The sequence below is a fragment of the Neomonachus schauinslandi genome, chromosome 3 (assembly GCF_002201575.2).
Source record: "Neomonachus schauinslandi chromosome 3, ASM220157v2, whole genome shotgun sequence".
NCBI classification, from domain to species: Eukaryota; Metazoa; Chordata; class Mammalia; order Carnivora; family Phocidae; genus Neomonachus; species Neomonachus schauinslandi.
The window spans coordinates 26,641,554-26,713,642 of NC_058405.1; positions in this window are offsets into that span (position 1 = coordinate 26,641,554).

The window sequence follows — 72,089 nt, forward strand, 5'->3', positions numbered from 1 at the left end:
ATGTTCTTATAATTGTTTGTATTTCTTTGGTGTTGGTTGTGATCTCTCCTCTTTCATTCATGATTTTGTTGATTTGGGTCCTTTCTCTTTTCTTTTTGCTAAGTCTGGCCAGGGGTTTATCAATCTTGTTAATTCTTTTATTTATTTTTTTTTTTATTTTTTTTTATCTTGTTAATTCTTTCAAAGAACCAGCTCCTAGTTTTGTTGATCTGTTCTACTGTTCTTTTGGTTTCTATTTCATTGATTTCTGCTCTGATCTTTATTATTTCTCTTCTCCTCCTGGGTTTAGGCTTTATTTGCTGTTTTTTCTCTAGCTCCTTTAGGTGTAGGGTTAGGTTGTGTATTTGAGACCTTTCTTGTTTCTTGAGAAAGGCTTGTATTGCTATATACTTTCCTCTTAGGACTGCCTTTGCTGCACCCCAAAGATTTTGAACAGTTGTGTTTTCATTTTCATTTCCATGAATTTTTTTAATTCTTCTTTAATTTCCTGGTTGACCCATTCATTCTTTAGTAGGATGCTCTTTAGCCTCCATGTATTTGAGTTCTTTCCGACTTTCCTCTTGTGATTGAGTTCTAGTTTCAAAGCACTGTGGTCTGAAAATAGGCAGGGAATAATCCCAGTCTTTTGGTACCAGTTGAGACCTGATTTGTGACCTAGGATGTGAGGTATTCTGGAGAATGTTCCATGGGCACTAGAGAAGAATGTGTATTCCGTTGCTTTGGGATGGAATGTTCTGAATATGTCTGTGAAGTCCATTTGGTCCAGTGTGTCATTTAAAGTCTTTATTTCCTTGTTGATCTTTTGCTTAGATGATCTGTCCATTTCAGTGAGGGGGGTGTTAAAGTCCCCCACTATTATTGTATTGTTGTCAATGTGTTTCTTTGCTTTTGTTATTAATTGCCTTATATAATTGGCTGCTCCCATGTTAGGGGCCTAGATATTTACAATTGTTAGATCTTCTTGTTGGATAGACCCTTTAAGTAAGATATAGTGTCCTTCCTCATCTCTTATTACAGTCTTTGGTTTAAAATCTAATTTGTCTGATATAAGGATTGCCACCCCAGCTTTCTGTTGGTGTCCATTAGCATGGTAAATGGTTTTCCACCCCCTCACTTTCAATCTGGGGGTGTCTTTGGGTCTAAAATGAGTCTCTTGTAGACAGCATATCAATGGGTCTTGTTTTTTAATCCAATCTGATAGCCTGTGTCTTTTGATTGGGGCATTTAGCCCATTTACATTCAGGGTAACTATTGAAAGATAGGAATTTAGTGCCACTGTATTGCCTGTAAGGTGACTGTTACTGTATATTGTCTGTGTTCCTTTCTGGTTTATGTTGCTTTTAGGCTCTCTCTTTGCTTAGAGGACCCCTCTCAATATTTCTTGTAGGGCTGGTTTTGTGTTTGCAAATTCCTTTAGTTTTTGTTTGTCCTGGAAGCTTTTTATCTCTCCTTCTATTTTCAATGACAGCCTAGCTGGATATAGTATTCTTGGCTGCATATTTTTCTCGTTTAGTGCTCTGAATATATCATGCCAGTCCTTTCTGGCCTGCCAGGTCTCTGTGGATAGGTCTGTTGCCAATCTAATGTTTCTACCATTGTAGGTTACAGATCTCTTGTCCCGAGCTGCTTTCAGGATTTTCTCTTTGTGTCTGAGACTTGTAAGTTTTACTATTAGATGTTGGGGTGTTGACCTATTTTTATTGATTTTGAGAGGGGTTCTCTGTGCTAGAGGCAAAAAGTTTTTGACAGTTTTACTCCGTCAGAACAAACACTCATTTAAGTATTTTTACAATATTCACTGTGAACTAAATTGGCAATCATGTCTATTTCATGTGTAAATTAGCAATCAGTTAAAACTAAAATCAAAATTATAGATTTTAAATTGTAAGTTCCTAATTTTACTTCAAATTGGGAGTATGGAAATCTGAACCCTATAAAATAATGATACATATTTATTTATATGTCAATGTCAATGTTTTAGGATAGCTAGGCCATAATAATAAAGACCCCCAACATGTTACATAGCCCAAACACAGTAGAAGTTTATTTCTTAGTCATGTAATAGTCCAGTGTGGTTTTCCTGATTTCCTGTGAGTCAAAAGTCCAAGCCTTGTAAATCATTTCACTTTCCCATCCCTTAGGGCCTTATGGCAGGAATCCACCTAGAATAAGGAGAAGGACAGTCTGGGAAGGAAAATACTTATAAGCTTAGTCTTGAAATAGAACCCATCACTTATCTCAGTCTTACGGGTTTATCTAAATCAAGGGAGGCTGGGAAACATAGAGTAGCTCTGTGCTGAAGAAGAAAAAATGAGGTTTGGTAAACTGATAGCAGTCTTTGTTGCATTCCCATAAAAATAATTTGATAATTAATACTTTTCAAAAGCTTAATTTATAGAGGATTGCCTTAAATGGTACTATCATAGTTTAAATTTTACCCACAACAAAAGTATCTGGATGATCTAAGTGATAATAAAAAGATGAGAAGTTAAAAGATATTTCACAAAAACAGACCTGAATCATAAACACAAAACATAGGATTGTGTGTCTGCGTTTATGTATGTATTCATATGTGATGTCCATGATACTTAGTTACGGTAGATAAGGAAAAATGTTGCTTTGTGTCTGTACTTCAATATAATTTGGATATTGTCTTTAATAAGATATGGTTATCTGCTTGCATTGCTTCAATTATCATTCCAATACAGACACAAAGTATATTTTTAAAAAAAAAGTGTAAGTTTCAAACATTCCAAATATTCAATCTTGGTTAAGTTGCTTACTAAATTTGTGGCTCACTAATTGTGTGACTTTAGGCAAGTTTCTTAATCCTTTCAAATCTAGTCTCCTCCTTTTTAAAAGGGCAAACTTTCTACTTAGAAGATTATGAGGATTACATGAAATAATGCATGACAACTATCTGACTCACAGAAGACAATCCATAAATAGTAACTACTATTTTTATGATTCTCATATTTTCCGTCCTATCTCTCTCTTGAACTTGTGGTCTATTTTCCGACTTCTTACTAGATATTTCCATTTTTTATTTTCCTACTTTATTTTCCCAGAAGCTCAAAGCATTGCTATCTACTAACTTTCATCCAGATCCAGGGAAACATATTAAGAATGCACCTCCACCTCTATCATAATGTCACTAGTAGAGCTTCATTATATCTCATGCATAATGTATGAGTAGCAAAATAGTGTCTGTTTTCACTCTGCTGTTCCCACTTTAAAAAAAAAAAAATTCTAAGCCTTCAAATGCATGTTGCAGCTTACATGAATTCTCAAATCTTTACCTTGATTTTCAAGACCCTTCACAAATTTACCCTATCAAAACTTTTCAACTTTACTTCCTGCCATTTCTTTTGCCAGACCCATATATATTATCTTAAACTCTACCTACACATTTGCCTGCAAAAACTATTCTTGTCTTTGTCCATCTGTCCATCCTGGAACATCTGCTTAGAATGCATTTCCTTAGTTTCTCTGTCTTCCTATGTTATTTATAACATACATTTATATGTATTTTTTATTTATTTATAACATATATTTATAAAGGAGCCCTCTAGTCTAGGGCTCCGTTAAGACTAAGTTGCAATTTTAATTCAGCAACTTAATTTTCTGGGACACTTGATGCATATATATTCCTTGCTAGAAAAGGCCAAACTCAGTCTCCATATTGAGAATAACTTTCAAGTGGAGGGTACATTATCTGTTCTTCTTACTTCCAACTATTGCTTTCAATTGCTTTCAATTCAATCTCTCAAATGAGAGATCATGCTTTGGCCTAAGTGTAGGCATCTCTCTAAAGCCTTTTGCTAGATGAGAGAAACTCCCAGGTTGAAGCCCATATTTAGCATTATGAATCAACCAGACCTGGGACTTGGGTTAGTATGCTATTTAAACTTTTAGTATTAAATAGACCAAAACACCCTATTTGCTGTTGAGGCATGTATTTCCCAATGTGAACAGTAAGACATTTGTTAGAATTATTGGAAGAAAAGAGAATACTTCTCTCTCTCTTTCCCTGTCTGTGTCTTTTCCTAGAGTTGCTGAAAGGTTTTACCCACTCTTTTATTGGTACTTTGCAACATCTCTGAGATAATGTCTTGCTTTTCAGTTGTTTTTCTTTTGTTCAGTTCTTATCTCTCTCTTTTGCTTGTACATCACAAACAAGAGTTTTTATGTCATATTTGTTGTTCTTTCGTATCTCTAATTTCCTATTTAACTTATTCAACACAGGCAGAAAGGTACAGTTTGCCTCTCTCTGAGAGGTCCCCTCCCCCACAGCAGAAAATTACCTGCTTTTTCATACATACAATTATTGATTGGCACTTTTTAATGCTTACAGTAACTTTGCATGGATATAAATTGTTTTTTATTATTCATAAAAAGTTTTGTAGACTTTTTTTTATACCAGCAATAACAATTTGGGTGGAGTGAGGTGAGGAGTTTGGATGGTTTGTTTATTTTCTTTAAGAGCTTTCTATTTTGAAAAAGAAGATAGTAGGAAGGGAAAAATGAAGGGAGGGGAATCGGAGGGGGAGACGAACCATGAGAGACTATGGACTCCGAGAAACAAACTGAGGGTTTTAGAGGGGAGAGAGGTGGGGGGATGGGTTAGCCCGGTGATGGGTATTAAGGAGGGCACGTATTGAATGGAGCACTGGGTGTTATACGCAAACAATGAATCATTGAACACTACATCAAAAACTAATGATGTAATGTATGGTGACTAACATAACATAATAAAATTTAAAGAAAAAGAGCTTTCTATTTTGGTGTTACAGTGAAGTTCAGCTCTTTAATAAATGGTACCTTTTGGGGTGTGTGTGTGTGTGTATTGGTAGGGCAGGGGGCTGGTCAATGCCTTCTGCTTGTGATTCAGTGACACTTTCTTGTTTTCATAGGTTTATGAACTTGAACGGTATGATTACTTCTCTCTTTTCACCACCAAGCCTCCTCCTTTTTCTTCCTTGTTCCCTAGATGTTTCCCTACATTGTTTCCTCTGGCGTTGTATGCTTTTCGTACCCTTTCTTTTTGATGCACCAGATCTGATCCATTCTCAGCATCCTTACCAGAGCAAGAAACTGTCTCTGGGGGTAGTTTTATTTATATTTCACTGGTATTCGGGTTCCTTTACACAACTTTCTCTTCTGTAGAAGAGAACTTTTATTTCTTTTAAATTTACTACTCTTCAAAAATGGGCTTCACACTTGGGTCTGCTATTTTCTTTTTTTTTTTTTTTTTTTTTTTTAATTTTTTTTTTTTTTTGGAGAGAGAATGAGAGACAGGGAGCATGAGAGGGGGGGGGGTTAGAGAGAGAAGCAGACCCCCTGCTGAGCAGAGAGCCCGATGCGGGACTCGATCCCGGGACTCCAGGATCATGACCTGAGCCGAAGGCAGTCGCTTAACCGACTGAGCCACCCAGGCGCCCGGGTCTGCTATTTTCAAGTGTTGGTTTCCTCAGTTATACGTGTAAATTGAATTTTAGTGTTCTCTGTTCATTGATTGTCCTATAGGATGTGTGAAGCAGTACCAATATAAAGTTGTCAGCATTATCTTACATATACTAGCAAGTCTTGAGCCAATGTATCTCAAGTAGTTGAAAGTCAATGGAATTAAATATATGACCCTGACCCAATATTTTTAATAAATTGATCCACATAATAAAGAACACCTCAGTGAAGACTAGGAAGAAATACAAAGAGTAAAACTTATTCTGGGAGTAAAGATAAGAACTTTGATTGTTATAAATAAATTCTTAGTGGTTATTCGGTGAAACAAAGATTTCATGTGAGGAGATTATAGTAAATCTGAGAGCAATGAAAAAAGAAAGCAATGGCTCATCTTTCATGATTCATTTATTCACCTGATACTACAAAGAACTCACTATTTTGTCCTTTCAAGGTATATTTTTAAAAATTAGATACAATATAACAAAGGTTGTCATCTATGGATTTTCAGTTACTCTAGGCCATAAATATAGTTACTTGGAGGTTGACAACTCTACCTTGAATCGTATACTTGCTTCTTGAATTAAAGGGGTAACACATTTTATATTACATGTATCTAAGAGGTGATGTAATGATTTCTCTTCTCTTTTCTCCTTCTATCCTTTTCTTCTTTCTCTTCCAAATCCTTTATCTTTCTTACCACATATGCATCTTCCCACTGAAAATAAAAAATCAATTATTTTAGAAATAAGAAAAATGATTTTGCATTAATATGGGCTTGCTGTTAAAAGCATTCTCATAATCTTTGTTTTTACATTTATCCTGTCTGAAAGGAAAAAAAAAATGAATTCAGTGAACATAAAAACCTGGAAAATACAGCCTACTGAACGTGACTGTTATCTAGGTACACTGATTAAGTGCTTAACTCACACTTCAAGGAGCGTATTAAGGAAATGTCATTTTAGAAAGCTTGCTCTTTAGGAGTTCTATACTGAAAGATTCAGCAAGATCTATAGAAATATATCCTCTCTCTTTCCATGCTTCATTAAAACCAAGAAATTGAGAAAGAAACGTAGATATATTAATTGAAGGTCATCTTTTTTATATTCCAAATAATAGTCTGAAATTCACTTTACTAAATATCAGAAGTGCTTATATTTCACAACAGTGTGCTTTGGACAATCATTGCAGGAAAGATTTATTTGTTCATATTTTTAATTGGCAGACTGTATTTAACAAACATTGACTGAGTGCAAATCACTGGACCAGGGGACAGGAGTATGTGTTGGTGGGAGTAATGATAAGTATATAACTAATATAGAGAAACCAAAATGTCTTTTCCATTTAGCAGGGGGAAAAAAAGACAAATAACACAGCATACAAGTCATTGGGTGGGCAGTTTGCCAGTGTTTGGGTAGACTGTATGATTTTTACATCAACATTCCATTAGTTTTATGGAAATTGTTGTTTTTAAAATGTTTTTCTAAGCAATGAGCATGATTAGACAATTAATTATAATGGCATAAAAACTTCAATTCTTCTAAAGAAATATTAATTAAAGCCCTAATCCCATGAAATTTTCTTCTGACCAAATTAGAAAACAAAACAAAACAAGACCAAAGAAAGACAGTGCTTTGTCTGAGCAGGATTATGAAGAAACTATTTTTCACATGTTCTAGTGATGCATAACAAATACGAGAAGGCTCAAAAAATTTTGCAATGTATTCTAAGGAAGAAAAATATTTTTATTATTTAAGTCAGTTATCATGCTCTTGATTGTATGGGTATCTGTATCTGTCAAGAAACAATACCTTAACATATAGAAAAATCTACATGTATAAAATGCAAATTTTGATGTCCAAGAAAATGAAAATATTTCAGTAATTTAAGGTGTACCAATGTGATGAAGACATTTAAAAATGGATTTTTAAGTATTAGTCCTATCATAGGAAATATATAAATTGACAAATGAAAATTTGGGAACTATACCAAATGCTACCATTGTCAAAGAAAGCTTTATGAGCCTTGTTTATAAAATTTCTGTACTTTCTCTATTTCAAAATTGTAGTTATATTACAGATGAGGTTAAAATTTACAACCTTGGATATGATCGACATTGGCTGCCACCATTGCACCATGTACATTTCCATGTGGAACATTCACATCTCCTTGTGAACATATGTTCCTTGCGAACATCCTTGTGGGAATAGTGGTGCCCACCACTGTAAGCACTGCCACTGCACATTTTCCCTGTGGACCTCTCATGTGTGGTTCTTTTGCAGATTAGCCTGGTCATTGCTGATCATTTTCAATTGCTACTTTATTTATATAAATGCTTTGAACATGGCAATTATATAATCATAACAGATAATCTCAGCATCAAAATTTCTTGGGACTGTGATTCAGTTTTTAATTTTTTCACTCGGGTGCCTTTTCTCTGCAGTTGTTATACAATGGTTTTGTACTTGGGTATTCTTTTGACTCATATTTAGGTGATCTGAATATATAAATTACTGAGGGACCTGAGCAAAGGATCTTTTCCTTCAAAAGTTTTGCTTTCACTTCTGAAGGCACCACTTGCTATCAACCCAGAATGACTGTTTGCATTAATAATTGGTGTGCTGCTACAAAATATTAAAGGAGTCTTGTTTTCCTATTCTTCCTTCCTTCCTTCCTCTATTTTGCTCTTCCTTTACTTCCTTTCTTCATTTTCTTCCTTTTTATTTTCTTTCATTATCAATATATTATATATCTGGTTGCTTTTTCTCTTTTCATTCTTTTTTCTTTTTCTTTTTCTTTTTTGCCTGCAGTTGATTTTCTTTTCCTGACCCATGTTTTCCATAAAATCCTAGCTTTAGCTGGAGGACATATTTCCATGTGCATGTGTTATGCAGGTCCAGCACCTTGCCTGAATCCCGGCCAGGCTTTCACACAAAAAGATCTATATTTTTGGTATCACCATGTGCCCTTAACCACCCTGGGGCTTTAGCACTAGCTTTTCACTGTGGAATTATGCCTCCTCCTTTTAGCCTTGAGATGTATTGTAAATACCTATGAATGCTAATTGATTTTATTTATGTTTATTATAACCCCCATCAAACCTTTATTTCTAGGAAAGGTTTTCAACAGACTCTCTAATCTGCCATCCTGTAGGTAGTGGGGTCCAAAAGTTTCCATTAATATATAACTTTTGTATTGCTTGACTTTCTTAAAGAAGTATATTTTTGTATTCTGAAAAAGTAGTATCTTCTAAATACTAATCTATATTAATAAAATGCACATTTTCTAATGTGACATACGGGTGGTTGTTTTCATTATTAAGACTTCATTTTTTTAGAAGAGTTTAACATTTACAGCAAAATTGAGGGTGAGGTGCAGAGATTTCCCTTATACCTCCTGCCCCCGCAGGTGAGGCTCCGATAATACCCAGCAGGTCAGGCTCTGGTTAACTAGTTTCTCCTGAGGGCAGACCTTGTTAAATACAGAGAGCTCTTTCGTGTTTCAAAACGGTTCCTTTTCTCCTCTACCTACAAGAAGCAAGGGTTACTTTTCTCTGTTACTTACCCTGGAAATCTGGTCGCGCTCTGGGAGGGTAAATCTGACAATATTGTGGGAATCTTCTTAAGACTGAGTCCCCCTGGAGTTTTTAACTCTCGAGAGTTGTCCTCACCGAGCCTCCAGCAATTTGTCAATTACAGTTCCGGTTTTCCTCCTGTGCTGGTTCCTGCAGTGGTTTCCAGTCCTGAGTCAGCTCTGGTAAGATGTAACGCCTGGATTCTCGTGTCTGTTTCTCCAAACTTGGGGACAGCAGTTTGCCCTGTATCTTCTCACATAAAGCTTTTCAAATTGTGGCCCATGACTGATTATCCCTTCTTATCTCCCTCACTTTAAATTTTCCCCATTCCCCTTTCATCTTGAATGTCAGCAATATTGGGCTACAATTTATTTTAAAATGTCCTAAGTGCTTTCAAAATACAGCTTGAAAATGACTTCTTTGTAATATCTTTTATGAATTGCTAAGATACTGAGGCAACAAGTTTTGAGTTCTATGGGGAAATTTTTATTTTTAATTGATTATTTTTGAAAGAACACTATAACTCATTCATTATATTATGCATTTACTTAATTATTAAAGTACAGTGTCTTCCTGTCTGTTTATATTTAAGTACAGCTCTAAATCTTTATATCTTTGTATGTTTGAGAAGTTAGTTTTATGGAAAGATAACAGATACCAAGAGAGTCAAGACAGTTGTATGAGCAGCAACTGAAGATAATCTTGTTGGTGCAATCGAATATTATGTTTCACTTGGAGATTTACTGGAGTCATGCATAAGGAAGAAAATAATAAATAGAAAATTATTGTTGGCTTCTCATAGTTAATCCTGTAAGTCTTCTTAGAGAAAAAAAAAATTAGACTAATACCAGTATTAAGAGGAATGTATCATAGGAATCCTTTTCTCAGTGCCATTGTACCTGACAATAGACAATATCTTCAATTATGAAGCTAAAGCTGTTTTTTAATTAAGGTAAAATTGACATATATTAGTTTCAGGTGTACAACATGATTCAGTATTTGTATACATTGCAAAATGATCACCAGTAAGTATTATTACCATCATCAAAGTTATAATTTTTTTCTTGTGGTAAGAGCATTTAAGATTTACTCTCTTAGCAAGTTTTAAATATGCAATATAATATTCTTGACTATAGTCACTAGGCTGTACATTATATCCCTATGACATTTATTTCATAATCGGAAGTTTGTACCTCTTGACTCCCTTCATCCCTTTTGCAATCTCCCCCTTCCCCCAGCAATCATCACTCTTTTCTCTCTATCTATGAATTTGGTTTTGGTTTTGTCTTATTTTGTTTGTTTTGTTTTTTTGGATTCCACATATACATGAAATCATATGGTACTTGTCTTTCTCTACCTGACTTATTTTCTTAGCATAATATCCTCAAGGTCCATCCATGTTTGCAAATGGCAAGTTGTCATTCTTTTTGTGGTTGAGTAGTATCCCCCTGTATATATTTACATCTTTTTTTTTAAGATTTTATTTATCTATTTATTTATTTATTTATTTCAGAGAAAGAAAGAGAGAGCAGGGGGAAGAGCAGAGGGAGAGGGACAAGCAGACTCTGTGCTGAGCTCAGAGCCCGTCACAGGGCTTGATCTCACGACCCTGAGCCAAAATCAAGAGTTGGACACTTAACCAAGTGAGCCACCCAGGTACCCCTTTACCACATCTTTATCCATTCTTCTATCAGTGGGCACTTAAGTTGTTTGCATATCTTGGATATTGTAAATAATGCTGCAATGAGCATAACAGTGCATGTATCTTTTCAAATTAGTGTTTTGTTTTCTTTGGATAAATACTCAGAAGTGGCTTACTAGATCATATGATAGTTTTATTATTAATGTTTTCCAGGAACCTCTATACTGTTTTCTATAGTGGCTCTACCAGTTTATATTTCACTAACAGGGCATGAGGGTCCCATTTTCTCCACATCTTTGCCAATATTTGTTATTTCTTGTCTTTTTCAGAATAGCCATTTTAACAGGTGTAAGGTGATATCTCATTGTGGTTTTGATTTACATTTCCCTAATGATTGGTGATGTTAAGCATCTTTTCATGTGCCTTTTTGCTATCTGTATGCCTTTGTTGAAAAAATGCCTATTCAGATTCTCTGCTTATTTTTCTTTGGATTGTTTGTATTTTGCTGTTGAGTTGTATGAGTTCTTTATATATTTTGGATATCAGCCCCTTATCAGATGTATGACTAGGCTTCTGATAAGCTTCTTTCTGGGAAGTACCTGTGAGCAATAGCAAGACCATGGGAGAGAACAAAGATGACAACCCTCACCTGTGTTCTCTGAGAGCACCTCCATCACCTCCCGATGTGTTCTGAAGCTCCAAAACAGTAAATAGGCCTTTTTTTTTCTTTTTTTCACAGAAAGACTAGGAATTTGTTTCAGTCTGCAGTCTATACAATGCCTGAAGGTGGTAGCCTGCCAAGAACTGTCTCTCTGTCAGTCCCTTGGGGCCCAGAAATGTACTCCCCGTCCCTGCCCACCAGAGCCAGGTGATCAGTTAGTGTCCCCTCTTGTGGACTGCAAGCATCTGCCAAGGCTGTGGGAGAGCACAGGGCTAGGATGTCCCAGCTGGCTTTAGTGAGTCAGTGAATATATTTTTATTTTAAATGTGTAGCAAACAAAAAAAATTCTATATCAGATCATGATAGGTTTGGATTTGTTTTGTAAAAGAGTTTTAAACTTTCTCTAGAAAACAGGTATGCTCTTGGTAGTCAAATTTCAAACATGAAGAATAAAGCTTAAAACCTACAACAATGAATTTTTAGCATGTTCTGTTGACTACCAAATATAATTATGAAAATGGAGCTTTTGGCAGGAACTCAAAAGCAGTTAGCTTAACATCATGTCCCCGGCAAACGAGACATATATGGCTTCTAGTCCAAACATAAAGATGGAAAAGCTGTCATTTTATTTTTGAATTAAAGAAATTGACTATATTTCACTTCAGATACCCAACCATGTGGTAGAGTTTATCTATAGAAGTAGCTTACACTGGGGACAAATTTCATTATATCAATCAGTTTTACATTGTACAGATGGCTAAGACAGTTTATACCCAGAGTTCTGTACCATGACTCATGGGAAATATTTTTGAATAGAAAAATTATATTATCAATTGCCAGCTGATATTATCAACTGACTTCTTAATCATACAAGATTATCATTTTGATGACTTCTGATTTTCTACATAGTTGTGTGTGCACATATATGTTTGTGAAAAAATTCTATATCCACTTTAAAAAATAGACTACACAATAATTGAATGAGTTAAACTGACACACTGAGTTATTTGTTAGTATTTCTGTAAGTTTAAATAAATATTGTCTTATGTAAGAACACAAACCTGAGAAATATGTCAGGATATTTCATTGCTAAGAGGAGCTGTGTCTGGTAAGTGACAGTATTGCTCTTATATTAAGATAGGTTGCCTACATAAGAAAACATTTGTGTAACTCTTAACTTTCATGTACAGTGTGAATTTAATTCTCTCCTAGAAATTTTTATGTACCCTATTATTTTTAGAATTTCATCTCTTATTTTTTGGTTTTATTATGGTTGTGTTTCTTCTAACTTGTATTGACTGGGCATTCTTACTTGCTAGCTTCAGATTGGAGACTTTTTTTTCCTCCTGACTTGATCAAGCTTCACAATCTGTAAATTATTCTCCTAATTGCAGAAGACCTCAAATCAACTTTAAAAGAACCAGAGGGCTAAATCAAATAGTTTTCACTAAACTATTTTAACAAATGGGCGTTACCTCTTGCCCTTTTTTCTCATGATAGAAATCGCAAGAACTGCAGTGCATTTTCCCCCATGCCAAACAAAATATTGTTAGTCATATGGTTGTGAAACTATGATTCAGATCCAAATACACAACAACAAATAAATAGTAAATATTTAGTGCTTTATAGTGCAACATGTAAGCTTTGAATATACAGAGTCTCCCTAGTGTCTGATATTAGGAGAAAATAGACATGTTGAGTATACGGTCTTCTGGCAAGTAGGAATGGCTGATGAAGAGCCTTTAAATGAAGATAGAAACAACCTTCCTCAGTGAATTCTTTTTTAAAAAAGTTAAGTATTCTGTGTTTTTCTTTTTCTTTCAATCATTACCAGCACAAGTGAATTTTCATATGTTAACAGCATTTACATTCATTTTATGTACCCCAGTTGGAATAGCGTTGGGCCCCTTAATCAGTACCTTCATAGGTCTACAAATGTCTTCATTTTTGGAGACTGTGTGGTTAAAACTGTCTCTAGTGCATAGCTGCCTACTTTATTTCTATCAGTGTTCTTTTTACTAAGAAAATATGTTGAATTATTCAACATCTGAAAAATCAAAAGCAATTTGCTTCGTGATTTGAGCTAACAACCAATTGAGCTTTTCTAAGTCAATAAACCAATGAAAATAATTTTACCATTTGGAATAATTTAGAACCAGTAAAAATTATCAACAACAGAAAACTTAAATTCTATTATGACACTATTTTTTAGTCAAAAGGGACAATGGATACTCTATCCTGCAAATTCATAGTTTCAAGGAGAGAAATAACTTGCTAGGATCAAGTCGGGAAGGATATATGCTGAATTTCTCACTCAATTTTAAAAAAATTGGTGACTCTCAGGTGAATATTATACTTAACATTTTAAGTGGTAATTTAAAAAATTAATATTTTTTGCAAAAGCCTATTGACATCAGCTGTACAAAGAACTCCCAAAAATAAGTTAACTTATATAACTTACTTTGGGCTTCATCCAAGAATTCATGAACATTTCATAAACCGCTGGAAGGAATTTCAATGTGATCAAGATCAAAGTATTTGATAAAGCTTAAAAATCCCTCGAGTTGACTGATATATTCACTTCAATATATGAACTGATTCATTTGCAATGTTTTAGTGCAGTTTTTTAATAACGGAAATTAAACCATATGGAATTGTGAAGTGATGCTGATTGGCAACTGTTGTCCTTGATCAGATAGCTGCAGGGCATGTGAAATGAACAACTATATTGCTGTTTTCCTGCTTTACAAGTCACTGCGTGCAAATTTGAGTAATATTGATTATGGTGTCATTCCTATATCACTTTTAAAATAAATATTTTAAGAGAAAGTGCTTCCACTTCCTTTGAATTTTTTTCAAAATTCATATTGCTGATTAATATTTCACACATTCCTAATTCACATCTCGTACTGAAGGAAAAAAAATTATTTTTTCAGGCCAATATTAAAGTTTTATATGAATGAAATATACTGTGGGGTTTTTTTGTATTTCCAAATATCCTAACCTTTAAATTCATTTGATTCAGATATTTTATTTACAAACATTTTTATTCCCAAATTTTTGCCAATTTATCTACTGTAACCGTACTTTGGTAATGAATATTTTTTATGAATATCTTACAAAATATTTTATTTAAAAGGCATGGCATGGCTTGTGCCAATTAAACCTTTTTGAATCAGATCATTCTGAGGTTATTCAATATTTCAAGTAACTCAAAGGTAATAGCTTAATGAACCTCCTTATTATCTTCAAAGGCTTAAAAAACCAATACAGCTTTAAAATATGTAATCTGCTCTGAGGAAGACTGCATGTAATTTTCCTTAAAATTACATTTTTTAAATGGACTGAGGTAGCAGAATACATTGCTTAATGGCTGGCTTCGGTAGGGTATTCCAAAGAACCTTAAAAATTTGGACATTTATTACAATTATTTATTTAAGAATTGCTGACTGTATTCTTTGGTTAACATTACATTAATTGAACCTATGTTTTGTAGTGGTTTTAGAGCTTAGTAATACTGCATTGTATGTCTCATTGATCTCCCTTATATATATTAAAGCAAATGAACTCTTTCCAGTTTGTTAACATAACTAATGTATTTCTGCAGCCTGGAAACTTACTGGAAATTTCTTACATTTTAAGTAAGGCGTTTCTAAATGAATACTAGGAGAAAGACAGAAGGACCATTTTCTGATTAAATGTCTTAACCCAATAAATAACTTAGCCACTAATGAACTTAATAACTTTGATAAATGAAAAAAAATGAGTTTTTTTTTTTAAGATTTTATTTATTTATTTGACAGAGGCACAGCGAGAGAAGGAACACAAGCAGGGGGAGTGGGAGAGGGAGAAGCAGGCTTCCCATGGAGCAGGGAGCCCGATGTGGGGCTTGATCCCAGGACCCTGGGATCATGACCTGAGCCGAAGGCAGACGCTTAACGACTGGGCCATCCAGGCGCCCCTACACATGTCTATTTTTATTACAACAATCTGAATTTACATTAGTATATGCAATTTTAAGATCAGTTTTAGAAAGGGTATAACAGAAATTCATCGAGTCTAGACCAATTCTATTATATATATGGCTAATGAACATTTAGAAATTCTAATTCAGTGACTTTGAGGGAACTCAGAAGTATTCTTCAATATGCATAACAGTCCATTAAATTAACCTTGTAAAGATAATAGGATGCTAATGTGCTCAGTGGCAACATGAGCAAGGATTCTTTCAATTTGAATTATATAGGCCAAAAATCATACTATCAGGCAGGTTTTCCTTGATAAATTTCTATTTGAGAGATAGTATGATGTATGTAATCCCAATCATTCCTTGGATAAAATGTCCCAGTGGTAAGGAACTTTGAATCCTAGCACTGTATGACCTTCAGTAAACAATTTAAATGTTCCAGATTTGTCTTTTGGAAAATGGGACACATATAATGACTCCCTGAGTCTTCTTAGGATTAAATTTAAAAATCGTGTGCTTACTGCTAGGATTTTATAAAACAGATATGCTCACACATGTGCAAAGAGGCATGGATGAGCAAAGGCATTGCAGCTTTGTTTGTAATAGCAAAAGACAGAAAACAACCTACACATCCATCATAAGAGATTGGAACATACACAGAGTGGAATAATCTGTAACTAGAAAAACAATGAAGCAGTCATAGATGCACCTGTGAAGTCTTAAACCCAAGATCAGGGCTGGAGTAAGATGTTAGAGCCCCCGGGATCTAAAAAGATTAAGATGCCCCTCCAATATAAATAAAAAGTCAAAAACAAATCAGGGAATAAATGTTAAAAAAAAATCATGTGCTTAGTACCTAGCACTTTATAAGCATTCTATATTTTCAAGATATTTTTACTCTTTATTTTTACTTTTAAGGATTCCTAGAATATAGAATGGGTCTTCATCATATATTATCAGGTATTTCCACTGTTGAACTAGGACAGGACTTCCAGGAATGACTTTTCCATCTCATCTCTAACAATAAATGATCAATAAACAAGGAGAAGAAAATAGAGGCACCCTAAGATAGCTGTGTTTCAAAATTTATTCTGAGCATAATAGAATGAATCTAAGCAACATAAAAAAATGAAGACACCTGGAGCCAATGTATTAGTTGCTTAATAAAAATAAAGTGTGTATTTGCTTCTGACCCTAAGCATGATGATAGATTACATTGCCCTGAATAGAGTCCTTACCTTTCTAAACTGAATGTCATATATCTAATCAAATAACTGGAATAAAAATAGAAATTTGTGCTGTAACATGCAAACAAGACATAAATTAGGGTTGGTGAATTGTGTATGTGTGCAGGTGAATTGTATATGTGTATATATTATATATGATAGTGTGTGTGTGTGTGTGTGTCTATATATAGTCTCAAATATATCCCTATATATTGTATGGCTCATGTTTTATGGAAGCAATTTAGGTGTGATTCAATGTTAGGACTCAACCCACCACTTTAGGCTTTGTAGGTGGAATGGGTCAGTGAGCCAAGGAATGTGGGCAACATATAGAAGTTGGAAAATGCAAGGAAACATTGCCTGCTAAAGCCTCCAGAAGTAACTTAGTTCTCCTGATACTTGATTTTAGCTCAGTGACCTCTTTTGGATTTCTGACCCCTAGAACTCTACGATGATACATATGCATTGTTTTAAGCTCCTACATTTTGAGTATTTCAAACTAGTATCAATTCGTGTATAATGTGAGGGTTTTTATATATTATAATTTTTTGTGGTAATTTGTGATAGTTATAATTTGTTACTGCAGCAGAGGGAAACTAAAAATATTATCTGTTGCTCATCTGAAGTTCAAATTTAATTGGGTGTCTAATTTTTGTTTTATTTACCAAATCTGACAACCTAAAATAAGTAAGTTTATTAGCAATTGAAAAGAGAAAGAATGGGAAATTCTGAATGTAGAGAGAGCAGTTAAGTCTGACAACCTAAAATAAATTAAGTGTTTTAGAAATCAAAAAGAGAGACTGGGAAATTCTGAATTTAGAGAGATCAGTTAAAACTTCATGGAAAAAGTCATGTCTGGGTTGAGCCTTTTTTTTAATCATGTAAATGTTAGTAATTTACATATTATTACTTTTATAGCATGACTCTGTGTATGATTATCTGATTAATTCCAGGATCGTCCATCAAACTATAAGCTCTATGAGGGAAGATACCAATAATTTTGCTGTATATTATCTTGGGAACCATGCCCAGTGCTCCACTTTGGAGTACAGACTAAATCAAAGGTTTTAGAAGAATGAAAGAATGATTGATTGAAAAAATATGCTTTAAATAGTAAACTGATTTATTAGTTTATTTAGAAATAATAGTCATTTCCTATTAAAGAACAGGCAAGACAGGGTACAATGTTAAGGTAATTTCAAATAAATCAATTAACTAAGTACCCAGTATATACTGAACAAGGGCATTTTCTCATTCAGTAGCCAGCTATTCAGAGAAGCAAATGTGTTAGGTTGTTATAGGTGTTATACAATTATTTCTACCCCAAATGTAGTCTGTGTACCTTTATTTATTTATTTATTTATTTATTTGTTTATTTTTATTTCTTTATTTATGAGAGGGAATGGGGGAGGGAGCAAGAGAATCCCAAGCAAGCTCCAAGCCCAGCATGGAGCCCAATGTGGGCTCCATCCCACAACTCTGAGATCATGACCTGAGGGAAAATGAAAAGTCAAAAACTTAACTGACTGAGCCACCCAGCCACCACCACCCCCCACTGCCCTATAATCTATGTGCATTTAGTTGTTAATTAATTTTGAAGAACTCTAATTTTAGTACATTTGAATTGAAGCTCATTTAAGATGAGTACAATTAGAAATAAAGAAAAATAAGAAAACAATGAAGTAAAGTTGTTAAGACAAGAAGAAAGATTCGCTAATGATAGAAAAGGTAAATGATAAGGGAAGAAACACACTTTCCTCTTCACAAAGGAGCAATGGAAAAGGGGCAGCCTGCCTGCATGAGGCGCTCTAACAGAGCTGGGACTCCAGGGTCCAGAGGCAGAGCACCAGAGGAAGGTCTGGAACAGAGCGGTGACCAACTCCTCTGTCAGAAACATCACAAAGTAGAACACTTGGAGGGAGGATAGGAGGCCAGAGACTAAAAATATGCTGGTTATGTGTATATGTGACAAAGCCAAACAAAATAACTATCATCTTCTTAACCATTCTGGGGAAAAAAAATCTTGAAAAGGTAAAAGATAAAAATTAAATTTTACATTATACATAAATCGACACTAATATATTTAAAATATAGTTGATGTTCTACTTTGTGTAGAATGCTACCTCCATTTTATTTCACTAAACTGAACTGAAATAGCCATCAATAAAACCATGAGTTTTGAAATTGAGGGTTGAATTTTGAATGTTCTATTTCCTTATAAAATCAGACTTTAAAAAAAGTATCTTAGTTACAAACTCATTAATGATCTGTCTTCATCTCCAACTTTTATTCTAAGAGATCCATTTACATGTCTTCTTAAATGTGATTAGATTTCTCTAAAATTTGGGAGAATTGAAGTTAATTACATATTAGATAAATTGAAGGATACTGACTAAACATCTTCTTAAAAAATAAAAACATGAGAACTAAGTATGTGTAAGTTGCTTCGTTGAATCAGGGAAATGTCTCTTCTTCACTGAACAAGATCACCATTCATTTGAATGGGCTTACATTTGGATAATCCCCATAGGATCTTTCATGGTGATAATGTAAAAATTCACTCAAGGAATCAGGGAAATATTACAACAAGAAAAATGCAAGATATCAATTTCTTTTGAAAATTTCTCTGAGTCAGACACTGGTTAAAATAATTTTTTGTTTGTTTCTTTGTTTTCCATGCATTTATAAACTTTTTGTTTGTTTTGTTTAAAAATCTCAATATGACCTAATCCAGCAACAGACATATCTCCCTTGGGAAAGTGTCTATCATTCAGGCAAATAAACCAGGGAAAGTATCTTTAATTAGGATTCCTTAAAAGTCAAATTTATGTTTACAGTAGATAAATTGGTGCTTATTGCTTAATTGTCTGTGCTGACTGATTTTTAATACATAATATTTCTAATCTAGGAAGATAATTCAACAAATTACAATCTTTATGGTAGTATAACTTCAGTTATGCCAGTAGTAAAAATATTCACTTTCTAGGGAAATATTACTAGGTGAGAAGCAAACCATAGTTATCAAACATGAGGCAACATTGATGAACATAGTAAGGTCATGCACAAAATTTTCAGAAAGAAGAAAACATAGAATCTATATACTTGAATTAGCACTTTCTTTCCAAAAACTTTTTGCCTTATGCTTACTTTTCAAATATCCTTATACAGCTTCTGCTCCATGTTAATTTAGCTACCCTGTGCTCATTTGCATCTTTTACTTTTCAAGTACAGATTTAAATCTGTATCTTTATACCTCATATGAAAGTACTTAAGTCAAAGATGGAAAGAGGTTAAAGCCTTGACTTTTACAAGTTGAGTGATCCAATTTTGACTTAGGAAGCAATGAAAACTGTTAAAATATTTGATTTTTTTAAAAAGACATCTTCAATAAATACTCAACTGTAACCAGCCACCCTTCTAATTTGTTAAGCCAGAAAGCCATTACAGCCTCCCCTCTAAAGTCATTCTTTTCTTTTTCATATTTACCTAATTACCATTTACAAAGCACATAACATTCTTATAAGCCTGATTCACATTAGAAAGAGATGATGTGGTTATAACTTCACAATAAAAATCAGTCCTGATAATTACAGTATTCAGCCTGGATACGTGGGTATTCATGCATAGCTGGTGAATAATTGTGGACAATTCGAGGGTTTATAGAATTTACAAAGACTTACTAATGCAAAAAAAAATCAGGAAATAGGAAAAGCCAAGCTAGTTGAATGATGCTATCTGCATAATCTCTCAAATTCATATCATTTCTGAACAAGCATCACAACTTTGTGGATATATGTATGCTTTGGTTTATCTTCCTTCAGGCACAGACTGTACATCAAAGCAAGAAAAGAATTGATAATCATTCACATTCTGTTCAGTCACTAAAGAGCTTTACCAAATGATACATAGGAAAAAAGATTGAATTTTTATATAAAATGAGCAGTGCAATCATTAACAACAACAGTATTAAACAATTCATCAATATTTATAACTCTTCTCCATGTAGTTTAATTAATAATCTTTGAGAAACCTCATTATTTAAATGATTTGTGAAGGGTAAGGTTATTTTAAAGTCAATTTTTTCTCAAACGTATATAAACTCTCAGGCTGGAAGCTACATAGTTTGTGGCAAATATAAAAACATTGCTGGGAATGCTCAAGTCAATGAAACATTGATTAAGTTCTTGGTATATTCCAGTCATTGCCTTAGGCCAGGGCGGGGATGGGAGAAACAGGAAGCATGTAGAATCTAAAAGAAGAGGCAACATAGGCCCCACAAAAAAGAAATGAAAAACTTGTTTTTAAAAAATAAGATATGCCAACAAAAGTTTAAAAAAACTACTCTAAAGCAAAGCAGTTATGGAAAATTTTTGAATTTCAGATTATATCCATAAAAGCACCTATATTATTTTGGAGTACTACTGTTCTGAGAAACCCATAAACTGTGTTAAAGGACAGGTAAATTGTAGCCTGTAACAAAGGATCAAGTACTACCATAAAAGAGATGGACCTTGATTTCTTATAATTAGATGTTAATTGTCTCTATCATGACTTAATATAACTGCCATATATGTTAGGGATTTTGAAATGTCAAATCAAAATATAACTGCCTAAACAAATAATGTAAAAAAAAAAAAAAAAAACCAGAATCATGAAATATTGTAATGTAAAAATTGGCTCTATATTAGTAAAATGAACTGCAAAACTATGCATTATACAAATCTATTTTCTTTGAAAAGTGACATAGCTAAAATAGTGTCCCAATGCCTATGATTTCACATTCCTGTTATTATAAAAAAGCTTTAAAATATAATATCTATAAATATTTACTTATCTGACAGAATGTGATATTTTAAGAAAGGTTTGCATACTACTTCATTTGAATCTCAGGTAGCTATAGTTTTGTAAATTATGGGGTATACTACTAAGTCAATTTAGTTAGGCTACAACTGCATTGCTCAGAATTATTTTACTATATGACCCTAGGTTAGTGTTGATGACAGGATAAATTTCTGTGAGGGTCTGAAGGCAGAAATGAAATAGGAGCTATATTTTTATACTGTGAAGATTGAAGGAGGGTGCCAGTCACCATTACAGTTTGCACATGTCACCAATGTGTTTAACCATCTTGTTGGCATTAGTCTAATGTATTTGGTTACCACCTGGAACTGCAGCTTCTCTAGTTCCCATCTGATTTACTCCTTCATCTTCTCTGGTCTTGGGCCAGGGTAAAGAATGGCAAATATTCTACTAGCTCCCAAACTGCATAAGACATAAACACTATGATAAATCCTGTATACTATTTCATTCAGGATGGTTTTGCTTCTCTCTGAATAAACCCTAATTTTTAGAAAAATAAGTAGACTAAAAGATTTCACAGGAATAGGACATTAATGGTGGGTTCTTTGAATTGGGCCTGGGTTATCTGGATGTGGTTTCTACCTGATTATATTTAAAAACGTTAATGATGCTGTTTCCAGTGGTAAAATGGCCATTGGTAGTCTATGGCATGAAGTGGCAAAGAAATTACTTAAATTAGCCCCTGTAGACAACTGTATTTAGTATCTATGGGAATGAAACTTTGGAGGATCAATAAGTTGCTATCATAGACATTTCATGAAAATAAGAAGTATAATGTTTTGTTGATATTTTCTTTTTCACTGGGTGTCATAGGCAAAATTCTAAGATGGTCTACAAGATTCCTGCCCTTTGGTGTTCATGACTTTTACAGTCCCTCCCCCTTGCATGAATGCAGAAATTGTGAATAAAATAGGATATCATTCTCATGATTAATTTCCTAATCAGTTGACCTTTAAATAATCAAAAGGAGGTTATACTGGGTGGGCTTGATCTAATTTGCTGACTTCCTAAAACAAGGTGAAATAGAAAATTTGTCTGCTGACCTTGAATGAGCAAACTGCAATGCAATGGAAAGAGTCACAGGGCAAAGAACTGCTGATAGTCTATGGTAGCTGAGGACAGCCCCTGTTGGACAACAAGCAAGAAAGCAGGGAGCTCAGTCATACAACCAAAGGGAACTTGACCTTGCCAACAATCCAAATAAGCTTAGAGGACCCAGACTATGTCCAGACTCCTGATTCATAGAAACCTTGACGTAATGAATCTGTGTTGCTTTAAGTCACTACTTTTGTGGTAATTTGTTGGGAAATAATAGAAAATTAATAGAGATTTTATTACCTAGAAGTGGGGTGCTGCTGTAAAAAATACCTAAAAATGTGAGAGGGGCTTTAGAATCAGGCAGTGGGCAGAGGCTAAAAGATTTTTGAGGAGTATGATATAGAAAGCTTAAATTTCCTTGAACAGACTGCTAGTAAAAATACGGACTTTCAGGATGTTGCCAGTGAGAGCTCAAAGATGTGAGGAACATGTAATTGTAAACGGAAAGTAAAAGCATCCTTGTTAGGTAGGGACAAAAAAACCAATGTTTAGGAAGGAATGGGGCACTGAAAATTGTGACGGACATTTGCTTTTATACTACAATAAGCCAGGTGAATCCCTAAAATTTTTGCTAAGCCTCGTTTGTCAGTAGAAACTCTATTTTCTCCCTTTCTGAGGAGGTGGTCTACTTCTGCCTGAAAAAATTTAGTGGCCTCTGCTGTGGTACTGTTGTTCGAAGGACTTCTGATCTTCCTCAAGTCCTAACTACCCACAATTCATTACATGTAGATATATATAACGGGACTTAAATTCCAACAATGCTAGAGAATAGGGTACAAAATATGACCCATGAGAAGGTCTAATATGCATGAAAGGATTACCAAGATTTTGCAAAGGTACATAGAAATCTAGTGGACACGTGTTGAAATCAATTCTAAAAGTGTTAAATCAGGCTTAAGAATATGTTAGATCAGGCTGAATTTAGGCTTCTGAAATAGATATTCCCCATTTAATATTCATCTCAATATTATATCAATGTTCAATAAATTTGAGCATTGAATGGCTTGACTTAACTGGCTGAGAGTACCTCTAATATTTTGCCTGTTTGATTTGGACCCAAGTCTGTACTATATTAAATGAAGGGGAAATACCAGAACTTCTTAAGTTTGTTGTGGATGAAGATACCCAAGTGCTGGGGTAGACTGGAATGCTTGAATGGATTTATCAGATAAAACTTGCTAACTATGTCCACAAAGGTTACAAAGGACATTTCTTTCCAAGTCTAGAAAATACATTCATGAGTGGAACCCTTCCATGCTTGAATAATTCTGTGATGGCTATTCTTTGTAAGCCAGAAATGATAGTGGAAACTGCTGTCATAGAACTAAGTTCTCCAAATTTAATGAGGATAAGCAAGTCTGGACCAAGTTGTGACTCTTAATTGTCAAACATAAGGTATACATGTTTACCATAATGGGTGACAAAGCCAATCTAAAAATGAGAATAATCTGATAAAATTTTTAGCATTGACTAGTTAAACACTGTATCTCTAAAATGAAATATATGGGTAGTCTACTAAATTCACATGAGTAACTAAACTCTAAGTTTGGCTAACAAAAGTATTTAAATCACCATAATAGAGAATCACAGTCTCTAAATGAATTCTAAGACTTAAGCCAGTTCATAGACCTACAGTCTCTTGATTGAAGTAGAGGTCAAGTCCCCTTAAAGAGGGATTCTTCCATAAAGCCAAAAAAATGAATACTTAAAATTTCTTTCTCCCTTCCCTCAAATAACCTGTGACCATTTACTAGGGTGACTGTGTACTGGTAAAGAGAAAATAATCAGATTTTTGAAACGTTGCTGGACTCTGTCTCTGAAATGACCTTAATCCAGGACACCTGAAATGCCATTGTGTTCTACCAGTCAGATTTGAGGCTTATGAAGGTTAATTGAGCAATGAAGTTTGAGCTTGTGCCATTTTTTTTTAATTTATTTATTTGAGAGAGAGAGTGCAAACAAACATGGGGAGCGGCAGGCAGAGGGAGAGGGAGAAGCAGACTCCCTGCTGAGCAGAGAACCCGATGTAGGGCTCAATCCCAGGATCCTGGGATCATGACCTGAGCCGAAGGCAGATGCTTAACCAACTGAGCCACCTAGGCACCTTAAGGGCTTGTGCCCATTTCAAAGAGGGCCTCGTTGATCCTTGGACACATCCTGAGGTTATTTCCCATAATTTGGAATAGTTACACTTAGCAGCTGGCAGGATTTCCACATTGATTCCCTGGACTCTTGTAATAAGAAAGGTCAAATGAAAACCAGTAGAATTGGTTTTATCTACAAAGGTCAAATGAAAACCACTAGAATTGGTTTTATCTACCAAAACAGTAATTACAAATCAATCGTGATGGTATTGCCAAGGTTAGTGCCACTCTAAAAGACTTGAACATTACAAGGATGGTGATTCATGCTACATTCTCATTCACTTTGTCTACAGGGATCATACACAATCCAGATGGATCTTGGAGAATAATGATGGATTATTATCATCTCAATCACTTATTGACTCCAATTGCAGCTGCTGTTACAGATGAGGTTTCATAGCTGGAATAAATTAACATATCCCTCAGCTAGCACTTGGTATGCAGCTATTGATTTGGAAAATATTTTTTTCCTCTATATTTGTTGGTAAAAATCATCAAAAGTGCTTTTCTTTCAGCTGAACATACCAGTAATATGTCTTTACTGCCCTACCTCATAGCTATGTAACTCTCATAATCCTGCAGTATAGTCTAATCTTGGAGCAACCTTGCTCGCTTCTCCATGCTGCTGGACTGGTCTGTTACACTGATTTATTACATTGATGATTATCAATGATATTGATGCTAACTAGACCTGGTTGTTAGGATGTCACAATTATTCTATACATCTAGTTAAATACATGGCAAAGGATGGAAAATAAACCTCCAAAATTGATGGGTCTGGAAAATGTTGAAAGATCACTTCCATGTTGACAACTTGCTTCTTCAAGCCTCTCTCTTCTCTTTCCCATTTACTATACCCCTTCTCTTGTAGCGAGGATTATAATCACATTATTATCTAGATGTTTATGGACTTCTGTAAGAAAACGTATTCAGCTTCTTGTCAATTACTCTTTCCAAGTTGAACTAAAATCGCCTCTATTATCCTTTTTATTTTTCTTTCACTGGAACAGAATTTAAAATACTTATAAGAACATCTGCTTTAAACAAGATGGTATTTCAGCATTTCCTCCTTATCCTCTTGGAATCTTTACAAAAGCATAAGAATATATTTTTGAATTTTTTGAAGAACTCAGAAATTTCATTTTTAGAGTATCTTGGAGATAAATATAATCCCAAACTCAAAAATACATATTGGGGCTGCCAAAAGCAGCTGAGGCTGAGCAGAAGATATCTGGGTAGAAGTGAAGACAAGAAGCACAGCAGGACTATCCTTGACACAGCTCAAAGAACTACAGAAAAAAAATGTACAGTTGAAATGCTCACTCTGAAGTCAAGAGTAGTAATGGATAAAGTTACTGGTTTGATTCAAAGAAGCAAAGGATATATAGCTACACAAAGAATTACAAAGATGGGCCATATTTTCAGGAACCACCTGTTTCTGTAGCAGCAAATAGTTCCCCAATCCTGAGCACACAGCTGCCTGGAATAAAGACAAGCCTTCCTTGAGTCATATTGCATGGCCACATGAATAAGTGTTGACTAACAAAGTATAAGCTGAACTTCCTGGAAACTTGAAGAGATGACTCAAAAGTTCCGCTTGTCCCCTTTCTCCCCTCCTTCCTCCTGCTTAAGATTCTGATGTAATGCCAGAGTGGTAGAGTAGATAAGAAGAGCTTCATAAAAAAATAAGTAAGTTCCTCTCCTGTTTAAATCAATATTATTTGGGTTTTCTTTAGAATGGCAGCTAAATCTAATCAAAATCATTCTTTATGAATATACATAGGTTCATATTGAGATAGCATTTCCAAAAGAAAAAAAAAGTAACAACTCTGACCATTTATCACTTAAATAGGAAACATTTTATTTAAAAGAATCAGTAAAAATGTATACGTTAAGCATGGATATCATAAGCAGCAGCTAAGGTAGGTCTCCAACTGTGATAGCTTTAAAAGACTGTCACTGTCTCATGAAGCTCCACTCTGTTCTTGAAATTACAACACGACCTCTAGATTTCACGAAAAGAGAAACCCAAAATGTAGTATCTTTATGAAGAAGTCACACAGGCATCTATATTTTCATCCGATGACTCAAAAAAAATTCTTCATCTGGGTCAATTTTAGTTTAGAATTGGAATGTTGTCCCTGGTCATGACTGTGAGTCACCTCGCCGTCAGTTCAATCATATGATAATCTTGTCCTTCAGATAACTAGCAGTGAAGAAATGGGCAATGACATCCAGTATTTTCTGGTATTTTTACATTATATCTGAGGGTTATTGGCAACCAAAATAAGTTCAGTAAATAATTAAAATGAAGTAGTTTTATGTAGCAAGATGTTACGCATACATGCATAACTCAGAACAAATTGTTGAGCAACTAAAACTAAAATGCAATGAGATTTATAGAAAAAATATCACTTGTGTAAATTATAAGCAGATACATTCATGAAACAGTGTCATACAATTTCAGATAAGCATACACATACACCTCTGTTACACACATTAGAGTGAAAGCCTGTGGTGGATGGTGGGCCTGAGGAAAACAGTGGTCAGGATAGGGTAAAGAAAAACACTAAAAGGAGAAAGGGACCTTGTTTAGAGTGTTAGTTTCCATTTACTATGAGCCAAAGAGTATGGTTATTTTTTTTTTACTTTGAATTATAGAATTAGAAATATATATATAGTGTTTTGTTTTGCTTTGTTATTTTGTACAGATACCTGCCCAGTATCCCTGAGGACTGAGAAACAGGGTCATTTCTCTGATTATGAAGTCAGATTTATATATCTATGCATGTTCAGTGGCAAATGCCAAGCCTGTGTGTGTGTGTGTGCGTGTGTGTGTGTGAGTGTGTATGTGTGAGAGCACACACATGCGTGTCTACCTTGCATGAAAGAGAAGGCTCTAAACGTCACCTTCAGTATCTAATTCCTAGTTTTAGAGGGTTGGCGTCTATTCTAAATTCTTTATGTTGCTGGAATAATTTTTCCTTTTTTATGATTCCAAATCTTCTTAAAGTCTAGTTTTTGTCCAAGTTATACATAATATTTCAATTTCTGATGCTCAAACATGGATCCTTCTCTACTCCTATGCAGTATAACCCCTCAGACCATCAGCATTATTATCATCATAACCACACACATCTAATTATCTTTCCTCAGGAAAAATGACTTGACATTTCACTAATTTAACAAATGTTACACATAATTCCAGGACTATCACATCAGTGGCAAGGGCTCTCACTTGCTGCTTTTCAAACTGATGCTACAAATGAGTCTGAGAATTTGCTTAAATTTCAGCCTGTCTTGATCCCAAATGTTAAAAAGAGAATCTATGCATTGCATAGGAGGTTGGATAAAATTGAGGCAAATTTGCAGTTAAAACCCTAGATCAGCTGAATGGTCATGTTGAACTCTTATAAGAACATTTCCTAAAATCTAGAGAAGACGTGAAATGAAAGCATGTAGAAGGCAGAAGCGCTGGCTGCACACCAGGGATGGTGTCACAGCTAGTTCCCCAGAGCCCACGGAAGCACTAGAGAGGAATGCACAATGCAGTCTGAGGCGGCAGGGTGCCGGCAACGCGGGTACAAGGGAAAGTGAGATCCCATCCGTGTAACCAGGGAGCACTTCACTGACAAGGTTAGCAGTGGTTGATTTAGGAAATGCATAACAAAAGCATGAGGAACTTGAAAAAAAAAATCCATACTGAGCCGCAAATTTGCGTTCTTGTTCTGTACGCTGCAAGGCTACGTAGTAACCTTACTGATGGTATTGAAATGGTGCTTAAATTACAGGTGCAAATAAACTTGAAAATATGAGTGATTTATTGGATTTGGGTTCAAAGTGTGTTGTAATCTGAGAGAAGCAAGGAATTTCTTTCAGTGGGCTCTAATAAACTTGTCTGAAGAATACAAAAGCAGTGAGTTCATCCTCTTCCTTAAATGGCTTAAACAGTGGAAGAAGCAAACCACAAGTTTACTGCAAAATATGTGTTTCATCGGTCTTTTATCATACACTCAAATGTCTTTTTCCTAGACCCTTTGCTTTTTGACCTTTGGCAAGGAGAGTAGATGTAACATTTCACTAAAAATATCAAGCAGATACACTTCAGCAACAATTAAACATTGAGAAGGTATTGGGGCACCTGGCTGGCTCAGATGGTTAAGTGTCTGCCTTTGGCTCAGGTCATGATCCAAGGGTCCTGAGATCAAGTCCCACATTGGGCTCCCTGCTCAGCGGGGAGCCTGTTTCTTCCTCTGCTTCTCTCTCTCTCTCTTTCTCTCTCTCTCATGAATAGATAGATAAAAACCTTTAGAAGAAAAAAAAATTGAGAAGGTATAAATATACTGTAATTCTTCTACAGATTTGCTTTTATAGAATGGGCAGTGAGCCAAAACAATCCGATTTCTTTATCCCCAAAGCATTTTAAATAATTTTGCAGTGCAGGTATGGGTCACAGCATCAATCATTTGATGGGTTTATCATTTTCATTTATGGTTTACGTAATTTGTTACAAGTGCATTATTTGTAATTTCATTATTTTCTGAAGTAGCAAAATGATGCATTGAAATTTCAATTTGTATTTGTTTTCCATTTTTTAAATTTAAAATTTTTTTTTTGTTTTCCATTTTTATTAAACATTTTCCTCTCCCATTCCAAAGGACAAATCGGCCTTTCATATATCATTGCCTAAGAAGTTTTTGCAAGATAGGTAGGGGAAGCTACTATAAACAAGTTTCAGTTTTATATGTACATGAAAGCCCAAGCTTATTTATGAGACTTTGCTAAGTGTCCTATTGGAGAAGTTACTCAAAACAACTCATTATGCTTTTCAAGTTACATGTTATCACAAAACATGTTCCTGGTAAATATTTGCAAAGTTTCTAGCAAGTTTTACTACATGGGATGGTTTCAACAATCTCTGAATATTTTTGAAGTTTTTGTTCAGTTCACTTTTATTTTTAATGTGTGTGTTTAGATCTCAGATCACTGATTCAGCCAGTTAGCTGTGGTTTTGAGGATTAGCTGAGTTGAATGCCAATGTGTATGCATTCATATTTCAGACACTGAACATCTCATTTTTTTTCAATGTACAAAAACTATATTTGATAAGGTCAATTATATTTCTGGATTAGGATGGCAAATGTGTTGAAATTGAGACAATTTCATGATTTACAAATGTATTGACATTCACCCTTTGTAAACACTTGTAAGTCAAAATTCACAAGAAATGCATTCCCAAATGTCATAAGCTTGACCTCTGCAAGAGCCCAGAGTACTCTGTGGTTTGTTCACAGTGGAAATGCTGTGGCAAAACTGCAGCAGGCAAATAAAAAAGAAATTACAATTAAAATTAAACTGTAAGTCTGAACCTGCAATTATAATTCAGGAAAGAGACTCAAATGCTGTGAAAGCTATAACATTCTATAGACCTTGTGAATTTTACAAATACATAGAAAATATAATATTTGGTAAATAGGTAAGTTTTTCAACGTAATGACCTGGCCATTCAGTAAATTCTCTTTCAGCCAGTTAAATTTTATGACATATTTTCACCAGATTTTTGGCCATTCATCATATATGCATTTTCCCTGGAGTAGATGGTGTATCTTCAGAGGGAATATACCTTCTTGTTGCCTAGGGATACTGGGCCAGTTTCCATTCTTTCAAGAAGAGCACAGAAGCTGCAAAGTCATCATTGAGTTAGAAGGGACAAGTCAATAACCCATGGGAAGATAGAAATACAGGACTTCTCTGAAATTTTGGCAGATTTTAAAAAACCCTAAAACCTCTGTAAAATATGAAAAGGTGATATGACCAAAAAAAAAGCTGAAATTGATGACTGAAATGATATTTCTCTGTTGAACCAGATTAATAGAGATTTGGAATTAGTTTCACATTTTTCAAAGGCTGTAGAGCAAAGTACATTTATTCCACTTCTCTTCCTGTGTTTGGAACTCCTATTTTACAACTGGTTTTTACAGATGAGAGTAAAAGAAGATGGCAGCAATTCGAAGTAAGAGCCCACTGATACTTTGTTAACTTGCCCTAAACAAAAGGAGGACTTCAATAGAAAGAAATGTTGCATCTTATTACTTACAACTATGGTTTGATTAGTTTGAGATCATACGGATATCTCTAATTATTCATTGGTGATTATCTCACCATGTATTATGAAGGGAGGTAAAATTTCTGATATTTATATACTAAAAGTTTTTTAGCAATACTATAGAAATGATTATCTATTACTGATTATAAAGGCCATATTTTAAAAATATTTTAATTCCTGGGGTTAGTAACCTTTAACTGTAGAAACATGGTAAGGCATTTTAATGGATAATTATCAGTGGTAATTAGTAACTTTGATGCATACTACAACCTTTGAGGGTAGATACTGGGAGTAGATATGACTCAGATGACAGGAGAGGAAGAGGAGCTACAAAACGACAAAGGTCTGGTCATGAGGTATGACTCTAGCATTTATCATGTATCAGTTCCTTCATATTTCAGTGATGCCTTAAGTCCCGTATGAATGTTTTGACCTAAACCAACATGTAAGAATTAGCAGATTTCCAGCACAGTCTTCTGGCCAAAAGAATTTACTAGTATTCTATTTATTTGCAAGTATATCTATCCTAAGAGATACTGTTCAAGCCTTTTGGGTCAGGAATGTAAAAAAAAATAAGTTAATAAAAAGGAGAGACAGGTCGTTGTTTCCATTTTTTCCCTTTGTTCTCAGCATGAAATTGCCTGTGATTGACTATTAAATGCTGTTGGACCATAATCATGGTGAACAATTTTTTCATGACCTTAACTTTGATTTACTCGGCATCTATCTAGAGAAAATATATGCTTACCACATAGAGGATGCCAAATCCAATCTCTAACTTTTTGATGTCAGCTAAAGATTGAGCCCTGTGAAAACAGGACCCACATTTATTTTTCTTGATGTTATATCCCATTATCTCAACTACTCTCTAACAAGCAGATCAAGAGGGACTCGAACATTAAGAGTCATTCAACCAAAAGATGTACACCTATCACTACTACAGATGAGGATTCCTTACAAACTCACTAAGTGAAAGTTTTAACATGTTTTTGTATTTTTGCTGACATGGTAAGTAAGCAATGGAATTTCAATATTCTGTGCTTCTAGTAACATATGATTCTCATAGGGTTTTTGAACTTACTGGATTTCTTTGTTTTATATTGCAGTGTCTTTACTAGATGGTACCTCTGTTTATGTTGGAGTTATGGGTACTGTTTCTCCTGCTTAAAGATGTTTATTTATTTATGACTCTTGACATCTGCAACTTGTTTCCTTCTACTTTTTACCATCAAGATTCCAAGGGATAGCTCTTTTATTCCAACCCACCTCTCTCTCTCCAAAATGGGCACCTTTCTAAGACTGTCACCTCTGTTTCCACACATTTTTATCCATTTCTTTTCGGTTGTCTGGGAGCTAGTGCTATAATCCTAAAAGCCTCAGTCCTGTTCCATTATCCCCTGTTTAGAACGGGATATCGATATGATTAAAAAAGTTGGTATTAAATTTTGGAAAAATAACCTTAAGGTAATAATGAAAAGGAGGTATTATCAAAATACCACTAAAATTTGTCATTAAATACCTTAAAGGATAAAGCCAAAAAGAAATTCTCAAATGTATTGACATCCTTATTTTTGCTAGTCTCATGTAACCACAGATAACCAAAAGGTAGCAGTATGTATTTCTAGCCTAAATGGATTTAGAAATCCCTCAAGTACAAGTAAATATCATTACAAATTTCATGTCCATCTGAGAAACTGCCAGCTACTTGTAAGTGGTGCTGCTAAGATGCTTAGCTGAGTGTTACAAGAGGAGAAACAACATAGTAAGTGGTACAAGAAATCACTATTGTCATAATATATGGTTTCTAGCAATAAGAAATAAATACATAAATTCCAAAAGACTAGTAAGGCTGCACATGGAATATTGTGTTTAGTTTGAAACCTTTAATTACCTGCTAAGTATAAAGAAACCACAGATAGCTTAGAAAAACTGCCAACAAGATAATGAATAAATAATTAGTTCATTAAAAGAAGGTAAATTTATTCCAAATATAAAATTTTATTAGTCACTTTCCAAAGAAATAACTTAAAGTCATGTCTTAATTTCCAAGTAAATTAACATTGAAAATCTGAATGACTAAGTGATAACATTTATGGGATGAAGGATAATTAAGTAAATGAAATGAAAATAATTAATGACATATTGAGAGATAATGAGAAAAAGCCTTAAGATATTATAAAATAGTCTTCATTAGTTTTACTTCTTTTGTTTTAAAAATGCATGTATTTGTAAGACTATATCCATGAATATTACACATGAAAATATCGATGAGGAGATAATTTCACAGATATAAATGAAATGGCCAATTATTAGATATAATACAATAAAGCAACTACAATTAATTGTAACAGTGTAACTAGTCATTCTCTCAACTATACAAGTTCCAAAAATACCAGCACTCCTCCAGGTTACATTTACAAAGCATGACAAACAAAAACATAAAAGGGTGTGGGAGGGTAAACATATGGAAATACAATATTTGATAGACTTTTTGGAGACATACACAAGTCCTTAATAATAAGTTTTATTAACATAGAAATACCTGCATGAGATAATACTCAAGTTACAAGCCCAGGTTAATGTATTTCAATTAAGTTTTGATGCCTGTAAAATTTCAGTGAGTTTTATTTAAAACAATACTACTATAAAATGCTCTCCTATGACTATTTACTTTAAAAGCAAGATGAGGCAATTGCATCTTTCTCATGTAAAGTTTATCAGTTTTACCCATTTAACAAAGCTAAGGAGAAGTGTTTAAGCTTTTTAAAATTTTATATTTAATATAAAATACCCAATATATAATAAAATAATACATTTTACAATCTACAATGAATTTATGCCCATTGAACTTATATTTTTTAAACCACTGATGCAAATGTTATTTAGACATTGAAAGCAAAAGATAAAATAGGACAAAATAACTTTTATCAAAAATATGCTCTGCTGGGCGCCTGGGTGGTTCAGTTGGTTAAGCGGCTGCCTTCAGCTCAGGTCAGGATCCCAGGATCCTGGGATTGAGTCCCACATCGGACTCCCTGCTCAGCGGAGAGCCTGCTTCTCCCTCTCCCTCTGCCTGTCTCTCTGCCTACTTGTGCTCTCGCTCTCTAACTCTGTCAAATAAATAAATAAAATCTTAAAAAAAAATGCTCTGCTGAGAGTTTTTCCTAAATCATTGGTTATCAGCCAAAGCAATTTGCACCCTACATAGGGTTTATTTGGCAGGGTCTAGAGATATTTTTAGTTGTCAACAAATTGGAGGAGAGGAGCTGGGGAAGCTATTTGAATTTAGTGGGCAGAGGCCAGAGATGATATGAACCATTTCTATAATGCATGAACAGATCCTCACAACAAAAAGTTATCCAGCCCTAAATGTCAACAGTCCTAGCACTGACAAACCCTGTTTCTGAGCAGTCTTGAGACTACTAGATATTTTTTAAATGTAAATTAGGAAATCAACTTTTTTTTTTCTCCCCAAGCAGTACAAAATCCAGGTATAATAATAGAATAACTCATAGTTTCCTTAATAGACTTTGTCTTCTTTGCCTCTTTAATCATCAGTCATATTCTAACACTTATTGAAGACATAGCATTTAAAAATTAAGTAATGTTTAAAAAGTCTTATTAATACAACCTAATTGAAATTGAATCCAATTTTTAAAAATATGCCTTATTCCCATATGCAAAATTACACAGACAGACACACACATTAGGAAAAATACTATCTAACTTTTATATAACTCCTTAAAATTTACCATATTATCCCAAATGGCATCATTATACCCCCAAATACAATTACCTCTAATACACTGATTATGTCTAACAGTAGTTTCTTTTCTTGAGCTTCAGAGGTGTGCAACATCTGCTGGTCCCCTTTTTATAGACACTATTAGTAAACTGCCCATAAACAGTATGAGAATATGGAAAGCTTTCCTACTTCACCAATGTATTTAAATACTTTACATAAAATTCACCACATACAGAATCTCAGTAAATATTTATTAAATCAATAAATGAATGAAGGAAATGGAAAAGTTTTTAATTTATTTTCAATTCTATAGATTATTTCTGCTTTTATTAGAGAATCCAAAAGATATAAAATCCTATATTTTGTATATTTGGGAAGCAAATACTGTTCTAGGTGTAGCACAGTTGAATTAATTGACCAAAAACTTTGATTCTTAAGTCACACAATGTAAAAGCATAGTAATGAGCTGGAAAGTAGATTACAGTTGAACAGCCTGTGATAAATAGTGAGAGATTGAAGGGAAACCCACTAACGTGTCAAAACTGCTGAGATGGAGTCCCTATTTTGAACATTTCTTTTACTTTTGAAAAAAAAATATTTACATCTCTCAAACTCCATTTGTGCTTTGTTGGGGAAGAAAGCAGATTTTTAATTTTGCATATGTTTATTTATTAAATGGAACTAGGTTCAAACTGGATTTAAAAGCTGCACCAAAACTTAGAGTTACCAGAATTTGTTCACAAGGGTAAGGACAAATATAAATAAAAGACTTCCAGTTTTCATTTACATTACATCTTGTCATCTTAACCATACTACTATAGTAAGTGATATTGCATATTTAATTTTGCTTAAAACTGAAATAAGGAGAATATATAAAAAATAAATTTCGCATTCAAGGAATAATATAAGAGATAATTCAATCAATAATAGAAACAAAAATATAAATTTAATTTTACTTTAAAATGTCATTTTTATGTTCCCTTAGCAATTTGAAGTTATAACAAGGAACTAATTAAAGATAGCATAGATAAGGAATTTATTCTTGACTCAATTAGTTAATGGATAGATAACTTTGGATTTAGATATTAATTCATTGCTAAAGGGGTGCCTGGGTGGTTCAGTTGGTTAAGCATTTGCCTTTGGCTCAGGTCATGATCCTGGAGTCCCGAGATGGAGTTCCATGTTGAGCTCCCCCTCAGCAGGGAATCTGCTTCTTCCTCTCCTTCTCCCCTCCCCTCACTCCTGCTTTCTCTCTCTCTCTCTCAAATAAATGAATAAAATCTTAAAAAAAATAATTCATTGCTTATTAGTAAGCTGAAAATAATAGGTGCTTTCTCCTTCATATTACATTAAGTTAGTGCAAAATGAATATTGTACTTTATGTGAGTGTCCTTTGAAAACCACAGATGTGAAATTTCCAATGTGTATTTCTCCATTCTCTTTAAAAATGTAAAGGGGTTTTTTTTGTTTTTTTTTTTTTTTTAGGATACTCGTAGAAGTATGTCCGACATGTTTGCTGAAATTTCCTTTAAACTGTCTGATTCTATAATTCCACATTTTCCCACTAACAGTGATAAATTAGGACAGAAGAACTATGCTAATGTGCATCTCCTTTATAAATGTAGTATTTTCAATCACTTTTTCTAACTGTACAATATTTCAGACCATGAAAAGGACTTTATCTGTAATTCCATTAAATATTTTAGTGTATTTCCTTCCTGACTTACATGTGTAATAGGATGAAAATTATTTTACCAGCTGGTACATTTTGGGAAGAAATTGTCTTTATTTAGAAGAATCATTTTGATACGCAGCTTGCAAACACTGAGTTCATGTTTTTGAAAGAAATAACCTAGAGATAGATAAATGTCTCTGTGTAAGGAAAAAATACCCAGAAACTTACGGATTTTAGATAAAACAAGCAAGGCATAAATACAGTTAAATGGAAGTTGGATTAGAGGCTTACTACTATAAATGGTTTTCATAATTACAGGCAATATGGTTTTAAGTATGAGTGTCCCAATCTCCCTTTCACAATCCACAAGAAGATACAATATCTTACCTTACCCATCCACAAGAAGATACAATATCTACAAGCATCTAGAAAGGCAAAATGTCCCTACCCACAAGTATAAATTATTTTATATATTAAAATATGTGTTGACCCAGTGTGATAAAGTCCTTACCTTCATCAAGTTGCTAGGTTCATCAAGCAGCAGAATGTAAAACAGAGAATATATTTAACCTGCTCCCTTTAGGTTTAAATTAATTTCTATCCCCAAGTCCCTATAAAAAAACAAAACAAAACAAAGCAAAAACTAGCAAGCAAATTTCCCAGGATTTCTTTTGTTTGTTTTCTTATTTTATCTGATTTGTCACAGTGAAGGTAGAGTTGGCAGAGGTTTGTGTTGGGGCAAATGGGGAAGAATTTGCTGACATATGGTTGATTTTCACTTACCAAGTCAGGTGCTGGAAAACATTTTAAAGATTGAATTTACATCCAGAATTATGAATGTCACTGAAATGTGAGAAACTTTTTAGCTTTTCAATTCCATTCTTTAAAGGAATAAGTCCCTTACTAATCTGGAATGTCTGACATTTATTTTTTTCAATGAATAATTAAATATATTGATTAAAATGCAATTCAGATCTTCACTGCTTTGCTTAAGCCTTTCGATGCTTTCTATTTCCATCTGAAGATGTCTTTATGTAGAACATAAGATCCTCTACTGCCTTGTAGTGTCCCTGACCTCATGTCCTACAGCTCTATCCCTTTCTCAGTGGGCTGCAAATAAACCAGGTCAAAGTCCTGACAGGATTTTCACTTGTTCCTCTTGTTTGGAACACTCTTATTCCAGACGTCCCCATGGATAGCATAAAGCAATGCTTGAAAACTTTGACTATAGGTTTGGCAAGTCAATATCAATTTCATTTATCAAATATATCTTAACGTTTGGGAAGGTTTCATTTAAAGAACTAATTTAATTGCAATTAGTGGAAGGTTTATTTTCTTTTCTTGGAGAAAGTAGGTATTTTAAATATTTTACCATGAACTTGTTGATTTCTTAGGAAGATGCCCTTCAACATATATTTTCAATAAATCCTCAGAAATATGGAGAGGCATCTAAAAAAGAGAATATTTCAACTATTTTCAGAAACGGCGATTACGTTTTCTACAGTCAGAGAATGTATAATTTTTTAAAAAGTTACCAAATAAAATGAAAAGTTAAAGGAAAATTCTAAGGTAATATAAACAGCAGTTACTAATTTTTTAGGAGATATACTCTGAATTTCCCCCACAAGATCACTTCTCTCATTGACTACTTCTCAGTCAAGTCATATTTTCTATACTTTTTAAATGCATATTAATTTTAGCTTACTATGCTAATATTAAAAAGGAAAAAATAATATTTGATTGAAATTACATCTTTTTTTTTATATCTCACTTATTAATTCCTTGAAAAATAGTGGGTAATTCAATTAGACATCCAGTAACACTTTGTAACAAATAAATTGAAAAATAAATTTTTGGTCATTTAAGTGTATCAGTCCATTCAAGTGTATCAGGATTATGAAAATAGCTGGATAAATTTCTAGTATTTATTTTTGTGGATTTACAAGGCTTTACACACTATTCTTCACAGCAATGAACTGTATATGCAAATACTTTATTAGTCTTAAATTTCTTTCCCACTAAATGCCAGAAACTGGATATATTTATTGCTATACTAAAGGAAAGACTGTACTATCTCAAAAATGATTTTGGGGGGGCACCTGGGTGGCTCAGTTAGTTAAGCACCTGATTCTTGGTTTCAACTGGGGTCATGATCTCAGGGTTGTGAGATCAAGCCCCACTTAGGGCTCCATGCTCAGCGTGGAATCTGCTTGAGATTCTTTCCCCCTCTTTTTCCCTCCCCCCTCTGCTCCTCCCTCTACTCTCTCTCTCTAAAATAAATAAATAATCTTTAAAAAAAAGATTTTTAGTAGCAACAATCACATAATTCCTAGAGGAAAAGGTTGAGACAATGTACAGATTTGAAAGTAGTTTATTTCTTATGTATAGTCTATGATGGGTAGGCTAACTGAGAAAACATAAGTAATAAGCAATACTTTGTTCTGGGAAGAGTTTGTGTATGAAATTTGCAACCAATTTTTCAATATTTGAAAAATAAATAATTTGATCAAATATTTTATCTAGCGTAACAGTCTGAAAGCAATGGAGTAAACAGATTATTTCTAATTTCCATGCCTATGTTTTATAGATACCATCATTCTAGAAAACAATTGAGCAGTATAGATATGAATTTCCAGTAAATGTATTTTGAGCCAAAGGTATAACTCTGAGACTCTTAAATCTTTCTAATTTGGAAATCTTTTTTCTTTTAGAATCACTGTAAGTCTTTTGCTTAGACTCTGCTATAATCAATAGGCCACAATGACTAGGAACGTCCACGTAATTCAGGGGAAAAGAGCAGGCAGGCCATGGTGGGAAACAGACTTGGATCTGAGTGGCAGATCTGCTATTTAATAGCAGAAAATTAGGCAAGTTGATTAAACCTCTAGGTGCTTCACTTTTCGTTATGAAGTAGGGTATGATAACTCCTGCCTCAGGGGATTGTTGCAGTTTATGTACACAACGTGCTACATAGTATATGAATATTAAGTGAAAGCTGCATGTATTTGTATTAATCATGTTCATTAAAGAGATGGTAAAAGTGCAGAAATAGTATCCAAAACAGAAGAAAAAAGTAAAACTAGTTTTATGAAAAAATATGAAAGATAAATTCAAGGAAATCGGAATTGTCATATAGTGTATGTTTTACAAATTCTGAAAGACGATTGTCATAAATAGCAGGTATTGTCACACTAGGGCATTCTAGCTAAATACGGAACTCTAGTCACAAAAGCTTCCAACCAGTCTCACAGCTTCTGTTTTTGGCCTTCTATAATTTATTCTTCACAAAGCAATAATAATGTGCTTTTTCAAACACTTAGACATGTTCCTTGACTCCAAACCATCCAGTGGCTTAACATTTTTCTCAGAATGAAAGATGTCATTCCATAAACTACATGGCCCTACATCATGTTGTGCTGGACCACTCTCTAATCTGATATTATAACTGTGTCTGTCTCACTCATTTCATTTCAGGCACACAAATTACCCTGTGTTTATGGAACAATCAAGGGATAGTCCTGCCACAGGGCCTTTTTTTTTTTTTTTTAAAGATTTTATTTATTTGACAGAGAGAGATACAGCGAGAGAGGAACACAAGCAGGGCTAGTGGGAGAGGGAGAAGCAGGCTTCCCGTGGAGCAGGGAGCCCAATGCGGGGCTCAATCCCAGGACCCTGGGATCATGACCTGAGCCGAAGGCAGATGCTTAACAACTGAGCCATCCAGGCGCCCCATGCCACAGGGCCTTTTACCAAACTGTTCCCTCTGCCCCAAAAAGCTCTTCCCTGGCTATCCAGATATTTCACTCCCATACTTCAAGTCTCTGCTCACATGGACCTTTATCAGTTGACCTCCAGTTGTCATTTTATCTTTATTTTTCTTCATTTCACATATACCTAATATTCATTCATTCATTCATTCATGTTTATTGTCTCTTGCCCCACCCATACTAGAAAGTAAAGTATAAAAGCAAATGCTAAATATATTTTTGTATTTTCAGTAACTGGTACATCGAATATCTCAGAACATAGTTATGGAATGAATGAATGTGCTTTAATTTTTTTTAATTATTATTTTTTTAGAGAGGTGAGGAGGAGTGGAAAGAGGGGGAGAGAGAGAGAGAATCTTAAGCAGGCTCTATGCCCAGTATGGAGCCCAATGCAGGCCTTGATCTCACGACCCTGAAATCATGACCTGAGATGAAATCAAGAGTCAGATGCTTAACCAACTGAGCCAAGGTGCCCCAAATGTGCTTTAATTTTAATTTAGGATTATCCACTGCCTCTTTATACCTTTATAGCCTTTATACCTACAACAACCTATTACTATTTCCATGCACAGTTTTATGTTTTGTTCTTTTTTTGTTCTTTTTGATAACTTCTAAAGTGATAATAGCTATTAAAGTCTTTGAATCCTGCTTTTAAATATTTTGTATTTTAAATGGAGAAGACTTATTTATTTCATAACTTAACTTATGGATCCAACATGAAGTTTATGAACAGTTCAGAAGATAGTGTTTTACAATTGAGATCCATAAAATGTTCATGTATATACATATGTAGTCTGACAGAATAAGTCTATCCTTCAGTTTTTAGAATTTTATAATCTTAACAGTTCTGCTTTAAAGTTAATTGTGGTTAATGCAGTTTCTCAATAAATCTTCACATTATATAGTTTGAACATAAGTCTAATAAAAATGCATATATTTAATAAAAGTAGAGCAATAAACCACCTGTATTCCAAGTAATCAACATTTCATTAATAAATATAACCCATGTACTAATACTTCTTATGCATTAAAAATAGCACTGATACATTTCAGTAAAAACTCCAATAAAAATAAATTATAAGAGTTTATATAAGATTTATCACTCTTTTGCTCTTTCTTCACTTAGTTTACTTTTACCAGTGCCCTCCTGAGTGCCCAAACTCTGCTATGCACTGAAAGTGATGAGTGAAGGTAGGGCATAACAATAAAGGTGAAAATGTTTTCTGCTCTGACCTTCAAAAAATAGCAGTCTCTTAGAGAAGACAAAAATAGAAATAAGTAGTTTCAAAACTTAAGTGCCAAAATAGAAAAAAAAAAAAATGTTCAGCGTGCTGACAGGATAAAGCAAGCAACAGCCTGAAGGAATCTGGGAGATACCAACTAAAGGAAACATACACCCTCAGGTGGGTATGGAAGGGACTCACCATGCAGAAACCTTTGACTTGAAGGTCATAGAAACAATACTTGGCAAAGCAAATGCCCAAAGAAGGTTAATAAATATTCATAGCTTTAGGGGTATTTTAATACCAAGTTTAAAAGTATTATTGGTACTTAAAAGTCAAAATAAATAAATAATTTAAATGCTTTTTTTCTCCCTCCCTTTTCCAGGCTCCTTATTTTCAAGCCTTTTAAACCCAAGGGATAAAATAGGAAATAAAATGGCTGTACAATATTCACTTGCTTATTTTAGAGCAGTTTGTACATAATTATTCAGAGGCACACATATGTGAGGCTAATATTTGTCAAATTGGCAAACTTCCCTTTCTTCTTTATAATTTCATTGCTAAAAATTCGCCAAAGTTTTTATAAATGAAATAAACATTTCAGATTTATCCTCATAAGTAAAGAATATTTTTTCTCTTGAAACAATTACAATCTGCTTCTCTAGATCACATTGAGTCTGGCAGAAAAGCCATCGCTACAGCTGTACTCACTTCAGTGAATTACTTTTTAATTACCAACAATTCTCTTCATTTGGCTTGGATGACCAGACAAGCATCTGGGAATTAAAAAAATAAAAATAAAAATAAAAAAGTGGTCTCTCTAACAAGATCTTTTCTTAGCTGTACAAATCCCATTTTGTTTTTGTTATTTTTAACTAAAATAGTCAGTGCCATCATATTTTCTTTCAATACTACTAAATAAATTTAGGCAGGATTCCATAGCAACACTCAATACAGCAAAATCTAAACAAATAAGGTCAGGCAAATCCTAGTAATTAAATCAGCAGGGCTGAGATCTCTCCCCAGTGGAATTTTTAAATTGCAATGCCAATTGGCGTAGCAATCTTAGAAAAGAGTACTTTTGCATCTGAGTTATTTCTGTCATAGAGGGCTGGGTTACCTTTCAAGGTTGTAACATTTCCTCTGGCTTCAGCTTCTTCCAGAAAGCTGGGAAATAACTTCTCTGAATCATCCATTAGACTGGAAACATCTCTCCTTTTTTTTGCAACCAAGCTGGCTAACTTGTATAAAGAAGAAATTCAAAACAGTGTTTTTCCATTTCAAAATTAAGAAAAAGAGAGCCAATCTCACAGGGAGGTTTTAACATCCTCAGATACTCGGCTCATAGAAGAGCCTCACACAAGTGTCTGTTGGTTAGTTCCCAAATAACACTGTTACGGGAGCTTTGCATTTCTTCTCCGTTATAAAAGGAGGGCCATTAGGTTCAGCATCTGTCTGTGCTTCTCCCTTCCTCTTTATGTAGCTTCAGACTATATTTTAAAACAGCACCTTTCCAAAAGAAACCATGTCTTTCTCCACAATATTTAAAAAAAAAAAAGAAAATTTGGTAAATCAGGTTTTAATGCAACACACAATATTTTCATCAGCTTAATAATTAAGGCAAAGTATCATTTAATGTTTCAAAACCAGATAAAGTTATTTACCAATCAAAAATTATTGAATGTTGACATTAAAAATAATCTTATACAATATCATTTAATTCTCTGTACCATTCACTCCTTATAACACTCCTTTTTGTTTCCAGGAATTCACATCTTTCTCATGCAGTCTTTGCAGACTGGCTTCTCTCACTTAGTATTGTGCATTTAAGTTTCCTCCATGTCTTTTCAGGGTACAATAGTTCATTTCTTTTTAATGCTGAATAATATTCCATTGTCTGGCTATACCACACTTTAGGTATCCATTCACCTACTAAAAGACACCTTGGTTACTTCCAAGTTTTGGCAATTACAAATAAAGCTGTTATAAATATCCATGTGTAGGATTTTTTGTAGACATAATTTTTTACTCCGTTAGGTAAATACCAGGGAGCATGATGTCTGGATCTTATGGTAGGACTATGTTTGGTGTTGTGAGAAACTACCAAATGTCTTGCCGAGTGACTGTACAATTGTGCATTCCCACCAGCAATGTCTGAGTATCCCTACTGCTCCAAATCCTCACCAGCATTTGGTGTTATCAGTGTTCCCAATTTTGACCATTCTAATAGGTGTGTAATAGTATCTCACTGTTATTTGAATTTGCATTTCTCTTATAACATATGATGTAGAATATCTTTACATATGCTTATTTGTCATATGTACATGTTCTTTGATGAGGTGTCTATTATGGTTTGGTCCTTTTTTTAATCAGGTTGTTTGTTTTCTTCTTGTGGAGTTTTAAGAGTTCTTTGCATATTTTGGATAATAGTCCTTTATCAGATGCGTCTTTTGCAAATATTTTCTCCCTGTCTGTGGCTGATTTTCTCATTCTCTTGATATTGTCTGTCACAGAGAAGTTTTTAAATATGAAGAAGTGCAGCTTATCAATTATTTGTTTCATAGATCATACCTTTGATGTTGTACCTAAAATGTCATAGATATACCCAAGGTTGTCTAGGTTTCTCCTATATTATCTCTTATGATTTCTATAGTTTTGCATTTTACATTTAGGTCTGTGATCCATTTTGAGTTAATTCTTGTGAAGGGTGAAAAGTCTGTGTCTAGATTTATTTGTTTATTTTTTGCATGTCGATGGCCCAGCTGTTCAGCACCATTTGTCAAAATGACCATTTTTGCTCCATTGTATTTCCTTTGCTCTTTTGTCAATGATTAGTGGACTATATTTATGTGGATCTATTTCTGGGCTCTTTATTCTGTTCCATTGATCCATTTGTCTGTCTTTTCACCAATACCACACTCGCTTGATTATTGTAGCTTTATAGAAAGACTTGAAGTCAGGGAATGTCTACTCTCAACTTTGTTCTTCTCCTTCAATATTGTATTGGCCATTCTGGGTCTCTTGCCTTTCTGTATAATTAGTTTGTTTATATCCACAAAATAACTGGCTGGGATTTTGACTGGGATTGCATTAAATCTATAAATCAAATTGGGAAGAACTGACATTTTGACAATATTGAGTATTCCTATCCATGAACATGCTATATCTCTCCATTTATTTAGTTCATCCTTAAAGTCATTCATCAGAGTTTGATAGTTTCCCACATATAAATCTTGCACATATTTTGTTAGATTTATATCTAAGTATTTCATTTTTAGGTACTGATATAAATAATATCTTTTTAATTTCAAATTCCACTTGTTCATTGCTTATATATAGAAAAGCAATTAATTTTTGTGTATTGATCTTCTATCCTGCTACCTGGCTATAATCCCTTATCAGTTCCAAGAGTTTTGTTGTCTATTCTTTTGGATTTTCTACATAGATAATCATGTCATCTGTGAACAAAGGCAGTTTTTTTTTTCCTTTCTCAATCTGCATATGTTTTATTTCCTGTTCTTGTCTTTTACATTAGCTAGAAGTTCCATTAGGATGTTGAAAAAGAGTAATGAGAAGGGACTCCTTGCCTTGTTGGAAAAGTTTTTAACTTCTCACAACCAAGTATGTTGGTTATGAGTTTTCTAAGGTATTCTTTATCAAATTGAACAAGTTCCCCTTTATTCCTACTTTACTGTTTTTATTATGAAAGCGTTTCAGATTTTGTCAAATGTTTTTTTCTGCATGTATTGGTATGACCATTTAATTTTCTTTTTTTTGGCATATTGACATGATGGAAGGAGTTAAATGATTTCCAAATGTTGAACCCATCCTATATATGTGGGATAAATCCCCCTTGGTCATGGTATATAATTCTCTTTATACATTGTTGGAATGAATTGGCTAATGTTCATTAAGTAAAATAAAAATTTCATTAAGTAAAATAAAATTTTAAAGAGTATATGACTGATTTTATTTTCCTTTATTAATCGTAGCTCCAGTTACAATATCTCTGTTCCTTGAAATAACATCCCTACCTTCTATAAGGAGTGCAAGGCCAGGTTCTAGAAAAGGACATAAAAAATTATTCTGATCCTACTATCTACAAAGAGACTCCTTGCATTGACACTGGTATAAGGAAACAATTACCAATGGGCTTAGAAATGTTTCTTCAAGTGATAATGCCACTTAAGCCTTTATCAAAACTTTTTTGGTGTAAATTTAGTACAGAAATGATTATGCAAGTGCAAAGGAAACCATTCATGTCATTTATTTTAGACTGTGAGTATAGTGAGATACCATATATTTACCGAGTGAGAAAAATACATATTTTATGCTTGACAATTAACAATAAATTATTTGGGGACGCCTGGTTGGCTCAGTCATTAGGCGTCTGCCTTCGGCTCGGGTCATGATCCCAGGGTCCTGGGATCGAGCCCCTCATCAGGCTTCCTGCTCCGCGGGAAGCCTGTTTCTCCCTCTCCCACTCTCCCTCTTGTGTTCCCTCTCTTTCGTTCTCTCTCTCTGTCAAATAAATAAAATAAAATCTTAAAAAAAAAAACAATATTTTATTTTTAGAAATGTTGAATTACAGATTAAAAGGACAATTTGCTAGCAGTTTTAAGAATGTATTTTGTGAAAGGTAATAGTCTATGACATACCTGTATGATGTATTGCCAGTTTCATATCAATTATATGAAAATAAAAACTCTTTGCAGATCAGATGATCCCCTTTGAGTTCAAGCTCTCAAACTGTGAATACTGAGGGAAACTTTTTGGCATGCAGACTTCTTCCACCTGTTCTTAGATGAGACATAAATGTGAACTGGAAGAGCTGTGATTTTTAGTGCTCCACAGAAAGCATGTACTTTAAAACTTTGCATGATAGAAATACCAATATGCCCAAATAAGTGTTGAATACTTTCAGTATTTCCTTTTACCAATCTGAGATTTTTGCCTAGATTTCTTTACCAAATATATATATATATATATATATATATATATATACACACTTAATTTACAAATTTGAAATTTACAAATTCAAAGTAGACAAACAACAGCAAGAATGAGCTAAATATCTAGGAAATTGAAGCTAAATAAAATGCTGTTGAGCTAAATCTTGTTTAGCTTTATTAAAATTAATTTGATTGATTGGAATCTTTGGATTCCTATGCAATGCATTTCAGTTAACCCACAAAAACAGGTTTAAGGATAGCTCAGTAGAACCATGGTAGCCAAAAGAGTTTATTCACCTTTCTCATGTATATTATTTAGAAGTAAGGATAATATAGGAAGTGGTAAAAATGAGGTATATGTCACCTTAAGTTATTAATGTAATACCTGGAACATTCAGCACTGAGCACCTTTTCCTGAACTGTTCTTGTTCCCCCCTTAGATTTAATAAGGGAACTGCCTTGTTAGTAAAATTGATTTGGACCAAAGGTGGTACTTGATTCAATTGGATTCAGAACTTGTGAGTAGATTAATACTGGAAGTAATATTTTTCACTGGAAAAGGAAACCAAAGATAAAAGTTGGAGTTTTTAGTATCTCTCATGCCATGGGTATAAAGCAAACCTTAACACAATAAAAGAAGAAACTGATCTAAACAGAAAAAAAAAAAAAGCATTTAGGAAAAAGTCATGGTAGCACACAAGTCATGGTTCTCAGAAGTTTCTAAAATAGTTTCTTTTTTTTTTTAGATTATTTATTTGAGAGAGAGAGAGAACACACATGCACACAGGAGGGTCAGGGAGAAGGGCAGAGGGGGAGGGAGAGGGAGAGGATCTCAAGTAAACCCAAGTTGAGCTTGGAGCCAAACACAGAGCTCTATCTCACAACCCTGAGATCGTGACCCTGAGACCACAACCTGAGCCAAAACCAAGAGTCCAATGTTTAACCAACTGCACCATCCACGTGCCCTTAATATAGTTTCTAAAATATCCCTTGGAGTCTGAGATTTAGTATATTTCCCTTATTTTTTAAGCTACTTTAAGGATTTCTATCACTTGTAACCAAGAGTACAAATACATTAAGTTTAAGTTTAAACAAGTCTCTTCCTTTTCTTTTGTTTTAAAAATAAAGACTTTAATTTTGAGATACTTTTTTACTATCAAAATAGTAAATTTGCACTTGACTCCCTTATAATATAAATTTTAAAAATATTAGTACTCTTAATAAATAAAGACAAATCTTTAGGAACCAAATTTACAAAGTAAAAGCACAGTCAACACCAGACCATTATTAAATCACAGAATTATTTTAAAAATTAAGATAGTTTAATTGCATGAAAACAGTTCACTTTTTCCTTCAGCTTAGATGTCTTAAAGAAGTTATTCCCAGGTATTTGTTTTAAAAACCTGTGACTAACAGCATCTTATACTGGGAATCATCCTTAGATAAACATTTTTAATTATTAATTGCATGGTTTTGGTAACATTTAAAATAAATAGTTATCCTGGAAGCAATTGGAAATAAAATGAACTGTTCAACCATGAAAGTTTGGTTTATTTTTAATGATGGTAGAATGAAAGAAGTACCCAGCTATTAATTATCACTTGTGATAGAGTATGGCATGGGTACTTTCAAAAACTTGTAATTAACTTTCCTGTGCATGTTTAGGGTACTTCAGAATGCTCTAATTGATATGATGTTCAATTTGGGGGCTGAAACATTACCCAACTATCTAAATATCCTGGAATAGATTTGTAAACATTCTAGTGGAAAACCCACAGTCTTCCCTTATTTTTTTGGTGAGAGAGCCCACATTTACTTTAAGTTACTATTTATTTCTAATTCTCTTCCCATTTTTTCAGGTACAGTCAATTTTATCTGTGGCTCTAGGGGCAAAAATATGATCCAGTACTCCCAACTAGAATAACTGACCAGAAAATTGGTTACATAAGGTAACTAGCGGCTGTAGGACATCATCTCTGGACTCTTCTTTGTCTCTGTATATGAAGAGGCAGACTCTACTTTTCATGTGAATTTGTCATCTGGAGGATACCATCAGGAATTACTGTGGTGTCACTGCATGCTCACACTGCATGGTAACACCTTATTTGACCAAGAAGCCAGCCTTAAAACCAGCAGAGAGTCCTGAGACACATTGGAGCACCTAGGTCCCGTTTCACTACACTCTGGATTTTAAGCAACATAACCTCTAAGCTCCACTTTCCTTAAAGGAGTTTATATTGGGTTTTCGTTTCTATTATATTTAAAAAGTAATTAATTGGAAATTTGAGACTCCAAGAACAATGCAGAATCTAAGTGATAAACTCACAGGATCATGAGCTTAATTACTATTTGGGATATTGGTCTTTCTCACAATTATCTCTCCTTTTTTTTTCCCCTTTTGTCCATTCCCATTTCCAAAGCAATATAGTATAGACCCTCAAAATCATATGTGTATAAAATAGACTACCTCCTTGATAGTGCTAGTTAAATCACAAAAGGAAATATGACCAAAGCTGACCCAAATATGTTCAGATTTAAGAAAAACTGGGAGATCTCAGAGTATCTTCTGCTTGCAATATAGCTTAAAAAACAGATGAGCAGGAAGTGAAGGGAATCTATGGAAGTATTGCCTCATAATAAATTTATCTCCCCCTCTTTTAATATATGTACACTGACTCAACTTATTACTTAATACCAAACTGTCCTACCAAGTATGTTACCCAACTTAAAGGCAATTTCCATTTCTTCTGAGGCTATGTTGGAGGCAGAAACCATAGGATGTGGAGGGTCTGTTTGTTATTCCATAGATGATGACACATAGCTTCCAAGTTCATTTTCTCTGTTTTCCTGCCTTATTCTCTTCCATTGCTTTCTTATCTTAGACTCCCATTCCCTGCTGTGTTTATTCTATGATCTTCCAGCAGCATCAGAGGGAACTAGAATAAAAATAAAAATTTTATAGTGTTGTAATTAGAGTAACAGGTAGAGAGATCAGTGAATACATGGCTCAGTGCTAAATTCTTGCAGATGTTTCTGACTGAATTCTTGCCAACTGAATTTGAAAGCAACGTATGACTCTTTCAGGGAGCCACAGACAATCATCTCTCCCTTTCTGCACTTTTGGGTCCAAGCTAGTTACAAACAACATAATAAAATAACTTAACATCTCTCCAGTTTGTTGAGCTAGAGAACACATTCTGAAGCTGGGTGACTTTTTTCAAATCTCATTTTTGAAGCTTTTTCAAAAGCATGATTATGTTATTATTATAAGCAAAAGTATCCTTTAAATCATAACTATCTGAGTTTCAAACATCTGTTGATAATTAGTACTCTTATTCATACAAACTTATTTTTAGTCCAGAATTGTCCCAGGCGCTGTGGATTGTGAGATTCTTTAGGGACTTAGATAAAAGTATAGATATCCTTAAACTCATCCCAACATTAACACACAAGGCTCTCAGTAGAGGGTCCATAATAAGGCTTCCAAGTAATTCTTATACTCAGGTAGATTTGTGAAACAATGATTCAGTCTTAGTGTTCTACTTTATCTTTTATACTTTAGTAATCAAGAGTACCTGTGCCCTTTGATTAATCTGTTCCTCAATCTACTCCAGAGCTCTCACTTATGCCTGTGTCCTTCATATAAATTTTGTTCCTAGAATTGTACTCCTTTCCCCATGTTTTTGTTTCCTTGATACAGAATGTGCAGTTATCTTGTGAAATTACCTTTTGTTTACATATGCTACATACTATGAGGAAAAAACAGCTTTGACACTTATATATGTCTTTTACTTCAGTTTCTTAGCAAATCACATGCTTTTTCCTTCGTGTCAGTTTGGGTCCCATTTTGTTATCAGAAGTCTGTCTAGATCTAGCTTCTCAAAGAATCATCAAAAAGACTAGAGAACAAGGTTTAGGAAATTGTCGGGAAAAGGGAAAACTAGGCAATGTGAAATTCAATAAATACCATATCACAAAAATGGACTTTTTTGGATGTTCCCAAAGGTCCCACTTCATTGGCTCCCAACATTACCTCTAATCTCCACATCACTGCTGTGATTGGCCATTTATTTTTAAGCTATCCTCACAATATTTACAGCTCCAGGTAAGAGGACTGAAATGGGTGATTGTAGGTCATATGCTCATTTTCAGCTCTCCAGGAGCTGAAAACAAAAAAATAGGGAGCCCTTCTTTTTTCCATAGTGTAGGTAGAAGAAGAATTCAGAATAGCATAGTAGTAGACTAACTTAAAATATGTAGTGTGTTCACATGCTGAGTAATAAAAATAAGACAAATAACTATAATAATACAAAACTTGGTTGCTCCAACATCCACATAAATCTTCCCATACGTAAACTTCCAGACCAGAAAATTGCTCTCAAGAAGCATAATGCATCTGTCTCCTTTTCCATGCAAAATTTATGCATATGTGGACCATGTGACCCAAAGGGAGGCAAACTCAACATTATCACATAGAATGCTAAGGTCCAGATAACTCAGTGTTGTCCATTTCTCCTCTAGTTCTGATCTGATGCTATCTAAATATTATTTCACATACTGATTAAGTTGCATAGTTAACCACAAGCAATATATGCTCTATATAGTTTGGTAGAAGAAACTAATAAAAAAAATGTAGATAGATTTAGATATCTCTGAAAAGAAAGGCAATTAAATTAATTTTAGGAAAAGATAATTCCTCAGTCCTGCAGCTGATCACTGAGTCATAGTTGGAATTCATGAACATTCATCTTCTTTAAATATTCTTTTAAATTCAATCTGGAATTTGAATTCGATCTGGAACTCAACTGGTAAGTTTCTAAGACTTTTTTAGAAAAGATTTATTTATTTTAGAGAGAGAGCGGGGGTGGGAGGTGGCAGATGGAGAGGGAGAGAGAAACCCAAGCAGGCTCTGCGCTGAGCATGGAGACCAATGTGGGGCTTGATCTCACCACCCTGAGATCAGACCTGAGCTGAAACCAAGAGTTGGATTCTTAACTGACTGCACCACCCAGGTGCCCCTAAGACTTTTTTTTATAACACAACCCTTTACTTCTGAAAGATCTGAGCCCATGATGGTGCTGCTTTTATACTGTTATGGTAGTCTTTCATTGACATTCATCATTGTATTTAAAAAAAAAAAGCGAAGTATTCCCAGAATAAATGTTGGGTCCATCCAAACTTTCCCATGTTTCCGATCTGCAGAAATCACTGAAACCAACATTAAAATTCCTATTTTCCCCAAATGGTATCAGAAGCTTCAAAAAGTAAGTTTCTGTCACATCATCTAATTCAATGGAATCATGGATCCACTAGTGGAAGCCTGTATTTTTGAGGTACTAAAATCTCTAAATTGCACAAGATGACAGTCATGGAACTACTAGACAAATGTTTTGTGAGTGAATACTTAAAAATAACTATGGCAGGTGTCATACCTTATTTCTATTTATTAACTTTCAGATCTGCACAGAATATATTCTACACCTTGCATGATGTTGTTTACAACTGATCCCTGACTGAGAAAGCTAATGATTTCTATAGACACTGGCCTACTGCCTTCCTTATGTTGGTGTATAAAGAATTCCTCAGTCAAAAGCAATGCTCTATAAAATACTAAAGCAGTTTGTCATCATTTAGTCAGTGTATGGACTTTGGTACTGATAAAGGCATGAAGGCAGATCAAGTATTTTGAAAACCTGAATGAGCATCTCTTTGAGAATAAATTGCTACTTTCTCTAAGGTAGAAGGGGTAAATAAAATTGACCTATTTCAAGGCTACTCTTACTTAGAATATTATACAATATTAAGGGCTTGAGGCTGCTTATTTCTACTAGCAAGTTTAATTACTCAGTGGCAGCAATAACTAAAATAACCTTAGTTATGGAAGTCCATGCCATTGATTTTCTGCATAGCCTCCTATTTGCAAAATTCTCACATTGTGAGAGTATTACAGTGGCAGTTGAAGGAGGCTCACTTACATATTTAGCTTAAGTAAGCTTGTCCAGCTGATAATTAAAATCTCTGGCAAATGGCCTTTGAATAAGAATTCACATATGACACAAATATTTTTATACTCTGGGCCATTATACAACTTCTGTCTGCAAGAATCCTCATTCTTTCTAATTGCTCAAACTTGCTTCTTTCATTTCCTTGACTGTCCAACAAAATTAACCACCCTCGCTATGAATTATGGAATATTCTTATCTCATGCCATATCTATTTCCAAACAAAGTGGATGGCAAGATGTACCACTCTAAGGAATATCTCCTGGAAAGCTATCCCTTGGGATGCCTGTGTGGCTCTGTTGGTTAAGCGGCTGCCTTTGGCCTGGGTCATGATCCCAGAGTCCTGGGATCGAGTCCCACATAAGGCTCCTTGCTCAGCAGGGAGCCTGCTTCTCCTTCTCTCTCCCTCTGCTTGTGCTCTCTCTGTCAAATAAATAAAATCTTAAAAAAAAAGAAAGAAAGAAAGCTATCCCTTGACCCCATAGCCTTCAGAAGGAAAAATGCATTAGAGAAGAACAAGGCAGTGGGTAATTGTGAAATCAGTCTGGGAGAGTAGAGGATAATAAATGGATGAAATGGACATTTGGGACCTTTTCTCATTTAGAAAAGCACAATGATTTGGAAGCAGCAGCTAAGAGGTTGAGAAGCTGAGCAAAGCTTTCCACAGACTTGTGAACTTAAAAGGACAAGCTTGGAGTTTAAGGCCATCTGGAAAAAAATCCATAGAATTTGGAATGGGCCCTCAGACAGCTACAATAAAGGAATAAACATGAACTGTAAAGAAACAAGTCTTCACTAAAATTAGAATTTCAGATCATCTCAATTATATAACACTGCCAGAAGCAAAGATAAAGTCTCTGTAGATAAGATTTACATAATCCAAAGCCTAAAATTATCGTAATAAGGTACAATATAAAATGTCAAGCACTCGATCAAAATTAACCAGGCATATAAGGAACAGAATGTGAATGAAAACCAAGTAAAACAAATGGCCAAAGGCAGAGACCCATAGAGAATACAGATAACAAAGTTACCAGTCACAGTCTTTAAAATAAGCAATGATTAGGATGCCTAAAAAGCTAAAAGACAAAAAAAGAAAATGAGAATGTAAACGTAATCAGAACTAAGAGTTATAGTAAATGAAATTAAGAACTCAATAAATGCATTGAAGATCAGATTAGATACTGGTGAAAAGAGTATTATTAAACTAGAAGGTAAGCCAGAAAATAAATATTCAGAAGGAAACACAGATATGTAAAAATTGTGAGAGCTAGATGATGCAAGCTAACAAATTAGTCTGGTTCAACTTCATTGATGCTGTCAGCAAATACAAGATTCTTCACTCAGAAACAATGAACTTTGAGAGCAGGGCAGGTAGCATGAGCTTTATGTTCATATCCAATTTATTCCCCACATTCCACAAATTCCGCGGGGATGGTGGTGAGGTAGACCAAGATAAAGGCTATGCATACAATGAATTTGTTTCACAGTTGAGGAACCTCTAGCTTAGAAAACCCCTAGTCTTATAGGGAAGCTGCAAGCAAATCTTCCCAACTTTCGCTCTAGAGAGAGAGATTATTTTTACCAATAAAGAAAGAAACCAATATTCTTTCTACCCTAGTGGAAGACACTTTATCTTCCAATATTATTTGCTAGGTAAACCCCCTTGAAAATAGAGTGTGCAACAAAATCTGCCCCAAGATATGTAGAAATACCATGGTGAATTGTCCACAAACAACACATACCCCTCATGTGTACATCATCATGTCTTCTGAAATTTTTTTCTATGAATATTCCACTCCATTATTCACTCTGATTAATCTGAAAGACATAGACTGGCATGTAATAAGCCCCCCTCAACAGGATTATAAGCAGGAGGATAAATCCAACTAAAAGCAGGAGGATAAATCCAACTAATCATACCACCCAGTACCATATATAGTAATAGTTCTATTTATAATAACACCCAGACTGGAAACTCAATGATCATCATTGCAGAAAAGATAGTAAATTATGATGTATTTACACATAAAATACTCCTGAAATTGATTATACAAGTTGCAACTACATGCACCAATAGAAATGAATCTCAGAAAATAATTTCAGATTTAAAAAGGCAGGTAAAAAGGAGTACACATATGTGATTCAATTTACATAATGTTCAAAAACAGACAAAATTAATACATGGAGTTAGAAGTTAACATAGTTCGGTCACTGTGAAGAAGCATCAGAGGGTTTTGGGGCTTAGTGCAGTTTTTCTTAATCTGCATACTGGTTACAGTTAAGTACATGTTAAGTGCATGACTGTTTCATTGAATTGTAGATCTAGGATTTGTGTGCTTCAACAAAATCCCCCAAATAACCAAAAAATGTACTATAGTAACCAAATATATTAATTAACCAAATAAGGAGAGAGAAGAAACAATTATAACAACTAAACAGTACTGATATTGTACTTTAACCAATACAGATGAGACAGTTGATAATACTCAATATTCATTTGTGATTAAAATACTTCCAAATTTTAGTGTAGAAATTCTATTCAAATAAAAAGTACATACATAAAATCTATAGTAAACATTCCACTTAATCAGAAACATTTAGCTCACTCTTTTTGAGATCAAAAATGAGAAATGATCATTCATTTTCACTGCTTTCATTCAATATTGTATTGAAGGTCTTAGCCAATAAATAAGACAAAACTATTAAATAGCATAAGAATTGAAAATAACGAAATGCAGCTTTAATAATTTACAGATGACACAACTATGTGCCATATCAAGACTCTGCAAATAAATTATCAGTTAATAAGTAAATTTAGCAATGTACTTAGATGCAAGATCAATATACTAAAATCAATATGTAATTGCAATATGAAAAATCAGTTGTATTTATATAAAATAGAAGCAGTTATAAAAAGTAAAACATAACAGAATAAAGTTAAAAGTCATTAAATAAGGATTAATCTAAATATATATGTAAGGAATCTATTTCTCCTATATTGAAGAGGATGCTAACAAATGGAGGGGTATAAATATATTCTTGAATTTGAGGACTTCAAATGACTAAAGGACACATTTTCCTAAATTGATCTATTGATGTATAAATTCAAAGAAAATCCAGTTGAAACTACAGAAGTTTCCTCTCCCCCACATTTTTTTTGGTAAATTAACAAGTTGATTCTAAAATGTATATGAAAATTCAAACGACCAAGAATGATAAAAAGATGTAAAGATGACCAAAGAGGGATACTCCCTCTGTTAGATATGATGAGTTGTTAAAAACAACACTAGTGGGGGATGGGGTAAGTGGGTGATGGGCATTAAGGAGTGCACATGATGTAATGAGCACTGGGTGTTATATGCAACTGATGAATTACTGAACTCTACATCTGAAACTAATGATGTACTATATGTTGACTAATTGAATTTAAATTAAAAAAAACACACAAAAAACACTAGTGAAGTACTCTGTTTTATTTCCTAAAAGATAAGCAAGGAAGTCCATGGATCAAGATAGCAAGTTGAAAAATCGACACATTTCATTTAATACAAAGGCAATATTGCAGTGCTGAGGAAAGATTACTTCAAATGATGCTGGGTCTACTAGATAGCTGTATATAAAACACTGAAAATTCACAACCTACCTCACACCATTCATATCAATTACTTTTTTTGTTGTTATGGTATGTCTAAATGTGAAAGTGAGGTTAATAAATCTTCCAGGTCAGAGAATATCTTCAGAAACTTAGAGTAGGAAAAATTTCTTAACCAAAACTTAGAACGTTAGAAAACCTAAGAAACATTAAGAAAAATATTGACAAATGGCTACATTACAATTAACAGCTTCTTTTCATTAAAAGATAGAAACAAATTAAAAAGCAAGGCAAAGAGGGGAGAAGTTATTTGTAACAAATAGAACCGATGAGGTGTTTTAATCCAGAATATAGCATGTATTCCTACAAATCAATAATAAAATGACAATCATTTTTCAAGGAAGTGCAAACTCAAAGAGACTGTATCACCAACCTTAGCAGCACTGATAACAGCAGCTTTATATAAAGTAGACCAAAGGCTTGGCTCTGCAAAGAAACATATCCTCTGGGCAGTCATCAGTAGAACCACACGCTCCCTCAATGGGATTTGTCTGCAAATGTCCTGATGTTTCTGTTGACAATAGCGTGATAATTTACCCAAAACAGAGTAGTTAAAAAAAAAAAAAAAGCTGTCATGGAGTATCAAAAAAATTACAAAACACTTCGGAAAGGTCCAGAAAAGGTCCAGAACATTCTCAGAGCAACAGGAAGGAATAGGATTGGAACATGATTTTCCTATGAATCAGGAGGAGGTGGCACCAGTGGAACCCTGTGAATATCCTATGTGATTGTTATGGTGACCCTCTTTTATAAGAATCCTGGTATGGCAACAATAGTATTTTTATGTACAAATAAATATCAGTCAAATCATACTGACTATAATTCAGAGGAAATCAATAAGCGATAATCCATAAAGAAAACTCTCACTATTGCTTTTGTTTGTAAGCTTTGCTTTCATTTAGCCAACTTACTCTAATTTGAAATGAGCCCTTGGGAAAATTAGCACTCCTCAGGATAAACCGGACTTGTATTATGAGACTTAAATTTTTGTTTACTATTAATGAAGGATAGTCAGAAGAAAGGCAGGCAGGGACAACCTCCCTGCCCCAGCAAGAAGAAACCACCCTTAAGATGATTTTACACCAAGGGGGAAAGAGCCTGCCACCTTTTCCCATGTGAACAACTACCTGATAGGTAGATGAGCGCTTGGACAAAAACCGGATTGGGTGACAGGCGCATGGAGGGTTAATCAGATTAAAACTGCCGCCAATTCTCCTAAAAACCCCCAGACTTAGAAACTCCAGCAGCAACCCTCTTGGGTCCCCTCCCTCTTTGGAAGCTTTGTACTATCGCTCAGTAAACTGCTTTGCTGCCCACCACTCTTCATCTGGACTACCTCTTCATTCTTCAAAGGGGCATGACCAAGAACCACGGGCACCAAAGGAAAAGAAATACTGAAACCCTGTGATTGTTTTCTGCAAAGGCCTTTGGCTGTTTAATGAACTAACTCATAATGACTGAATCCCCCAAAGTTTTTAATCACCTTATTTTGACTATCCTTCATTAAAGTCAGTTAAGTTTGGAAAAGCAGCTGTTTATTTAAAATCAGCGAAATGAATACGCTGAAGGCATAGCTTTAGGAAAGTAAATATTTTTGCTCTCCACTAAATGAAGCAAAAGTTACTTTCTAGGAGTATGTTGTTTCATGTTAATTTAAAGATGCTACTTTAGTCTGTACTAAACATAAAGAATACCATTTCAAGCACATGAGAATAAAAATTTTAAAAAATCAAAGGACAAGAATGGTTTAAAAGTTAAAAAGGTGGCTTGGAAAACTTGGAATATGGTATAATTACAGAATCTGACATCTCAAATCAACCTACACATTTGGAAGGGGGGCAGAAAGATATCACACAGACTGAAAAATCATGAAGTTGAAGAACTTCTCAAAATCATTTTGGAAACTGAACGTGGGACTAATTTTATGTAGAACCGGATGCCCCAAAACAGGATGCCCCAAAAAAGTGTGTCCAAGAGATAACTGATAGCTTCCATCTTGTATTTTACCATAAGCCAGAGATAACTTAAAAATATCTCAGCCCAGATTTGTTCTGTAATTTATATTATCTTGCCAATGAAATGGCACCCTTGTCCTAAATCTGAATTTCTTCCCCAAAACTGTTGGGCCTAATTTACCTTTCCCTTAGTCTATTTCTAACAAGAACACTGACAATTTCTCCATCATGGGATTTCTGATTTGTGGTTCAACTCCCCCAGGTGATGTTTCTATCCAGTTGTTAAGTCTCAGGGCTCCAAAAGCAACAAGACTGATGCAAATATTAAAGACAACTATCAGAATTGAAAATACTTTGGAATCCAGTGGAGAGTGCCTTGCAAGTATAAAGAAGTCACATGGTTTGTCATTTCTAATAAAATACATACTTAAAACCTCATCATATTATTGAAAACTTATTTCTGGAAACCAATTTTAAACTTTTCATACATTTTAGTCAATATGACTGAAATAAATGTTGAAATAAAGTTTCCCTTTAAAACTAATGTTGAGGTAATTAAATAATTAATTAATATTGAAATGAATCTTCTGCCATTGTAAGTAAATCTACAAATCATCATAAAGAATTTCAGTCATCCTGCACTAATCTCATAAACATGTCCAATTGACTGATTTGATTGTTATTTTTGTTGCCATCACTTCTAATATGTTTGATTTTAATAGAAAATGGATTAAATGGCTCATTGAAATATATATTTACCAGGTTAGAATGAGGTTGTATATTTTCCTCCAACTGAGAGAAATAAATGAAGATCACCCAAATGAAAACTAAGACTATTCATGCAGAGCTTGCCATGACAGATAAGAAGCCACCACCATTACATGTGTTTGGCACAGACTCAAAGGCAGGCAGAAGAGTGGGGGGGGGGGAAGGTAGGGCTTCATGTGTGCCCTGGTTGGAGGTTATTGGCCTGGGGAAGCCAGTATTATCGGTATAGTATTTCCCCATATTATTGGCTTCCCCATATTATTCCTCATATTATTACTCCCTGTATTACTTCAGGAGATGGCCTAGCTAGAAGTGAGGCATCCTTTGGGATTGGTTAGGAGAGCATGTTTGCCTTTCTGTGGTGATTGGTTCTAAGCTGGAAGTGTGAGTGAGAAGGGAAACAAAAATTAGGAAAACCGGCAGTTAGTGATTAAGTCCTGACCACTCGGACCAACTGCCACAGTGCCACAGAGACTGGTTTGGCTTCCTGGGCTGTAGAGTATGGGTCAGTTTTGTGGGTCAGCATTCTATCTGCACATATTTGCAGAGTCAGTTTCTCAGAAGCAAGTCTAATACAATGAATCTCGTTTTCTTCCATTAGGTACTTTAATCCTACCAATATATGAGTCATTTTTCAAGATATATATATATATATATTTTAAGATTTTATTTATTTATTTGACAGAGAGAGAGAGAGCGAGAGCAGGAACACAAGCAGGGGGAGTGGGAGAGGGAGAAGCAGGCTTCCCGCCGAGCAGGGAGCCCGATGTGGGACTCGATCCCAGGACCCTGGGACCATGACCTGAGCCGAAGGCAGACGCTTAACGACTGAGCCACCCAGGCGCCCCCAAGATATATTTTTTTAAGATTTTATTTATTTATTTGAGATAGAGAGTGAAAGAGAGCAGCAGAGGGAGAGGGAGAAGCAGGCTCCCCACGGAGCAGGGAGCCCTATGCGGGGCTCGATCCCGGGACCCCGGGATCATGACCTGAGCAGAAGGCAGACGGCTTAACCTACTGAGCCACCCAGGCGCCTGATTTTTCAAGATATTTAACCTACCTAATTGGATAAATTTATATAGAAAGAGACATTGAACTTCCAAATATGGTTGAGTTCATACAAAGTTATATTCATTTTGTACCTAAAATATAAGGAGAAACATAATACCCTCTGCTACAAGTACCAGAATGGACTGCTTTTTGACAGCAGAGAGACAAATCGTCTTAGTAGATCTTCACGTAGAAACTGGTTGCCAGAGAAACAAGAATCTGCAAGAGCATTGCCCGTTCTTATTTTATACAGAGTGAATGAGGCCTCAGGAATCTCCCTCAGTTCCCTACTTGCCCAGTGGCAATTGTGGTGGCATTTTCCAAATTTAAACATACTCAGGCCCAATTACTCAGAAAACAGAGAAGGCTGTTTGGTCTTAAAATAAGTTTTCTAGGATGGACTATTTAAGCTGTGCATTTCCAGCTCAGATTTGGCCATTGAGAATAATGAACAAGATCCTTACAGAGGGTGGCAGATCCAAAGGGCACAGAACATAGTCAAGGAAGTTTTGTGAAAGACCTTACTCCTAAATCGATGTCTTACCTACAGGGCAGAGGACTAGGAGCACAAAGTCCACACGTAGGTTGGTTTGTACTCGCCCTTCAAGGAGGAGTCTTTTCTGTTTTTAATTTGCTGAGAATTTTGGAGGTTAACTTATTCAAATACTTTTCCAGCAACTATTAAACTGATCATACATGTTTTTCTTCTTTATAAGATCAGTTGGAAGGTGTTTCTTCCTCCTCTCCTTTTGAGAATTTTGTAGGGTTGGTATTCTGGACTTTTGTTTAAAGTAAAGCCTTTGAAAATGATTTCAGTCTTCCAACAGATACTGGACTAGAAAAATGTTTTATATTGCATCTTGGGTCAATTCTGATAAGTTATATTTTTATGATAGTTCTTCATGTAATATAAGTTGTTGAATTTATTGTCATAATTCTCTCTCTAGATATATATTTACTTAAATATATATATATAAACTTGAGTGATACGAAAAAGATAAGAATAGAAATCAATGATACGATTTTGCCTAAAAACAGGCAAACCATACAGAAAGATAACAAAGCCCAAAGTGATAAACAAATCTATACATCCTTCTTTATAGTGATAAACAAATCTATATATCCCTCTCTCTATATATAACAAATATAAATAATCATATATAAATATATATATATATATTTGTGGGATTATTCTCTTTATTTAAGTACTTTAGTGATTACTAAATGAGTTAATTTTTTAAAATGTCTAAACCCACAAAAATGTATGATCTGCAGATGTTAGCTTCAACAATACAATACCTTTATGTTGTCATAGATGAAAGTTCATTCCAATTACATAAACCAAAAATGGCCTATGGAATGTAAAAATGCTTTTCTTGTGGTGACAATGATTTATTTTTATTGACACATAATTAACATACAATGCTTATATTGGTTTTAGGTGTACAACACATTGATTTGACAATTCTATTCATTACTCACCACGATATTGCTCATCACAATAAGTATAGTCACCATCTGTCACCATACAATGTTATGACAATATTATTGGCTATATTCCCTATGCTGTACTTTTCCTCTCTGTAACTTACTTATTTTATAACTGAAAGTTATAAATCCTCTTCATCTATTTTGCCCATCCCCCACCCACCTTCCCTCTGGCAACCACCAGTTTGTTCTCTGTATTGTCTGTTTGTCCTGGTTTCAGAGATCCCACATATAAATGATAACCGTATGGTATTTGTCTTTCTCTGTCTGACTTATTTCACTTAACAGTGCACAAGGGTTCCCTTTTCTCCACATCCCACCAACACTTGTTATTTCTTGTCTTTTTGATACTGGTGTGACTGGTGTGAGGTTAAATCTCACTGTGGTTTTGATTTGCATTTTCCTGATGATTAGTGATGTTGAGCATCTTTTAAATGAGTTAATATTTTTAAAGTACTTGGAGAGTGACTAGAAAGATGTCTTTATCAAATGAATAAATTAATAAATACCTATATACAACTATCACAACCAATGGCTTAAAAATAAAGGAGGTGTTGCTATGGCAATAGGTACACGATAATTTCTATTATAATTATTTCATGATTTTTTGTATTGCTTGATGTGTTTATATCAGTTAAATATTTGCTTTTATTAAGTATAGAGGCATATTTTTGGAACACCTTAAATTTATTATTCTTTTGCACCAGTAACAACTAAAATGTGAGTTTGCCCACTTATGCTTTGACTACTATATATGATTTTGGTCCAGTTTTGCTCCTTAACTTTTACCATAATGACTTATCTGCATGTATTAAATGTACTTATATGCTATTTGTTTTTAGTTATTATTTCTGTATATCTACATTTGCTTTAACAAATCACAGGCATACAATTTTGAAAAAAAAAAAAAACTGCTCTGAGAATGGATAATTCTGTTCTAAAAGTTAAAATGTCCTGACCTGGGGCGCCTGGGTGGCTGAGTCATTAAGCGTCTGCCTTCGGCTCAGGTCATGATCCCAGGGTTCTGGGATCAAGCCCCACATCGGGCTCCCTGCTCAGCGGGAAGCCTGCTTCTCCCTCTCCCACTCCGCCTGCTTGTGTTCTCTCTCTCACTGTGTCTCTCTCTGTCAAATAAATAAATAAAATCTTTAAAAAAAAAATGTCCTGACCTAGTGCTTGGGTATTAAGGAAAAGACCAATAAAATGATCAATTGATAATTTATAATTGAAAAGCATATATATGGGATAATTATTTCTAATTTCTAGGCTTATCATTTACTAATGAATCAAAATCATTAAAGTATTATTTGAATAGTGACAGATGAAAGGTATAGAGATAATAGAAAATGTTTGACCAAGATCCAAGATTATAACAATGACACCGAGAACTAGATAATTGAAGTTATATATACCCCAAATACTATATTTTTCTAGAGTATATATATATATATACTCTCTCTCTCTCTATATATATATATATAACTATCTCATTTGCAGTCTTAAAAAATGATCAAACAACAAATAATGTGTGTCAGGTAACAACTGAAAGTGATTTTTTTTTCCATCAAAAATCCCTGTGAGATAGATGAGTATATATTGTTAAGTTCTCCATTTTACTTAGGAATAAGAAATTGACTGAAGTTTATGCACCTACTATGTAACAGACCTAACTTGGAGCCCTAGTGGGATAATTTCAAATTTTTACTACATCTTTCTTCTGTGATTGTCAAATGTTAGTGTTCATATGAATCTTGGTGGGGTCCTTGAGAAATAAGATCCATTAAAAAGTGGGGGTCACCTGGGTGTCTCAGTCAATCAAGCATCCCATTCGGTTTCAGCACAGGTCATGATCTCATGGGTTGTGGGATGGAGCCCCCATCTGGCTACGTCCTCAGCGGGAAGTCAGTTTGAAGATTCTCTCCCTCTGCCCCTCCCCCCACTGTGTGTGTGTGTGTGTGTGTGTGTGTGTGTGTGTGTGTATCTTTCTCTCAAATAAATAAATAAATCTTTTTTTTTTAAGATTTTATTTACTTATTTGAGATAGCATGCGAGAGTGAAAGCACGAGTAGGGGGTTGGGGAAGAGGGGCAGAAGGAGAGGGAGAAGCAGGCTCTCCACTGAGGAGGGAGTCCCATGCCAGGACCCTGGGATCATGACCTGAGCTGAAGGCAGATGCTCAACCTACTGAGCCACCCAGGCTCCCCAATAAATAAGTCTTTTAAAAAGAGAAAAAGAAGATCCAGATCCTAGATTCTACTTATGAGTATTCTGATGAGATTCATCCATCTGCCTCTTAAATAAGCACCAGATATTATTCATAATCAAGTTGTCTGGTGACCACATTTTGAGAAACACTGCTTTTCAGTCTGTGCTTTTGTATATATTTAACTTGCATAATTAACATTCATCATACACTATCTCCTATTTTGTTCCACCTTTGGAAAGAAGTAAGTATAATACTTTTGTTTTTGTTAGGTGATTGTTGAGTGTGTCTGCAATACCCACAAGGTTTTCTGAATGCCGTACATTTGCTCTCAAAAATTCCTTAAAGGTTATTATGTGTGTTTTCTACATAAATAAATGGGTGATGCAGGTTCTTAAGCACCCCTTAATTGAACCCGCACCCTAAACTCCAATTATTTTCTCACATCTTGTTTGGATTTGATTAACATCTATTCTAATCCTACAAAGTAATTTCCAGGCTCTGCTAAATTATTATATTATAAATAAGAAATAATCATTTAAACTTCAACCTTTTCTTTTCAAAGATTATGACAATCAGGTTTGATGGTATTACCACAGAAATGTCAGCTCAATTATTTTTAGAATAATTAGCTTCATTATATACAGAAGGTACACAGATATAAAATTCAGTTTCTTGATTCTTAAGTAGCTTGAGTAGCAATCAAATCCAAATTGAAAGTTGCTCACACCTGCTACCTTCATCCTTTGTCATTCTCCTATGGAAAGATTTACTATCACAGGATCGAAACAATTTATTAAGTATCACATGAAAATGATTTTCAAACATCAACACATATATCCAGAAGTTGCTGAATTGAAATTACCTAACTTTTTTTTTCTTACAATTGGAAAATACAGTCCTATATAGGGTTGCTTGTGTTGCTAGAGTATTGGAGGTACTAAGATGCTGTATTATTTGATCAGGAAAAAGCTTGAGATAGGACTCTAGTGTTTTGACATAATCACTCCTCTTATATCAGTTTATCAGTTAATCACATTTCTATAACACCTTAAAACTCTTCTGAGATGAATTAAAATATTCCTCTGGACCAGAAGCTTCTAATTATGTCAGGTCCATCTGATCATCCAGATACACAGTTTTTTTTTTAAAGAGCATGTAGTTAATAACATGCAATTTGGAGAGGGAAAAAATAAGGTTAGGTATAATTTTTAGAAAGAATGGGAGTGAAGGCTAGATAATCAAATACAAACTAAGTCAGGGGAAGAGAGTAACATCTGAGAGCCATGTGTGTCTACAAGTTAGCCCAGAGAACACTTTGGGGCTTTTTGGGTTTTATACATCATTGGACAGGTAATGTTTCACATCTAAATAAACAATATGAAGATATTCAATAGTTTTAAAGGGGTAAGCCTAGTTGTATTAAATATGCTCATATAAAAATTATTTTTTGTGATGAGTCAATCCCTGAAGTATTTATATCAAAATAAGGATTGAAAGGCATTTTCTTTCCTTTTATTATCTGAACTTGGTATATAATGACAAATATGTTTTGTTACCCGAAAGAGTACTAGACATGAGATGCATTTTTCTTTTTTTTAACTTAAAACAAGAAGTGTTATTATTATGACTATTGGAAAGACATTCTATATTTATAAACAGTTTAAAAACTGTAACTTAATTTTTATTTACTGTTGTAAAACTGGTAAATATGCATTATGTGCAGAAGAAAATATGTCTTGAAAATAAACGGTTGTACCTGTTTACTCAAAGCATTACTAGTATTATGAACATTGTGTGATCCATGAACAAACCGATGAGGTTATTAGCCCCAGGGAAGGCTTTTCTTATCTTACACATGGCAAGGAAAAATTGTCATCTTGGTCAGTCTTTCCTTTTATTCAAAGGAAACCAAGTTTCCCATTGAATGACTTAGGAAAACATATTTACTTAGTTTTTTCACTAGATTTCTGTTGCTGAAGGACTATTTGAGTCATCTGATGAATCTTAGTAGTAGAAAATATTTTCTGGATGTTGCATACAATCAGATATTTAATGAGGGAGATTTCTATGAAAATAAAAAGGACAAAGATTAATGATTGGAGATGACTGTAAGTCCAGTTTTTGAGTCTGGTGGGCAGAAATCAAGATCTTTAGATACTGGGCTCAAAGCATTGATAGATGGTACAGTGAAGATGGTAGTGGAAATCCAGTAGATTTCCCAATTTGCCATTTGATGTTTTAGGTGATGGCATAAACATCACAGAGATTTTAAGACAGTAATAATAATAACACTTAACTTTCTTGTGAGACTCTTGTGAAACTTTAAAGAATATAGATAAAATGCTTGTAGACATATTAGGCCCTATATGTAGTGTTATATTATTTCAGGAATGATTCAATATTATCTTGTTTTTATCACGACACGATCATAAGACATATATAAAACAATTCTATAATGTGATTTAAAGGAACATTTCTGGCAGTCTGCTCTGCAGGCACATTACAAAACTGGTTTTTCTAGGGCAAACTCCCTGTGCAGATGCCCAGCAATAACTGGATCCAGCCATCAACACATCATAAGTAGAGGCAGAGATAAAACGTCATGGACTTCCTTCCCTCTGTCTGTGCATGTAGCGCTACCAGATGTATCTTGATATGACCCAACTTCAAATTAGTATGGAATATTCTGCTCAGCAGCCTCTCCACTGAGTCCCTAATGTAAGTGTCAGAGCCCTAGTCTGCCCTAAAGGGTAACCTCTTACTAAAGCACTTCCTCTTCAATGGTCAAAGCTCAGAGAGAGAAAAATTCTTCCCATTTGATTGCTTTGCTTCCTTCCCGTAATCCTCTATGCTCCCCCACATAGGGGAGTTATCCTTTCAGGCCCCCTATTTCTTAGGCATCTTTGCTATAGCTGCATGGAATTGTCATAGATATAATAGATTTTTCTCCGTATTTCAAGAGAACACTATGGACTGAGCCTTCCTGTTTTGAACCGTGATTTATTTAAATGGAAGAAAAAACAAACAGGAAAAATGATCTCCCTCCTAAATACCTGGTTCTGAGTGTTACGGTCTAGCTTTATAACCCTGTTTCACATACCAGAAAAGTGTTACTATCTTAGACTTACGTTTTATTTCCTTTGATAGCCAGTCCTAATTTCCCTATAGTCATAAAGTATCTTTAGTAAGATTCGTGTGTACATTTTATACTTAAAAGGCAAAAGATAAATGTCAGTTATTTTCAGAATATTATTCCCAATAAAACACATTTATAGTAATCAGTTTATTTGACCAAGGTAACAACAACCTGTGTGAGCCTTGAAACTGTGGAATTACTCTTGCTCCCTAGAATGTTGCAACATCCTTGTAAAGGCGGTGGCTTCCCATGGAAGCAATTACTTAAATAAAAGCTTTTGTCCCCCTATCCCCCCTTCGCATTACAGCATTTTTGATACTCAAACTCCAAAATGGTTTAGGCTTGGCCAGTTCTTCAACTGTTATTTGTCTTTGCTGTCATTTGTTACCTTGTCCTTCATTCAGAGATGAAGAACAATTTGATTTCATTCTTTCTGTTACATTTTTTTCAGTTTCCTTCTACCAGCAATTACCCCAGAGTCAACACTGCTTCCTCTTTCCATCTCCCTTCAAATTCCACCTCTTTCTAGAGTGTATCCACATACCACTCAGTTAATTTTGTGGACACAGACTTACTTCTTTTTCTATGCTATAATGTCTTGGAGAGGAGAGGTAGTCTCCAAATTAGAAACCTTTTATATGGTGTGAGAGGAAATAGACTAATATTACTGTCATCCTTTCCTCAGATTTATAAAAATTAACAGTATAGGAAAATGGTACATTTGAAAAAATATATTTTATGGTATCTATTCTTAGAGGTAAGTACAGGAACTGAAATAATTTAATATTTAAAAGCTCATAATCTGTTCAGGTGAGATTTTAACATTGATACAGCTTTGATTTCTCTCCTTTATTCTCTAATAAACATAGCTCTGAATATTTGAAAACTTATAATTTAAAATAATGAGGAAACCACTATTTACTTATTATTCATCAGTCTTACAATTAGCTGTTCCTAGCTTAAATGCCACTGGAATAATTCACATGATTGCAGATAGCTTGGAATGCCATGTTGCTGTAACATCATTTCCAGTACCGAATGATCCAATTCTGCTTTACAAGTTTAAAACGACTATTCATTTCAATTGAGCAAAATAGGCATGATCTTTTCAGTTTTATTTATGAAAAATAAGATTGTCATTACAAAATTTTAGAGTTAGAGCAATAAAACAATTTAAGTGTGCTATAATATTTTTCATATATTTAACTTAAGTTGTTTCAGAGGGATTACTTTTGTCTTTTTCATAGAGCTTGATTGAGTCCATCATTTTTTCCCCTCTGGTTACATAATGCATTATTTATGTTCCCCTAAACCATTTTGCTTTCACTTTAAAATCACTCCCCAAGTCTTTTAATTTGTTTAGTCTTCTCTGAGCTTTGCAGAGCTGGCTTAGGGTCTAAAAAGGAATCTAAAGCAATTCCCCTTCAGGGCTTTTGCATTGACTAAAAGAGAGCGATCAAACTTATCAGCTGGAAACAGTCTTTGGCTTCAAGCGAATAGACCAGTTCGTTTACTACATTTAAAGAGTCTTACAGGGCAGCCCAGCTCCCCTGCAAAGAAACCACTACCCCAGCACACACAAAAAAAGAGGCTTCAATTCCAACTGGAGTGTTCATCTTAACCAGGACCTGAGGTTTGGATGCTAAGGCCCAAGCAATATGGAACTAAAGACATGACCAGTATTTTATAGATGATTTATGATAAACCTGTTCATTGAAAATAATTCTGCCATTTAAAAAGCCAGAGTCTTGGGCGCCTGGGTGGCTCAGTTGGTTAAGCGACTGCCTTCGGCTCAGGTCATGATCCTGGAGTCCCTGGATCGAGTCCCGCATCGGGCTCCCTGCTCGGCGGGGAGTCTGCTTCTCCCTCTCCCGCTCCCCCCTCTTGTGCTCTCTCTCTCATTCTCTCTCTCAAATAAATAAATAAAATCTTTAAATAAATAAATAAAATAAAATAAATAAAAAGCCAGAGTCTGTCTATTTGTAATACAAGTATATCACAGTATACGGAAGGAGCTCCACTGGGATTATAGCCATATTTTAATTCAATATATTCTGTAATGGGATATTGGGATAACATGGTGACAGAGAATTAAGTTCATTTCTCTGTGAACTTAGTTGACTAAAAAAAAAATCATTCTCAAAATAATTGATAGAAAGAAAAATAATTATAAATGATGGCTTAAAGAAAGCTCATGAAGTCCCTGACAGCCTAGAGGGAGGGAAATAAAAATATGAGAGGGAGTATGGCCACAAAGGAGAAAGGAAGTCATACTCCTCGACAGGTGTGCCAAAGGGATATCTGCAAATTAAAGGAGTCCTATTAATCCAAATACATAACGCAAATCCTAAGAAAAATTCAAAAAGGAAAAGATACATTTCTTTTCCTTTGTGTATAGAAGGGGCTTCTACTATAGGAACCAAGAAGTGAGCCTTTAACAAATATGATGTAGCTCATACAGACGTTGGGTATGCAGGGCATAGAGTATATTGTCATATCCAACATTGCTTCCACAAGAGAAGCATGTGTTCAGATTTTCAACAAGAATATCACAAAGTAATATTGGAACAAAAATTAGATCATAAAGTGGAATTATCTACAACATATATGAGGCAAAGTTGCAGCTTTGCTAGCTTTCCAATACAAAGTTAGGCAAGTCAATTCATCTTTCTAATTCAGTTTCCACATAGATAAATTGAGATAAGCTGAGCTGGGATGAAAGATTTCCATGGTTTTCAAATCCATCAATAATTATTGCTTTTTCAATAAATAATAGTGGCTTGTTTATCTGTACTTCAATGGCAGCGCATAGCATTCTTTTAAGTAACAGAGCTTGAAATATACAGAACTGACTGCTTAGACATTGTCTATCTCCTAAATATTAAAAAAATTAAAAACAGCAATAGAGCTTTACATAGTTCCAAATTTGAGAGCATACTGTTAAATAACACATACTTTAACAAATGCATACTTTCATTCTTCCATAATTTCATTTAGTTAGTAATTTAATTCTTGCATGCAAAAATAATTAAAAGTTTCTTGGCCACATTTTGTCTTGTAAATCTGAAAACAAATCAGCACCATTTAGTATTAACTCACTGGCCACACAGGCTTTTTGCTTTTATTGCCATGATTTTGAACATTGAAGTTATTGTTAAAATTTTTAGGCATCTGTGATCAGAAAATATTATTTTCAGATGTAGATTGGAAACTATCTATTGAGATTTCTCTAGGAAGGAACACTGTAATTTCAATCTTTTTCCTAAGGGAATTTATTTTGAAGTGTCTGTGTTTCTTTTTTATCATTTTTTCAGTCTTTTGCTTCATTTCCATCCTCTGGGTTTCAAAGTTTCTTTTCGATATTGCCAATTAAGATTGAAATTTGCTGCATTTTTTCTTTAATGCTCATATAAAAGATTTTTTGGAACAATGCCATCTTCCTAACCCACAAAGCTGTTGCTATGAGTAGGCTTGCTCTTAGATAACTTCTTCTGTAGTACTGTTCATGATTAATTAGCATTTCTAAAGAAGTAAATGAGTGTCTTGCTTTTCATGTTTTTTGCAAAATGTTTGACATATTGTGAATGTTTGATTTTGCTGTATTGCTCTTAATATATGCTAATACATGCTTACAATGTGATAGAATAGCATAGTGATTAAGCAGGTATAAGAATCTCAGTGAAGTGACTAAATGCTTTTCTTCTTTAATAGTATGGTGACATAATAGCTTGTCTATTGTTGATAACGATACTATAACAATAATCTAAAAATGAAAAAAGAAATTGATTGGGTCCCTCCCCTCCCATCCTGAAGCTAGAATTCTGGTATTCCTCTACATCTTTAATCTCCAGGAGAATATCTAGATACACTGAAGTAAATTTTTTAGAAAATTTAAATGTGTTAGATGTAAGTTAATGAACACAGAATTTTCTCATTTTGTTCATTTTTTAAAAGATTTTATTTACTTATTTGAGAAAGAGAGCAAGAGAGAGAGAGAATGAGTGGGGTGAAGGGCAGCGGGAGAAGCAGGCTCTCAGCCAGGCACGGAGCTGCAGGGCTCGATTCCAGGACTCCGGGATCATGACCTAAGTGGAAGGCCGATGCTTAACCGACTGAGCCAACTAGGCACCCCTCATTTTGTTCATTTTGGAATGAACAAATTTTGAATTTTGTTCATTTCTCACACTGCCAATTCTTAGGAAAAAAATCCTTTTCATCTTGAATATAAGGACCATATTTTTTCAGATATTTTCACATTTTCATAAAATAGATAAAAACTAATTTGAAAAAGAAGCAACCCACAAAAATATACTCAACTGATCTTTGACAAAGAGACAAAGACAGTACAATGGACCAAAGATAGTCTTTTCAACAAATGGTGCTAGAACAACTAGTCATTTATCAGCCAAATGAATCTGGTCACGTAACTTATGCCCTTCACAAAAACTAACTCAAAACGGATCACAGACTTAACTGTAAAATGCAAAACTATAAAACTAGAAGACAATATAGGAGAAAATCTAAATGACCTTGGGATTGGACATGACTTTTTAGATACAGCATCAAAAATGTGATCCATGAAAAACATACTTGATAAGCTAAATTTGATGAAAATTAAACACTTCTGCTCTGGGAAAGACAATGTTAAGAGAATGAGAAGACAACACAGACTGAAAAAAAATATTTGCAAAAGACATATATAATAAAACTTTTCCAAAATACACAAAGAACACTTAAACCTTGACAAGAAGAAAATGAACAATCCAATTTAAAAATGGGCAAAAGATCTCTGTACAGACACCTCACTAAAGAAGATACACAGATGGCAAATAAATACATGAAAATATGCTCAATTATCTCATGTCATTAAGGAATTGCAAATTAAAACAAGAATGAAATACCACTGCACACCTATCGGAATGGCCAAAATCCAAAACACTGACTACATTAAATTCATTGCTGGTAGAAATGTAAAATAGAATAGCCACTTGGAAGACAGTTTGGCAGTTTCTTACAAAACTGAACATGCTCTTACCATAAGATATAGCCATCGTACCGTGGCATTTACCCAAATGAGTTGAATGATACCAGGAGAAAACCTGTATAGAGGCTGCTTTTAGGCAACAGGCTTGAGCAATGGAAACTTGATCAAGGCAAATGGACCCTAGTGACAACCAAGCTGAATGAAAACAGGCTCATGAAGCAACCCACCTCGAAATAACCATAGGCTCTAACTGACCAATTACAACCAGGCACAGTTTCTAAGATTACCAAAAAAGGGAAAATTCCATGCATCCCCATACTCCCTCATTCTGCTCTATAATTGTGGCCCCTTACCACCACTTCACGGTAGACAGTCTGTCCTCTGCGGCCTTGTCTTCTGCTTCTTTGCAGTGTATTCGATAAACTTTCATCTTTTTTGTTTGGCCTTGGGTGAATTCTTTCACCACTGGCCCCTCCCCAGTCAGAGTGCCCCACAACCTGCACATGGATATTTATAGCAGCTTTATTCCAAATTGCCAAAACTTGGAAGCAAAGGAGATGCCCTTCAGGAAGTGAACGCATAAACTGTGGTACATCCAGCTAAAGGAAAGTTACTTGGAGCTAAAAACTAATGGGCTATCAAGCCATGAAAACACAAGGAGGAAGCCAATCTGGAAAGACTATATACTGTATAATTCCAGCAATCTGACATTCTGGAAAAAGCAAAATGATGGAGACAGGAGAATG